At 33.2% G+C, this 72,089-nt stretch overlaps 1 protein-coding gene and 1 non-coding gene across 2 annotated transcripts; both read right to left on the bottom strand.

Moving 5' to 3' along the window:
- Positions 1-31,057: 31,057 nt before the first annotated feature.
- LOC129800300 (uncharacterized) lies at positions 31,058-35,535 on the bottom strand. Its single transcript, XM_055844580.1, has 3 exons — positions 35,494-35,535; positions 34,778-35,407; positions 31,058-31,327 (listed from the first exon to the last, which is right to left on the bottom strand). Exons 1-3 carry the CDS (start codon positions 35,533-35,535, stop codon positions 31,058-31,060), a joined length of 942 nt encoding a protein of 313 aa, XP_055700555.1.
- Positions 35,536-51,101: 15,566 nt separating this feature from the next.
- Positions 51,102-51,174, bottom strand: Trnas-aga (transfer RNA serine (anticodon AGA)). Its single transcript has one exon. It is a non-coding gene; the product is annotated as a tRNA-Ser (tRNA).
- Positions 51,175-72,089: the final 20,915 nt, after the last annotated feature.

Raw genomic sequence — 72,089 nt, 5'->3', positions numbered from 1 at the left:
AGGCTTAGCCATATGGGTTAACTTCTGTAATTTCTTATCAGTCAAGATTTTTTGGAAAATTTTCATTTCGGATTGGATTACTCAAGGCAAATAACCGAGGATTCCAAGACCTTCGGGAACTGGGCTAATCCTCTAGTCTGAAAACAGATTTACTGTCACGGTTAAAGCCTCATTTATCTTAAATTTGAACATTTTATCATCATTGTTAGACAAATGCGCATTTCTTAAGATTGACAGTATGATAGCACGGTTATAATGTAAAAATTTGCCAAATTACAATGATAAAAACGCATAGTCACACTAGAATTTTTATAATTAGAATTCACCTTAATTTTCACATTAATTCTCCCTGTACGTTATCTTAAATTAAAAAGGAACTGATTTGATAGATATGAAATGATTTTCTGAAAAAAAATTATAATAAGGTAAAGTGCTCTCAAGTCGACCGGTTCCTCAATTCGACCGGTAGAGTTATTTATTCAATTTATTTAAATTTGCACTAATAATTTGGCGTATGATCTAACATTAATAGGTCAATTAATCCATAAATAAATACAAATTTAAAATTTTAATTCAAAAAATCCTAGTGTGATAGCAAAGTGAGACTTATGACGGTAACCCAAAGGATTTGACGGATTTGACAGTCAATGTTTTCTGGTTTTCCGGTGGTTCCGGTTCACTGGTGAAAATAAAAGGACGCTGGGGATCCCTCTAAAAGTCATTGCCTAAAAGGGTCACTTTCATCAAAGCAAATGGGTGACATTAATCTTTAAAAGATCACTTCAGTGTACCAAGTAAAGGATGCCCTGCAGTGACCTTTTGAAAGATTCTTTCTTCCATGAATCAAATTGATCTTTGCGAAGTGTGAAAATTTTCCATTTTTCACGTCGAATTTCCAGTGTAATTATTTCAATATCTGACCGGAAAATGAAACCGAACAGTTTGCTCGGGTGAAAGGGACGCTTACAAGTAATTAGTGCTAAGACTTCACTAAAAATGGCAGATTTATCTTTTGAAAAAAAATCTTAGTCTTATCATTCACAAGTAGATCTTGAAAAAATCGAAGATCTACAGTGAGCCTAAACAGAAGTATATTTTGATTCTCCAATAGTGTCTTGGATAAAAGGTAAATGAAACTCTTTGCACAAATAGTCGTTGATGTTCGAAGAATTCAAATTCAATTTCGAATTTTCATACTAATTTTTCGAACAAGGTGGAAAAAATTTATCAAATATCACACTAAAAAGTCGGCAAAGAGTTACTCAGTGATCATGGAGTGATTAAATAATGAAGCAAGAACAGTAAGCGTCATTGTTCCGTTTTTTTTTCCTCACAACACCGTGAAGACCGACACATTTTGACACTTGAGCAATTCGAAATTCGAACAAGATGTACCTCAGCCACCTTGCGGAATTATCAAGAAGTAAGAAAGTCTCTGTTTTGAATTTTCAAAACGATTATCGAATTCTTCAAGATCTACTTGTGGATGGTAAGAACAGAGACTTTCTTACTTCTTAATAATTCCGCAAGGTGGTTGAAGTATATTCTGTTCGAATTTTAAAGTGCTCAAATGTCAAAATATATTGATATTCACTTTTGTTATGCGGAAAAAAAACATAAAGCAACGACGTTTATTTTTTCTGTACTATTATTTAACCACTCTATAATCACTGAGTAACTCTTTTGCGAGCTTTTTGGTGCAATATTTCATTAATTTTCCCCACCTTGATCGAAAAATTAGTATGAAAATTCGAAATTGAATTTGAATTATTCAAACTTCAACGACTTTTTGTGCAAATAGATTTCCATTTACCTTTTATTCAAGACACTATTGGAGAATCAAAATCTACTTTTGTTTGGGCTGAGAGTGGCGGAATTTCAAACAAATGACACTTATCAAATGGGAAAATGGAAGAGGAAACGTCAGCTGTGTGATTTTCCAGCGGAATCTATTAAAAAGTACTGATAAAATCCACAAAAATTTTATGTTTTGGAGGGTTTTCACCAGGTGATCTTTTTGAAAAGGGTCCTCAAAGTGTACCTTTCAAAATATCAAATTTTGACACTTCCATAAAAGGTAAATTTAATTCCTCAAAGAAATATCGAGAGGGTCAATTTGACCCTTTTATTTTTACCAGTGTTGATTGTTAAAATGAATAAAAACGCTTAGCCGTGACACATACCATTTTATTATAAACCATAAAAAAATAATACAATTCGTTAACAGCTTTATCGTAAATACAACTCAATCAACATTGTTCTTTACACCTTTTTTTCGTGAATTTTATCTAGGATATCTAATTATTTGTGACAGAGTATAAGGGAAGATTTTGTGGTGCATGTTTCAGCTAATAGGTATTTCAGACTGGAGGTTTAACCTAATTCCCGAATGTGTTTTAATCCTAATTAAAAAAATGCAATTTTAGTGATTTTTAAAATTTTAAAGGAGCATTTGCCCTTAGTATCTGTTTATTAAATCAGCCATATGGCTAAACCTTAAGTCTGAAGATCGTATAACTTAAAAAATTTCAGCTTACATTTTCCAACGCATTGTATTTCTCAATTTTTGTTTTCTCTTGAATTTTTTATCGAAATTTACAGTTTAGTATCACATATATTTCTTTTTGGCAATGTTTGACGGTCAATACACACGGAAAAAAATCTTTTAAAAATTGTTCGTAAATGTTTGTGAATTTCTATTAGGGACTTACGAAATGTTCGTTAATCGTATAACCTACAAATTCGTAAATGTTTGTACTTTTTTTAACAAACATTGTTCATAAGATGATCACTCGACAAACTCGACTGTTTACAAACAAATCTTTTATAAAGATTTGTTTGTAAATGTTCGTAAACACACAGAAAAATGTTGGTAAAATTTTGTAATTTGTCCGTAAAGTTTTGTCAGACAAACCTATTCTTGTAACAGAACTGAAAAGGCTCGTCAAGTGATGTTGTTTAGAAAAAAATTAGTGAAAAAAGTACAAACTTTGACGAACTTGTTTGTGGGTTATGCCCAGCGCACCATAACTTTTGTTTGTAAACATATTTTCAAAAGTTCCTATGAGAGAGAGCGAGATGACTAGATCTAAATCTCACTCATTCTCATTAAAATGTCAAAAACATGTTTACAAAACAAAAGTTATTGTGCGCTTTACGAGCATTTCGTAAGTACCCAATAGGAATTCACAAACATTTACGAACAATTTTACGAAATATTTTTTCCTGTGTATGCTTTAGCTTTTTTATACGAATGTTGTGCCTCTGATTTTTTCAATTTTTCCTTATTGAACTCTGTGTGTTCTATAAATCTTAATATAATTTCCCAGGACTTTCTTATTCTATTACCAGATGGAAATTATCCATTAATAAAGACGAAATGGAAAATTCTGTTAGAATTAATTTTCCACAAATTAATTATAAAATCAATGATTGAAATGCAACAGGTACTCAATTACATATGAAAACTAATTAAAATTTGTTACAAAGTGTACATAAAGTTGTATTAATCCTATTGCTTTTGTAATTAATTTATAATTTCCTATTTTCCTTCATTTTCCTTCTTGCATATTCATTTAGGATTCTCTGGGTGTTATTTTGTTTTTGGGCATTTTCATATCGTGATATTACATTTTTTTCCTTATTTCTGGAGAATGAGAGAAATATGCCTAAAAAATATTAATTTACTCTCTCAAAATGATTTTTCAATGCATTTTACTTTGACATCCCAATGAAAAATTTAGGAAGAACTTATTTGAAATGGAAGAAATATACAGTAAATCATTGTTTTTGGATTCAAAGACAATGCAGTAAATAGAAATTGATGGAGAAAACCATTGCTTAGAGCTCCATGTGAAGAGATACAAGAGATTTTGTGACATTGACTCACTTGTGTAAATATTTTTAAGGCATAAAAATAATGATAAAGAAGTACGTTTAACAATTAGATGATAATGAAAAAGAAAACAAGAAATAATAATGAATTTATCTTAAATCTTATGTGAATTTATACTATATAAGATTCGGATTAACGTGTTAGAGAAGAAGAAATTTTCTTATTTATTAATTAAAAATTTACTTTAATGATATTTCAATAGGAATTTTAATATTTTTTACAAATAAAACCTATTATTTCTCACAGTTTTTTTACCTCTTTCCATCCCTCTCTCTTATTTTCAGAAAGGAATTTTGAAAAGATTGAAAGAATATGGGGAAGAGGTGCCCATGCTTCATACGATCCCAAACTTCGTAATAACTAAATTTTTCCTATGGTTCTCAATAGTGCCCAGTTTTTAAAATATATTGCGGAGTTACAATTCAGAAACAAAGGAAAAATTTAATCAATACGAAGCTTGGGATCGTACGAAGCATGGGCACTTTCTCCTAATGAAGCATTTTTTTAAAATTATGAATTAATGAAAATTGTATAAAAAAATAGTGATAAATTATTCGTAATGTGACGTCCCTTCGAAAAAGAAAAATCACTTCTGTCACACAACATTGAGAAAGGAGAAGAAAGTAGTTATGAAAAAAAAAAATAATGCAAGTTTAGAATAAAAAGAAATAATATAAATAATTTATAGGAGAGAGATGAATAAACAGAAAAATAATATTTAAACGTGACCACAACAAATATTGAATGGCGAAAACTCAGTCACACGACACGGACGATTGAAAAAAAAATAAAACTAATTAAGTACAATGTAAATATGCAGGAATAAAATTAATATTTTCAATTAATATTGCAGCGATTATTAAAAGTGAAGTCAAACGTGAATTGTGTGTTGAAGAAAAAAAAGAATCATACACCGTCAAATTTAATAGTAAAGTATAAAGAAAAAAAGAAATCATGGAAATTAGACAACCCAGTATATAAAGAAAAATCAAGTGTATAATGAAACATTTAATGATTTTATCGATTTAGAATTCCTATTTTTTCTATTATTATTGAATTTCATCCATCTTTAAGAAAATGTGATTTGAGTATAATATTAATGAAAAGGAAATAAATTTCTCAATGGAAAAATGCGTTTTTTTATTATCGTGTTTTGATAACAAACGTCGTTCATACACTGCTGCATGCAAATTGTCTGATTTTGGGTAAATTGAACATCTAAGTTCTTGCAAACTTTGTCAATCTTTCACAATAAGCAGCTCTATTTCATGTCATTCTGCAGCGTCCCTGAAGTAAACTAATTTATATTAAAGTTCTATCTAGTCTTTAATTAGGACAGAGAAGTGAAAAAAGGAAGCTTTCAATTTTCGAACGAGGTAAATTTGGTAACCAACGTTGCAGTAACGATATATTGACATTTTGCCCCCTTTAAAGTAATTCTCCTAAGAGTAATACACCTATATACTTGAGCTCGTTTCAATCTCCAAAATCCTTCTGATAAAAGCGCTTTTTGATACTGCCGTTTGTCTCGTATTCATATTCAAAATTTAACGTATTTAGTGTTAAAATCTTCCAAAAAGAACAAATATTTAGATAGAATTCATTATTCATTAAATATTGGAATAAAAATCCATCATTTTAATCAATTTATTTTTAGTGTCCAATTTTATCCTCAAAGTGTCCAAAATAAGAAACTGGACAAAATTATGAGCCTTTTCCCTATTTGAACTTGTTTCAATTCTTGAAATGCTTCTGAAAAGGGCTTTTTGATATGACCGTTTGTCTGGGATCGGAAAAAACGAGAAATTGTCGCTAAAGTTTAATTTAGATAAAAACGACGGTGGTAGCACGATCACGACATTATTTTTGACGAAGTCACAAACAAACAAGGATGTGTAAACGAACTTTTGGAACAAACTTCGATGTCATAAGTTTGATGCCCAAACCATTCAAAAAATTGCATTTCATGGACCAACTGATATGTCGATCACACCAGAATAAGTTTTAATAGTGATCCGACATTTTCATTTAGGTCATTGCGTTCATTCGTTATAAAGAGGATTAATATCTCAATCTCTAAAAGTTCCAAGCTGTTGTGATTTCTAAAAAGGAGTTTCCTGTGATTTCCATCCATTACACGATTACACCTTTACGGTGTCACTATCCCTTTTTCTGATCAGGTTTAACACCTACTCTGAGAAAAATAGTTTGCAAAAGAATGTCAAAAGTTGCTCGTCACTCCATGTAATTAACCAAAAAATTTAGTAACCCATTTTCCAACCAACTTTTTTGCAAAAGGAGATCAATTTTTTGCAAATGGAGGTCAATTTTGTGGAAAAATGAGCAGTTTCCAGTGGCTTCCAGTGTCAGTGTCGCTGTTGTCACTCAGAAATTGTCAAATGGCAGACAAAATATTCATTCACTATAGAATTATTTTGCAAAGTGGTGATAGTTTTCGCGTGTTTCTCAATAATTGTAATAGTGGAAATTGGGAGGAAAACTTCTTCCGGTAGAGATTTGTGTTGTAATTCGGAAAAAGACAGTGGCGACAGAAATTAAATGAAATTTGAGCAGTGTTTTACAGGAAAATTGATCAAATTATTTATTTGGAAAATTAAATTTTGTGGTTCAGGAGGGCTTGCTCAAGTCCCTGGAGTGTTGTGTGATAAATATTTTGTGTCCAAAAGACTTCAATACTGAAATATTTAAAGATTTATTCGCGAGGTTGCATTCCCAGTGCAGAAGTTTTTGACATGTCGGATGGTTCATTTATCAATAATCCGACGGCTAAAATTCTTACAAATATTAGTCTTAGATTAGGTTAGAACTGGCAAAATTTTCCAAGAAATTCAATAATAATAGCAAGTGTGAAAAATTTATTGTAAAAAAAACGTGTATAGTCGTAGTGACATTAAAACTGTTAAGTGCAATTGGCTTCTTCATTAATATTTCGGGTACGTCGATTTTGTGTCTATACGGCAGACAAGAACATTAAATTTGCATTATGATGTCTCAGTGTAGATGGCGCAGCTAGTGTTCAGTTGTAGGCAAAAATTTGCATAAGGAGGGCTATAATTTGCAAAAATACACCCAAATGAAAATATTTACACCCAATTGTAAATTATTCGATTAATTTACAGCTGATCTCCAAAATCAATCAATTTTTGCATCCAAATGCAAATTTTTGCAAACTATTTTTTTCAGAGTAGATCTAGTCATCTCGCTCACTCTCATAGGTAATTTTAAAAACATGTTTACAAACAAAAATTATTGTGCGTTGGGCATAAGGCTCAGCTATAACACACTTAAATTTGTGTGCGATCGATGCCATAAAGGCTGAACTATTGAGTAAATAAAAAAGGGGGATCTTCAAAATGGCAGAGGGAAGGTTGTGGGGTAGGGCATGAATGCACCAAGTTGCAATTTTCACCTGATAGGGGAGACCGGGGAGGTTTGGGACACTTTTTCATGTTTTGACTTTGAGACACTATTCCAAAAAACCACGATAGTGTATTATAATTTAATGCGGTCTATAGGATACTTATGGCTATTGACTATATAAAAAGTACTCGATAGAACTTGAAAAACAACTGAGTTTTCTTGGAGAAGATATAACATTTTACTTGACGCTTTGTCCCAAACCTCCCCGATGCGGGGCAGTATGGGACGCAAAAGGTGATGTTTGGGACGCGTTTTTTCTCGCATAATTTGTGTTACTGGAACACGTTAATTAATTTTAAATACCAGATTAAAAATATTTCTGATAGAAATTAAAATGTTTCATCTTTTATTTACACTTAGAAATTAATATCAATTTTATTTGTACAGTTGAGTCATTTATTGTCAATTAATTATTTAAAGTATTTTCTTCTTATTTTCCATCTACCTTTCTTTTCTTTTCTTTTATTCTAAATATTGCAATCGTGATTATCAAATTCCTCAGGCGAATAAATTTTCTTGCAACTCTTAGTTTTGAACTCATTGATGGATTCCTGTTTGATTTTACGACAACTGCATTGTACCTGTTTTCTCATTATTTCTCTGAATTAGCTCTCGCCTTGCCTTTTTCTGGAGAACTTGTTCAAGAAATTTTCGAAAAAAATAGTTTTTAACTAGATTGGGCAAAGATCGAATATTCTCTGAGAAGGAATTATTGATTCCCAAGGCATTTATGGTTTAATTGCCTCTGTATTTAGAGACATCTGCTCCACTAGTAAAGTTTTCCCAAGAGGGAGATTTTCAGTAGACACTGGGCATTACTTTCCATTTTGACAGTTAAAATTTGCGCGACACTTACAATCTTGTCGAAAATCAACGTCCCATTCATCCCCTTTCAGGTGTCCCAAACATCCCCACGTGTAGTTTTGGTATTTAAAACCTTTATGTAAAAAACAAGAGCGTATAATCTTTAAAACTTTAATAAAAATATGTTCCCAGATTACACTGCTACCTAATTAGATAAAAAAGTTTTGATTATATATCGCTGATATAAAATACAAAGAGCAAAACTGAAACGTCAAAATATACGATTTTTATCAATTTTTAAAAAAATGTTCATAGAATTAAAACAATAAAACTGAGGATATCCATTCTTTTAGTAAAGATACATCTTAATATTGGCTACGATACAGTAATGGTTAAATCCCATTTATTTCAAAAATTAATTGAAAAAATCGCCTTGTCCCACACTACCCCTGTCCCAAACCTCCCCGGTCTCCCCTATATAACTTTTGCCGAGAGCCGCTTGTCGATATCTCTTTTAGTTTAGAAGTTATTAAACTCGAAAGAGGGACCGTACAGCCATTTGGCCAGTAAGTTTTTAAGCTACTCATGTATTCGTGATCAGGGAGTATCGAAACACATTCTGGCAAATTTTGAGCCTGACGGGAAAACATGAAGTTTTGAGGATTATAGAGTAAAGTGAGATTATTAAGGATGTCACCATATAATTTGTCCGTTTCACCAAAGATTACTTATTGTTGTCTTTCTATGAACAGGTAATTGGATATCAGGTGTCTAGGAATTCAATCAAAAGCATTCGATGCTCATTACAATCTCATTCAAATTCAAGTAACTTTTAACCAATTGAGGGTTTATTTTAAAGCAGTATCACAATAGCTGTGATTATGAAAGAATCACAGCTAATCAAGAACTTTTTGAGTAGAAAGAGATTGTTAAGAAACTCACCTAATACATATCAGTCGAAGCAAATTCTTTGGAAACACGTTACTAAATTTTCCGTTTGGCAGTTATTTCTACGAAATCTAATTTTAATTTGGTTTGTTGAATGTTTTCGACAATCCGACTTGACATTTTTTTTAAATATGTCTATTGAAACTTTAGAAATTTAATTAACTCTTAGTCCTTTGGCGTTATCCTTATTAAAGCTGTGTTCATATGGTTTTCATTGTTAATTGTAACCAGATCCCTTTTGTATTGCAATGCAATGTATTTCAATATGAAGATATTCAGGACAAAATAATTCATGCCCCTGAATGCATGTATAAATTTAATTCTATTTGACGATAATTAAATGTACATATAAATTTAGTTCTTATAGAGCATTCTCTTGTTCACATTTATTTCCCAAATATAAGAACTCGAAAAATAAGGAAAAAAAAAACTTTGTTTACCTTTACCAGCAACTTCTTTTCTTCATTTAAATGGGTAAATCAATAGACAGCCAATCGTATTTAATGGCAGAGAAGCACAAAAACATCCACCGACGCATTGTGATTTTTATTGTTGTGCCATCGTAAAAATGTCAAGTTGGGGGAAGGAATCCCAACCCAGAAATGTACTTTATTGTGTCTTCAAATGCCATCGCAATGTGGATCACCTACTTTTATTTGAAAGACACCATTCCACCCCAAACCACGAAAATACATACTTCTCACGCTTTCGTCCCTCTTTCGTGTCGTATTTTACCACTGGGTGAAAGCCTGAAGAGGGTAGATTTTATTTCATTTTCGCCCCGTGACCCGAAAAAAAAGCTCTCAATCCAACCACCTCCAAAAAAAAAGAATAAAGCACAACGATCTTATGGATAGAATCAACTTGAGGCATCAACCCTCGAAAAAGAAAAGAGAGAAAGCAAAGGGAAAAGAATGGAAAAAATTATATCAACAATTTTCTCTCACTGTAAATTGACAGACAGTCATAATCGCAATGAAATGTTCTTTTGCTGTTTTAAGACAAGAGACACAACCAACAGGAAAGCGACAAACAAAATTCACAGGGAAAAGCACTTTTCCCAATTTCCCCGTCACATTACTCCTCATTCACCATGCGGCAAACTTTACTTTTTCCAACTCAAATTGTGGCATTATTTATGGTATACCACATAAGATATTTTAATAGACTTAATGCAAAAGGACAACACGTGGAGCTTTCTTTTTTCTTAGAAAAGTATCGTAAAAAGCTAGAGTTTTCATCAAGGGATGAGCATTTAAATAAATCAACAACGAGCACTTTTTATGAGAGATTTTTTATTGACGCATGAAATTTTGTCTGTCATAAAATTTTAAAATGCAAGAATTTCGTCTTTTTTATATTTCAAAAATACCTTTCACAATTTGAAAGCTTTCTGGTTGATAGTAAAGCTTTAAGAATTTCTTGATACACCCATTGAGGAGTCCAAAGTATTTTATAGCTGCACTTTATTGCAAAAGAAAACTTAACCCTGTTTTACTTGACCTGAGCTATAAGGGGTCAAAGTTTAAGAATTGACCGGATGTCTCCTGTTATTATTAGAACTTTGACCTAATCTGTTATTTTTTGATTTTTGCAACCGAATTTGATAAGGGCGCAAATAAAAGGTCTCACTAGGGAAAACTGGGGCAGTAGTAAACATGGGGTAGTCGTAAACACTGATTTTAATGTGTACACTTTCTTGGACCCATGTTCTATATTGACTATTGACTATTTCTTCAATGAACAAGGATCCTTCTATGAATTCATATCCTCTGAATTCTAATGTCTAATTAAAAGTAATTGGAATAGAAGCGCACCAGTCCTAAAATCCAATTTTTGTTTCAAAATTTCACATTACAATCTGTCGATCCACATCATACAAATCTTCTCCGTTTTCAATGAAAAGCATGATCTTCCCTGATTAATGCGCGACGTAGTACTGAACATAGCCTCAGGTAATCGCCAGACATTGTAAATACTGCGACAAAGATTTCTAATTTATTAAAGCATTTCTATAACATTAATTAACATTCAAAAAAGCAATTGTGTCATACTTAGGGTAGAGTCAGTACTTTTTCGCCAGTAAGCACTTTTTCGCCACCTACAAATAAAATCACTTTTTCAGGGAATTATGAGCTCATGGAACTACGAAATGACTATTACTTCGTAACCTCTAGTCCAACGGATCAGAAAACCATAACTGGTGCTCCACCGACTAGATTATTTGCAAGTTAATTGAAGAAATTGTCGACAAGGTGAACAGTCACCAAAAAAATATGGAGTTCTTAATAAACTTGTCAACGCTCAGACAAATTGTCTTGCAATATTTTATGTTTTTGCAGTACAGTATTGATATTTTTTCACTGAAAGTCACTTTGTTATTAACTAAGCTTCGTTCTAATATAATTATTTAATAATGTTTTCCAAAAAAATAAAGAAATACAGATGTGGTGAAATAGGGCTTACTTTTTTCGGTTGTGTAAGTACTTTTCGCCACTCATTTTTCCAAGCATTTTACAAGTTCCGCACCTCGCGGAATTTAGTTGAAACAGACGTAATTTCAATTGATTTTTATCGCAAACAAAAAATGTGCAAAAAATCATTCGAAATACTCTAATAATTGTCTAATATAGGTGTTAAATAAGAAAAGTACTGTGCAATGTACTTTTGCGGGTTTTCGAAAGCTGCTGTTTCTTAAAAATCAATTAAAAACAAGTGGCGAAAAAGTGCTTACACAGTGGCGAAAAAGTGTTTACAAAGTGGCGAAAAGTACTGAAACATGCATTGTTGCAGGAAATGTATTTTTTCAACTAGATGCCCCAAAATTCCCGGAAAGTCTCCTGGTTCATTAGAGAGACAATGCTTCAAAGCACTTGTACAGAAAATTTCTTTTTATTTCGACAAAAATTGTAAGAATTACAAGGGTACAAAACCTTAAGGTGGCGAAAAGGGCTTACTCTACCCTAACTCTTTCGCGTCACACTTTTATTCAGCAGATGAATTCATGTAAAATTGAGTTTTTCCTAATGGATCAAATATAATAGTTCTGAGGAAAAAGATTTTTCATTGCGTGAAAACTCGGAAAAACTCCGGGTCATATATGACCCTATTGTCGGCAAGGGAAGTATACATACCATTTTCAAAATCTATATCACGGGCTTTTTAAGAGTTTTTTTTTGCTTGAAGTTATTAATTTGGCCAAAACCATGGCAAACTGGATTGTTTTGATGAACACTGTACTCCTGGTGTTCAAGGAATCTTCCTGGTAATCCCCTTGAACAGTCTCTGTCACAATATTTTGAGTGGTATTTGGCAAAAATAAACTTATCTACTTATTTATTCACACACAATACAATTGCACAATATGAGACGCTTGCAGAATACTCTAAAATATTGCAAAATATGTTATAATTCATCAGATATAAGATGAAATGTCCAGGAACAAGATATTTTCCTTCTGTATTTCACATAGAAAAACAATGTCCCAACTGTCCCAACTACATTGTTAGCACGTAAACTCTTTCATAAACTTTTACCCTTACCGACAATAGGGTCATATATGACCCGGAAAATTCTACACGCTTTTCTGGAAAATTGAGAGTAGTTTATTATATCAAAATATGCAATATACAATCTTTGGATATTCTATTTTTTGTTTCTAAAGAACTTTTTGCTGAAAAAAAAATAAATGAATATAAAAAGTTTTGAAAAAGAAAAGTCATTTCACAAAGTTCGAAATTCGTGATTTTTGATCTCAAATATTTTCTTTTCCTGAATGGAGTCTTGAGAATATTGACCAAGAATCTTACATCCTTCTATTATGATGTCGTGCACAAACCGATAGATTTCAATTAATGTAAATAGTCAAGAAAAAAATATTTTTCTCCGGGTCATATATGACCCTAATGACGTGAAAGAGTTAAAAGAGATGGAAAAGCGTCCCAGCTTTGTGGAATACTCGAACTCACGAGATAGTGTTCTCCGTGAATTAGTTTTTCGCATAAGCATGGTTTAACTTTTTTTTGTAGTATACCATGAGTAATAGGAGAATTTAACCGTTTATCCTGCAAGACTGGTCCAACGAACACACTACAAAAATCACATTTACGAGGAACTTTTTTTTTTAATCACAAATCACAATTTATTTTGCAGGACCAAATGTGGTTCTCTGAAAATGTTCTTGTATATTCTCCTACAAACACAGTTTTTTTCAAGTATCATCCGTTAAAATACGAGCCTAACTCATCTTCTAAATATTTTATCTTTTACTTTGAATTTACCATGAAGACCCTGAATAATATTAACCGGAAAGTACAAGTGTTCTGTTGGAAAATAATTTGGTTTGGAATTGACCTTATATTTATAACCTTTCAATTATTTATTATGTGTTCTGTCACATAAGGGATTGATCGTAGGAATTTGAAATTTATCTTAACCCTTTAAGGACGAATGAGACACTGGTGTCCCAAAATTAAAAACTCATTTTTCGGACTCCAAAAAAGTGTTTTTGTTTTTGGGGCACCAGTATCCCATTCGTCCTTAAAGCGATAAAATAAATTTCAATTTCAATTTTGGCGTCATCAGTAACGAAAGCAGCGGTAATATAGAAGAAGCAGAAGCGTCATTGGTACCAGTGGTAACGATATCAGAGGCAGCAGTAGTAGATATAGGGGTAGGAGAATAAATAAAAAAAGCATACTAAATATAATTTAAGGACACTAAGATTTAGTTCACTTTAAGGGCAATATTATGAGCATTTTAAATAAAAGTTCAAAATAATTTAACTTGAATTAAAATCCTTAAAAATTTCAAAATGTGTTCTTTTTGTAAGATCCTAGAAAAGGATTTTATTTATTTTTCCATAATCTCGAATTCTTTTAGGTTACAGTAAAATTAGTCGTTTTTTGTACGTTTTTTCAAAAAAAAAAAAAAAAAAAACTCGTTCTTTGCGTTCAAAAACCGTTTTTTTTCGAGTATAGGGGAAAGTACTCTCCCTTCGAACGTTCATGCCTTCGAATAATGTGAATTTTCTTTTACTTTTCCTAAAATACTTACACATTTCTATTAAATATTAGTCAGCTTACTATTTATTAATAATTATGTGTAAATCTTTTAGGAAAATCAAAGAAAATTCACATTATTCGAAGGTATAAACGTTCGAAGGGAGAGTACTTTCCCCTACTTTATTCTACTACCACAGCAAACACCAAATGCTAACCGATTTCAATTGAGCTGAAAACATGTATTTTAAGCTGAATTCTGCTAACCTTAATTTGACACTCACGAGGTAGTGCCATATCCGCCATATCCATATTCGGTTAGCACTTTTTGTTCGAGAACTGCTAACCGGTCAGCATATTTTTGTTGATCGATTCAATAAAAATATGCTGAAAACGCTGCTTTTTTCAGATAACTATGCTTGCTGGGCAAAAATTTTACTTGCCAATTCCGTAATATTCTTTCAAGGCTTTAACATATTTTTCGACAGATCATGTTTTATTGATGGTTGAATTACCAATTGTTTAATTATAGTAATAATAAGAAAATTAAGCTGCACAAAGACTGAAGTAATATGATATTATCCTTCTGGCATTCAATTTTTGTTTGTGAAGTGTTAAATAACCCTTTTTAATTAATATAAGTGTAAAAATTAGTCAGTACATGCTTTGATATTCCCTCTCATGAGTCTGTTGTTCTTTTCATCACCCTGACTCAATGGTATTGTGCTAAAATTCGTAAAAATTCCTATTCATCAGTAAAAGAGCTTTTTGTCACACGACACTGCCTGCATACGTTGGGCGACGGAAAAAATTTAAAAAAAAACGGGATTCAATATAATATTTTAATTAAAAGTTCCATCGTGCAGAGCTAGTGAGAATTTCAGATGTGACAGAATGTGTGTCTGCTGAATAATAAATTTGTGTGTTCTAAGCGGAGAGTAGATGCAGAAAGGCATATGAGAGTTAAATGAAAAACTTTTCTCAGTGAAATATTTTCACCAAAAATATCTACATATTGTGTGAATTTATTTGAATATTGTCATGAGATTTGTAAGGGAAGAAGCGGGAATTGTGACATAGCAGTAAAAAAAACTGTTCAAAGTGGAAAGACTTATGCCCAACGCACAATAACTTTTGTTTTGTAATCATGTTTTTGACATTTCAATGAGAGTGAATGAAACACAAATCTAGTTATCTCGTTTTCTCTCATAGGAAATTTTGAAAACATAGTTACAAACAAAAGTTATTGTGCGTTGGGCATTACACAGTAGAGGAAATTGTTATTGATGCACTACGTTTCGGATGAAGTGAAAAGTTTTATGAGTTTCACCAGTTTTCCCAGATTGAATAGAATGTTGAATTTTGAGTTAGTGCATACTGTGGTTTTTCATGTGACAACTTCTTTTTTTGACATCTAAAATTGTAAAACATGACATTTTTATGATATATTGAAAAATATTGTAAAAGTGTCAAGTGAGATATTTTTATATTACAAAAATTCCTATCGATTCACGATAGTTTATAAACAAGTAGATAAAAATTTATTAAAACAAAAAACTTCTTGTCATCTAGTTTTCAAATTTGACAGGTCTCACTAGGAGGCGTTGCACGTTAGGGAGGAGATGTGTCAAAACTTACTTAAATGCAATAACGTTCAGGGCTTAGCCGCGGGCGGAACTAATATTCATTTTACATGATTAAATGACTATAAAACTTTTTGTTTAAAATAAAAATATGAAATTAAAAAAAGCTAAGGGTAGAATATTATGTTGTTATTTCCATTTATTTAAATTATTGGTTTAGAAGACGGTTTTGAACATTTAAACATTGTGCATTTGAATTTAATATGTGATTATACATTTGAGAATTAATTTAATAATTTATCGTTTTTTATCCACGAAATTAATTTAAAGTGAATTGAATAATTTTGGACGTTAATTATCTGCAGATAGATACTCATAATAATTATACACAGCACTGCGAAAATATTCTGATAGAATAAAAAAGAAACAAAATTGTCTGTCAAATTTCTCTTTATAGAAACAAATGGGAAATTTTAATGACTTATATATGGAGCACAAATGTGTTTGGGATTATGGTATAATGTGTTTGAAGAATTATTATGTGAAAATCAATTAGAAATGCTATGAAAAAGGAAATATGAAAGTCCCAGACAATTTCAATTTTCCGGATAACATATTGTAAGCTGTTATTAGTGCAATTCCATAATTAATGGAATTGTCCACACTCGTAGATAAGCTTTTTCTAAGTGCATAAAATAAGTTCTTAATAAGTCTTTATTAAATACTTAAATAAGGAGTATTTTGGGCGAAAGTAGTACCATCTGATGGCAAAAGGTAGATGACAGGAATAGAGAATGTTATATACACATGTAAACCATTAGGATTCAGAAAAAAGCATAACCACAAAACGTTACTAAGTATGTCGAGTAAGTGTACCAAATTTCGACCAGCTTGCAATTCTGGCTGATTTTTTCGTTCCTCGAATTTCCATGAATTTTTAGTTTTTGCATACCCTAATGATTATACAATCTAAAAAAATAACAAAAAATGTCGCTTCGATAAACGAGATGATGTGAAAAAGACATTTTGGAAGAATTCCTGAAGGGCAAGGAACTATGAGACTGAAGGTGGTCGAAATAGGCCACCATAGCTATGTCTACATTTTCATTCATTTTAAAATGTATTGAGAATGATTTTGGAGAAAATAAAGACGATAAACTGTCTACAAGGTGCCAAGCAACATTTCTTAAGAAGTAATAAAAAAAATCAATTCGTATTGAAAATATTATGCCCTAGACACGCTTACGACTTAAGCTGAGAGACGACTTAGTGGAAAATGATGGAAATGATGTCTAACCATTATCGAACTTTGGGATTGAAGTTCAAAAGTTGTCGAAATTAAATATAAAGACTACAAGACTTCATTCACAGCTGGAGTTTAAAAAATTCGAAGATCGGCTTCGAAAACCAAAGAAAAGGTATTCTGTTCGAATTTCGAAGTGTATAGAGTATCAAAATTTATCTGTTTTACTTTGTTTTTAAGAAGGTAATAAGGCTGAACAAGGCTCATTTTTATTATAGTATAATTTCCCTCATAATCAGTATGATATTTCAAAAATTTTCTCCACCTTTTTAGTCAAAATTCAGTTTCGGAATTCGAAACTGAGTATGATTTTTTTTGAAAATCAACGTCTTGGGCAAATCGAGTTCAGTTTACCTTTTATTCAAGGCACTAAAGCATGTAGACGATAAATTTTCCCCGATGAAAAATGGCTCCCACATATTAACCACAGTAGGGGAGGTGGGGCAGTTTAACCACGGGGCAGTTTCAATTTTTGCACATTCTTCTTATCTCTTTAAAAGGAATGGGATAAAACCTTTATGTTATTGAAGAGACAACTGAGACCCATGTTCATAAAAATAATTAATTTCGTGTCGCTTCATGTTTGAATTCTGTAATTAATTTTATAAAACTGCATCAAAATGAAACTTTTTGTAATGTTTTATTTTCAACAATTTCTGAACTATTACACTTTTCTATCGAAGTAACATAATTGTATTAAATTACCAGTGGTTTTATCATTATTATAAGGCATTTAGCGTTGAATGAATTCATAGACGGTTCTGACAATTTTTATTTGAGTTCCGAAAGTGCGTGAGGGGCAGCTTCATGCAAGCACACGGAGAAGTTTCCAGTGTATAACAATTTACTTTTTCAATCAAAATTAACTTAAAATGATCATTGAAAACGTTTTGTAGCTGTTTTTGTCCATAAAGTTCGAAATTATGGAAAGTAGTATTTCCTAAAAGTTCATAAAAACTAATAAAAAAATAATCTTTCAGTGTTTTTAAAGTATTTAAAAATGATAAATTTTATTGTTATAATATCTTTTCAGAATGTTTTCAGCAAGGTCTTGTAAATTTTTTTTAGTATTCAAGACTTTAATATACTTTTATAAAACTGTTATACTAAAAAGGATATGATCTAAGGCGATATAATGATCCAACAATGTACAGAATTAGCTTAGCACTACAAAAGACATTTCTTTCGTATAAAAATTTAAAGAAAATTGTTCAATTGATGAGAAATAGACTTGGAAATCTTTGGCGATATTTTATTTTCTCTGTATGATTAATTAGTGTTCCAATTCTGTTATAAAATTCTTGTTCGATTATATTTATATGTTTTAGAGTCTAAGAAGACTTCAAAATAGTAATTTTAATCAATTGTGGTATCGCAAGTTTCCTATAAGCACGTTTTATCTGTGAGCACCAAGCTTCAATGTATTCCCATCTTTCTACCAACATCTCGCACAGAAAGATTGAGTTGATTCTCGAAGAGCTCAAGAAGTCTCTTTTCCCAGGCTTTCGGCTACTTCTTCCTGGCTTCTGAGTAACAGTCTTCTTGAGTTCTTTGAACCGAATTCTAATCTTCTTGAAGGTGGAGTTGAACGCTTCCCGGTCAATTGCGCGATCTCAGCATAAATAATATTTGGATTTTTCAGATTATTGTCAACTTTTAATCTTCGCATGCTCTCGATCTTTCTGCAATAACTCACTCAAAAATCAATATTTTTTAACAATTTATATTTTAGTCAGGGCACACTTGGGGAATTTATAGCAGAGAGTTCAGAAAATTTATCTGAGGTGCAAACCACAAGGGGTGCATTTCGAAATTCCCCCGTATAGAAGATGCCACAGAAGAAGTTAAATAGTCCATAACAAAGGAAAATTTTATTTCGAAAGGGAGATTTCGAAATAAAATTTCCCTGTTTAAACGCGGCCTTCAGGGAGCATCTAAACGGGGGGATTTTATTTCGAAATCGCCATTTTGACACAAAAGTCCCCCACTGAGCTTTAGACCGGTGTATTTTTGCCTATCTTTTGGCGCTTAAAATCTCCCTCTTCGAAGGCTCCATTTGTTTATGTTCGAATATTTTGACCTTTCAAGCGGTTTTTATTTTTTTTTGTTTTTCAAGAGATGTTTTTTTCGTGATCTATTTTCAAAGTTATCAAAAGTCGAAAAGCAGGTGAAATAGGGACACGGTACCGATCTCCCATCTGAATGAATCGTTTAATCTTCTTAATATGGTCGAATTGTTAACTAGACATCATTAAATAGAAATAAAGAAACAGTTAAATAAAATAAAGTTGATTTATAGAAAAATAGAAACTTAGGATATTTTCTTAATTTAGCAATAATATTGGTATAAAATTCTGCAGTAAGACGGTTGTGATATAGAAGATGGGTGCCTCATCTCCTCTTCCTTATGAATTGTTCGTCACCAGGCATAAATTATTAATTTTACCACTCTTTAACAAATTCTTTGATTGTAAAACACTGTGTGATTGACGTTTGAAGCGTTTCGAAATAAAATAGAAAGTCTTCCAGACTATCTATTTTAGTTAGAGCACACTTGGAGAATTTATAACAGAAGATGGAGAAAATTTATCTCAGGCATGAACCACTAGGGGAGATTTCCCGAGACTCAACGGTGTATAGCACAGTGGGGTGCATTTCGAAATCCCTCCGTATAGAAGACGCCTGAAAGGATGTTTTGTACGTCGAAAAGCAGGTAAATTGGGAAAAAGCCCAAGAGGAGCGATTTAAATAAGATCCTAATGGTTTCGATTTAAAAATAAAACAAAATAACAAAAAAGTGTAAAGTTCAAAATCTAAATTAAATTTCCTGTAGAATATGAAAAATGTTCTAAAGAACTTTTGTTGGAAATGTAGTCTGAGAGAGTCGTGTATCTCAAATTATTGCTGGTGCTGTAAATATAGGAATGTTGTTATGAGGATTTTTTTCTATAGTGGTGATTTCAACATAAATTTCTTCTCTTTTGTGCACCCTTCGTGTGTTGGAAAATTATTTTTAATTTAATTTTCCTGTCACTCTAAATCAATTTCTTTTACACCCTCTGTATTTTACTGCAGGATTTCTTTTGTGCACACAAATGGATTGTTTTACGACATACACAAATTGAAGTTGTTTGATTTTAGGGGTTGGTTTTTAGAAGCCACTTTTTTCCCGCCTTTACACCAATAGTTATTTATGTGGATGTTCAGTCTGTTGGCTCACAACATTCTCCATCACTAAAGTGGCTCCCCTTTGTTGATTTCTCATTCAGACGCCCAGACCCAGTGGGTGGGCTTTTAGATTTCCAATGTCTTGGAAAATCCACAACCATTGTGTTTCAGAGTGTTGTTTCGATGGGATAGTAAAAAGCACCTTCATCTATGAATAGCACATGTGAATGCGAAATCTTTAATAATGCTCCCTGTGGAAAGTGCATTGGAGAGACAATAAATTGTCTCGACATCGGATTGCACACAATACATGTGGCATAAGAGCCAGGGACAACAGCAAGAAAAAAAATCGCGAGAAATTTAAGGGTAACTTTCCAAGGAGAGACGTTCCTTTGTTGGTCATATATATCTCCATGGAAAGACAATAAAGTCATCTTCCCTAGACATTATTAAATAATAATAAAAACTTCATATGCAGTCGAGTTATATTGAGCAGGGTTGAAGTGCTATGTGGAAAACTTCCGAGTCAGTGGTTCGGAAGGAAAATCAACCGGTGATTTATTGTCGTCAGCCGTGTGTGTAACTGTCGGTGTCTCTCAATCCTTTTCCATCTCCTCCCCATTTCTGGCACCATCCGACAGTCTCCATATCAACAATTTCTAGGTTTTTCTCATGAAAACGAAAATATAACCCTGATATCTATCGTCAAACATTCAATCTGGTTGATATTAAATTTTCATTCTTACCTTGCGGTCAGTAACTGATAGTACATCCAATATTTGATTAAAGTTTATTTGAGTATAGAACAGGTGAAAGCTTTTGGCTTAAAAGGTACGGAATATTTTGACGAATTTCGAATTTTAACGAATGTTTCTATTCAGAGGTTTTCGATTTCGGGGTGAGATAACCACTTTTTCCCTTCAAGAAAGAAAGTGAAATTAATTTAATTTAAATTCCTTGAAATTTTGTTATAAAGTACCTCAAATTTGATCCAATGTCACTTATTTGTTTATAGATATGTGGGAAGAGGGGTACCCTTGAATGTGGGGCACCTTTGAAATTGGGATTTTTCATCTATTTTTAAATAAAATCGAGCCTTATCGTGATATAATTCAGGTGCACAAACAGATTGAGAAGCTAAATTACATTATGATATGGCTTAGTTCCACTTAAACACACGAAAAAAATCCAAAATTTCAAAGGTGCCCCACTTCCCCCTATCAGTAGTTGCATATATTGTTGTCGTATCTGCATAACGATACAAATGTCGATTTCTCTTCTATTAGTTCTAATATAATCAGATACGACAACAGTCGATGCAACCAACTTAAGTTGGTAACTTGTAATTTTACAATCAAAATGCTTGTGACATTACACTACTTTTCCCAGACACAACTTTATTTCTCACATATTTTTTTACTGTGTAGAGTAGTTAGTAAGTATATAAAAAAATAATTGCGATAAGCGATAAACTATACAAAAAATGGATAGATGAATACATTGATTATCATCATTATTATCAATGATTTTGCCGATCTAGCGTTGATTACCAAAAAAATCGACATCTTGAATTTCCTAAAGAAAAAGTTTAACTACTGGGGGGGGGGGTCTATTTTTTTAACCGATTTGGTTAAATTTGGATTTTTTGGAAGATCTTGAAATATCCAACCAGGTTGCATCGGTCACAGTTGGTAATGAATCGGTAAAGTACCTACCAGTTAATAACCTGCCCTTATTAATTTTTTTACTGTCCGTAAACTTGTAACCTGACTAAAACACCCCCTATAATTTCTTTAATTTTTGATATGTTTTGAAGGTAGTCCAAGTGACCATTTTGCCCAACATAACAAAACCTAAACCGACCTTAAAAAATCGATATCTTGAATATTTGAAGATCAAAGTTTAATCATAGTCTGGAATAAGGTTTACTTTTTAACCGATTTTGTTAAATTTGGATTTTTTGAAAGATCTTGAAATCAGTTAAATATTCGTAAATGACTTATATTTCTCGTATTTACATTTTTTGTTTGTCAGTGCTTATAACTTATGCCAGAACATTCTAGAATAATCATTTCTTTACTTTTTTTTTTTGAAATGATTATGTTTTTTATGAATCAATTCAATCGCTATAGTAGACCAGTAAACTCCAAAAGACCATATTAAAAAATAATTCACGGAGTACTTTATCTCGCGAGATCGAGCATTCCGCAAAGCTGACGCTTTGTCATCTCTTTGAAGAAAAATAAATATTTAGGCACTTGTTATTTATGTATAAACATATGTATATTTACTGATAATTTCAAGAAGCTTGGTCATTTTTCTTTTTTCCAAAAACAAAAAAAAAAACAGATTCGAAAAACAATTATTTTTGTCTCCTAATTAAGGGAACCCCCTTAAATTCTAAACAGATAAACATTATTTGTCGTCACTCTAATGCCCTACACACTCATACGACTTAAATCGGGAGACGGCTTAACGTAATTATAATCAAAATAATGATTTGACTAAATTTCTATCAGTTTCCCATTAACTAAGCCGTTTCTCAGCTTTAGGGCAAAATCACTTTGACAGTAAAATACTCATCGTCACCGTCAAAGCCTTACCGTATTTCGTTAATTTACGCATTTTCGTTGCAATGCTTACGCAAATTCTCAATTACCGTATTACCTTATCTTAAACTTGGTGGCACTAGGTAAAAATAATATTAGAAAATTGAAGAAATAAAACGAAAATGCGATAAACGGTGAACAAAAAGAATTGTAGGGAGAAATTAATTGTACACTTTTTTACTCACCGTTTATCGTATTTTCGTTTTACTTCTTCAATTTTATTATATTATTTTTACCTAGTGCCTCCAAGTATGAGATAAGGTATACCTTATCTCCGTTTACCGTATTATAATACCGTTTATTACGTTTATAATACGTTATTATCGTATTATAATACGCTAATTGAGAATTTGCGTAAGAATTGCAATGAGAATGCGTAAATTAACGAAATACTCTGAGCATTTTACCTTCAATGTGATTGTGCCCTAAGTCGTTAATGTGTCTAGGTCACAAAGCGGGAAACTGGTGAGACGTGGCTATTTTATCGCACTACTATCTTTGCTAATGGTATCGGCAAGTTAACCCTTTAAGGATGAGAAGCTCTCCGCTGAGCGAAATTCAATGAAATCAAATTTCCCTCGTTATTTTAGCATAAATAAGAGATTTATGGTTAAAAAAAATTTTCCCGTCCCTAGGAGTCCTGGAAAACTGTGGGTCATCGCTATCTTCCGGGCATAATATGTGGATGATTACGGGTTCATTGATCATGATTTTCTTACCATTTTTGAAGTGATCTACAAGAGTAAAAACTTATGAATTTACAACATATACGCAGAAGTATCTTATAAATTATCAAAATATTACCTTCAGTCAGTATTGCACTGGGAAATCTCAGCTAATGATATTATCACATAATATCACACGAATAATTAACTATTTTGTCGCACACATAAACAAAAACATGAAACATTCTAACCTCAAATCTTGGAAAATCCGCTAGTGACAGATTCGGTGTTTTTTTACCTTTAGGGACGATTGGGTCATATATGACCCATGAAAATTATGAAGCTTTCCTGAAAATATCAATAAACTATAATTTTTACTTTGTTGAGAAATATTCTGTATAGTTATTATAGTTTCTAGTCATAAGAGGTTTTTTCTTAAAAAAAATTAGAAATATTAAAATTCAGGTACCAAAGTGAAAATTCGTTATTTTTGAGCTCAAATATTTTTTATATATCAAATAGCTGGAGATTTGCAAAAAATATCCTAGATTCCTACATATTTCTACTTCGTGATTATGTACAAACGTTGGAAAGAAATAACTTCAGGTAGTCAGGAAAAATTATTTTCTCTATGGATCACGGGACGGGTGACCCAATCGTCCTTAAAGGGTTAAAAGATTTTAAAGTAGAAGTACACAGTAGAAAATTTCCAAGTATTTTTGTTGATAATATTTTACGAGCAATATGGCTTTAAATATTACTGACATGGATTGCAGATTCTTATATTCTACTAAAATTATGACAGTATTATACTAATATAGTGCTGATATGGTATTACCAAATGGAATAATAATTTTATGACTTTCAACTAAATTGCTGTTACAAAAAATACACAACTTTCCCTTAACACAATTTTCATTGTGTAATTAAAAGCAAGAAAAGCGTACGATTAAGAACAATAAGAAATATTGAGGAGTTGGATAAGCAACAATAGATAGTGAATTTCAAAAAAAAAATACAGAAAATGAAATGTAGCAGATGGAAGTGCAATATGAAAAATGTGTCGATGCATATTGTGCACATTAAAATAATAATTGAAGAATAAATAATCAAATATATTAAAAAATTATTTATTTTTACATAAATTAAGTAAAATTTCGAAAATTTTATTTTATTGCCACTGGTAGTAACTGATGTCAGAATTTAATTGACATAACACAGATTTTTCAATGAAAATCAATACGTGAAATACTGCATAAAGAATCTGAAACTATTGGAAAATTTCCGTTAGTCACTTACCTTATAGGGAAGTTTGAGGACAACTGACCTAGTTTATCACGAATGTGCAATTCTTCATTTTATAAACTCTTTCTGTAAAAAATTGTGTGTCGGTTACCTTAAAATCTTTAATTATTTTAATCATTTCCAAATGTTCCATTTTCGGGAAATTTTGTGTGCCACAATTTCAATTAATTTCATGAGTTCTTAGGTATTTCATGCAGAATTAATTTTTAATTCTTAATTATTAAATTTTCAGCAGAAAGGAAAGTTTTGGCATTTGGTCCAGTTGGAGGAAGTCAGCATAGAGGTGGCTTAATTAGGAGAATTCTGTGTACAATTTTTGGAGTACCGGGAAATGGCTAAATAATGTCCGAGACAGGAGCATCTGTGACTCGAAAAATGTGAATATGCATGGATGGTGCTCTCTGCAGGAGAACACTTAATTTTCTGCCTTGACGGCAAAATGCGTCCATTTGCATCCTCATTGATATTTACGTATACAATAAATTTTGCAGCATAAACGAACTATTTTGCAAATGAAAGATTCTCAGAGGTTATTTGCAAAATTCATGGGGTACAACGCAAATATGAAGAAAAAGCCACTTTAAATTAACTGAAAGTTGGTTTAAATGACAAGGAAGTGGGGACAAAAGAAATAGAAATAAGCTCAGTTTCCGTGTTCTTTTTCCACCATCATTGTCCTTCCTGCAGAGAACCAAGTAAATATTTGTGTGTCTCTTTATCACTGTAAAGGGGAGTCACCCAGAGTGGGTGGGAAAAGGGTCAACCTGCGGTCGTGTGCTTTGGTGGTTGTTGCCATAAATATCATGTTGACAAGAGTCCCTTTTTCCTTCATTCACTCTAGCATCCCCAATACCGTGCCCCTTCCTTTTGCTGTGAAAATGCTTTTTGGGGGGTGAAAGTGATTTATGGCGACGTTGTCGGACACTTTTTTGCTGTCTCAACCCACACTTGGCCATCCTTCCCGGTAATTGTCTCTCATCTCATGTTCCATCCATCCAGAACATGTTTTTCCTTAAAAAAAAAATAGAGAACGGGAACTCCATGGAATTCGCAGTGTCTGGGGCGACGAAATATGAGATTGAAGTACCTTCAAGGAAGAGGCGGCACCCACACACCTTTGTCTTTCATAAATTCGCCCGATATTTGCATTATTAGCAACAATTTTTCCATCCACGTTCAGGACACCCTACGCTTTTCACACGAAAAATCCCATTAAATTCATCCTGATGCTCTGAAACAAAAATTGTGGACCAGATTGAGGATATAATTCACAAAGAAGACGCACGATAACAAAGCATCTTCCCTTCTAGATTTGTATATTAGTCCTCAGAGAGTATTTCCGCATCTTATCAAAAGATTTCGTGTATTGAATGTAGCTATTATCCCGAAGGAAAAAGTCGGATGAGAAATATTGTACATGAGAATAAGATTATTTTGAGCATTAGGGGGAAGTGGGGCACCTTTGAAAGTGGGGCGCCTTATTTAGAAATATACAGTAGAACCCCGCTATAGGCCATCGCTCTATAGTCCACAATTTATCGACCGTTGATTTCAAAACATTGATTTTAAGTAGGGTTATGTTTTTTAGTACGCGACATGCAATGTTGTCATAATTATTTTAGTATTTTTGGCAAACTTTATTGAGTAGTTCTGATAATTGTGATCTATAATGAAGAGAGCGAGGACAAGTACCACAATCGCAACGAAAGTGGAAGCCGTCGAGCAATTTCAATACTAAAAGTCGTTGAAAATTTTAAAAAATGACATGGACTAGTGCGCCCCAAGTGTCAAATCTGGAACCAAACATGTCCTATAGCGAGGCTGTACTGTAAATAATAAAAAGACATCATCCAGATATGGGAAAAAAGGAAAAAAATACCATCATAGATAATGTTCACTTATGGAGGGTCACCGAAGACCGGAAGTCGATATTTCTTACCGTTCGACCTTTAGTTCGGGAACAAACTTAAAGTGAAGTAAAAAAAAGAGATGGAAAAACGTCCCAGCTTTGCGGAGCTTGCGCAGTGCTCGAATTCAAGAGAAAGAGCTCTACGTGTATCATCTCTTCGCATGCTTTTTGGGTTCATACTGGTCCACTACCGAATAAATTGACTCATTAATTTAAAAAATAAAAAACTGTGGGTATAAACCGACGTTAATTGCAATCAACAATAGGGAAAACCGGAAGTCGTCGGGAAGAGATAATCACTCAGGGAAACACATCAACTATCATCAGAGCTTTCGGCTCGGTCTCCAAGCCTTCATCAGTGGTCAAGTCTTGCAATCTTTCTCTGAGACTCGTTCAGGGTTTTGGTCAGGATTACACCAGGGCATAAAAGGGAATGGGGGCACTCTTATTACACTGTATTTTACCAATTTTTGTATTCTTTGGTACAATTTTGGATCTTTTTCTTCGTCTCAAGTCTTGCTGGGGAGACTTGCTGCAAGACTTGACCACTGATGAAGGCTTGGAGACCGAGCCGAAAGCTCTGATGATAGTTGATGTGTTTCCCTGAGTGATTATCTCTTCCCGACGACTTCCGGTTTTCCCTATTGTTGATAAAAAAAACATTCTTTAGTAGGACTAGGATCAAGAGTAGGACTGTTGAACCTAGAGGAGTTGGAAGGAGAAAGCCCTTCCTGACGAAGACTTTTCTAAGCCAACAGTACTAATCTCTGTTCAGTTGGGGCAGTTAGGGTGGTGACTCTGAGGGGTGCTATAACGGCTACCTTCACAAGGTACTATACCGCCGATAGATGGAGTTATGAGCATCAGATCGATTATCCCGAAGACGCATACAAATCGGTTCCTCAGTCGGCCTTCAATAGCTGAGAGGAACCTTGATTCGTGGGTCCCCGAGATAGGGCAATGAGGGCTCTACTCCGGGAGGCTGGCGGTTCTCATCCAGCATGTTCCGGTGTGGATCAGTACACTGAGAGAAATCCAAAAAAGTTAAAATAACATTCCGGAAATGTTAATTTTACGCTGCATTATTGATCCGAAATCGGTGTAAATATTATGCTTTGTAGGTGTATTATGGGTTAAAGTTACACTCTTTCATGTTAATTTTACACTTAAAAAGGTGTAAAATTAACATTAAAAAATGTTGATATGTTTTTACACCTGAAATGTGTTAAAGTTACGAGGAAAAAAAAGTTAATCGCACCCTCTTTTTTTCTCAGTGTAGCATATATTGCTACAATTCCGAAATAAGAAATTGTTTAAGAAAAATAAGTTTTAGAATATTTTAGCATGAGTATAAAGCATATGAACAAAAAAAAAGTAAATCCGAGAAAGGCAAGTCATTTCCGGGTACAGGATAAGTATACCAAATTCCGCCTAGCTTGCAATTTCGGCCACTTCATTTAATTCTCAAATTCCCATGCATTTTTAGTTTTACATACTCTAGATATTATACAAAAAATATCGCTTCGGCGAACGAGATAATGTGAAAATGACTTTAAAGGAATTCCGGAAGGGCAAGGAACTATAGTAATCAAGGTGTTCGAAATATGCCACCAAAGCAATGTCTAAATTTTTATTCATTTGAAAATGTAATAAGAATGATTTTAGAGAAAATAAAGACGATAAACTGCCTACAAGGTTCCAAACAAAACTCCTTAAAAAGAAGTAACAAAAAAACAATTTGTATTAAATATATTACATTTCAAACTTAAGACTTCGTCGTTTGCATGTCACTATGCTGAAATTTGGCATACTTACCCTATTACCGATTCCCTACCTATTAAGTCCGGGTTAGAAATTTCAAGAGCTTTCAAAAAAAATCTAAATTTAAGTAAATCGGGTAAAAAATAGGCCGTCCAAAATGGTTTAACTTTACCTTTGAAAATTCGGTATTGAAATATTTTTCGTACATGAAAAAATCTAAGACATTTTTTCGAAATAAACCAAAAAATATGGTTTTGATGTCGAATTTTAGTTCAATTTTAATTGTATTTGAGTACAGAGAATCGTCAATCAGAGCAAGTGACACTCAAATCATCCAGTTTTTTCACAGTGGAAATAGGAAAAATTCCTGTCCCCACCCAGCATCGAACTGGAGACCTCTCGTTAACTAGACGAGTGCTCTACCAACTGAGCTATTAGAGGCCACATGCTCTGCTTGACTTGCTACACGACCTTAACCAATTGCTTTGTGCAGTGCAAACGTTTACTCTCGAGGTTGCGAGATTTGGAAACGGTATGGTGCGTACAATTGAGCCGGCAGCCTATGGTTCATTTGGTTTATTGGTTTATTTATTTGGTTTGGCTTTAGGTGGAGGGGGGTCGTCGAAGACCGAAAGTTAATATCTCTTACCATTTTACCTCTAGCCGTATCATAAACCATATCATGTTTGACCAGTAAACTAATGGATTAATGACATTGATTAAAACTACTAAAATCTAAAATATAAATCTATTCATGTACTTACTACAACTACATAAATGTTAGATTTTCTTTTTACAGAAATGCATCGTAGTGTGAGATTGATTGAATACTCTGGAAATAATTAAATTTTCATCATGAATTAATATAATAGCAATTATTTTGGGTTGAGTTGATAATGGAAAGACAACTGGTGTTTCTAATGCTGTATTTTCCCACAGCAAGGGATGCAAAATTTCCTTGAAATTTTAAATCATCATTGGGACATTTCGTAACCACCTAACATAACTGTGGAGAACTTGTTATCATGGGTGACGAAGGCGGGGCAGTTTGGTATAATTCGTAACTTTCAGTTGTGATTTGATAAAATTTTACATAAGGGAAGAGCACCAGCGATCGGCAGAGTAGGTACATCGGATCGTCAGGTTGTTACCATATTGTTGTATACTAATATTCGAATGAATTTTTAAAAATTATTAGCTACTATTAATTATTTAACTTTCACAAAAATGCAGTGCATTAGTGCAGATTTAATTTTTAAAACCAATTTTCCGTGAAACACTAAATTCCGAGATACAGAGTACATAGTTGGATTTACATCTATTTTTTTTTTAAATTAATTTATACCAAATATGAAATACCAAATAGTATTTTGAGGCTTATATTTTCAACTAAATATCGAACATGTCTCTTAACATTCCGATCCGGGGTACTCTTCCTTTATAATGTTACAAAATTATTTAAGCTGAGAAGATCTTGAACCTTGATTCAGATGGAATAACAGTCTCTTATAAAATACAAACTTTAATTCACTAATAGTTGCTGAAAAGGGCGTGGTCTAGCCTTATCTTTGGGCGGAACCTAATCTAGTTTCCCGAGAAAATCCATGGAGACAAGTTTGTTAAAAGATTTGAATTCAAATGCATTAAAGATCTGAGAAATGAAATAATGGTGCTATTCCAATAAAAATTGAAAATGGGAAGCGTGATATTTTTTCTGAATACTTTCTTTTTTACACTTTACTGTTCTCAAGTTCTTCAACATAACCGACTTTTTGGTGGCTATAAAATACGATGAGGACTGGGGAAAATAGTCGAGACAGGAACCAACATATAGAAAAGTCGATAGTGCAGAAACACTTGAGAAGAGTCATGTGCTAAAAAGAAATGTTCAGGAGAAAGATTTTTCCTTTTTCATTTTTGACAGTAGCTTAATTTATTATAATTTTTGAGATGATCCGAACCGGACTAGTATCCACTAATAATAATTTTGGATCTTTCTGCAGATAAATTATTAAAATAATTTGCAAAATTTAAAGTGTATTCGTAAATTGAATAAATTAGCTGCTCTTATATTGGAAATATTCATGAAGGGTATTGACATTTTTAGATTACAGTAATGCGCTCAATTGATTTGATTTATTTTTGGTCATTTGTCAAGATTTTTAATTAATGTAATGGTAGTTGATGAGATTTATTATATTATCTATTAATTCAATTATCCAAAATGAGTTTTTTTGTTGGTAAAAATTAAAGAAAAAAAAACAAAAACGTGTTGAGTGATATGGTAACAGCGGTTTATCATTATAATTACATAGGAATATAAAAGTAATTCCACGAAATACATAATTATAATGCATTTATCACCATTGAACTTTTATATATAATGAAGAGGTCTATGTTTGTGATCCTACGGCTATTGTAATCTGTCTTTAAAATCCAATGAACTTCGACAATTGAAATTTCAACCAAGTGCATTCGATCAGATTAATTTTGGAATTGAATAGAAAATTCCAGTGAAAATTATCAATTGCCATTAATTGATTAAATGTGGAGAAACTGCAGATATATTGCAGGGAGTGTCTAAGTCCTCTGTAGAAGTTCTTAAGGACTTGATTTATAGCTGCAACAGCCTTTTGGAGGATTGGGAGGTCATATTTGGGAATTTTCTAGTAAATTGCTGGCGATAGTGGATGAAATATTCCGGGAAAGATTTCTGCCGGAGCATTGAGTAGATTTTGGCTGCAGCACTTGGCCACCCATTTTGTCTGATGTAGAGGGGTTGCAGGGGTTACACTGGGTGCTTCATTGTGGGTTACATTGGGTATTGTGGGGTGGGAAGAGTGGCGGCATATGTTGCTAACAAGGCGTAAATCATCCTCACACAGTTCATGAACTCCTAGAGATGGAGAAGAGCACACAAATATTGCGCGATGGTGCTGGAAAAGGAAGGGGGAGAGAGAGGAGTCATGTGGTAAGCGAGGGAGGAAGGAAGACAACGTGCTTTGAAGGCAGCGGAACACTTTATCATTCCTCACCCAACACAAGCTCCTGATCGCTGATCATTAAGACTTCATCAGTGCCACATGTGAGTGGGATGCTTCCCAGACACTCTCTCCTCAAACCTCAAGACCATTATTCCTGAAGGAGTACTCGACTGTAATTAGTTTCTCTTCGGGCTTTTCTTTCCATCTTCCTTTTTGGCACAATTTGCTGTTCAATAGCACAACTTTTCCTGCCATGGTTATTTTTCAGAGGGATCTGGCTTTGTGAACATCTTTTAACTCACTGTATGAACATTTGTTTGCCGTCTTTTTGCCCACAAAATCTCTCTTTAGAAATCACACTAAACACCATCAGTCATGTCCTGATTTTTCAAAAGAGTCCTCTAATGTAGGTCAAAAGTCCTGGCGAAAGGATTAACAGGAAAACTACAAACTCTTTGATTTTGTACTAGAGAAAAAACCATCATACATATTTAATTTTGTACATAATACCCAAAACGGTTTCATAAATTGACATGTAACTATCGAATTGAAATTTGCAGATCCACATATTCCACGCGAAAATTGATATTGCATTAATTGTGTGCATAAATAAAGTTATTAAACTGCGCAACTGGAAGCATTTCACAAAAAAGATTTATTGTAATTAATGATTACCAATTCGTAAACGATTTCATTGAGTATTAAATTACTTCAAAACTTATCAGAAGGCATCATACAGGTGTAATGTTATTAAATTTCCAATAAATTGTATTGGGGAGGAAAATTAAGGTAATTTTGGGTGATTTTCCCTAGACACTCCCTTTTTTTTTGGTTTGATTTGTAGCGGTGGTAGCATACAGTAGGGGTCAAAAGTTTGTTGCCTCATGCATTTTTGGAAACCAGGTGCAAAAAATTATAGAAAAAATTACTTTTTCCAATTTTTCTTTTTGCAAATTAGTTGCCTGCAATCCGTAGATCTTATTCAAAATAATTGTTTTCCAAAAGTTGTTCATTTTTCATGTTTCAAAAGTTTGTTGCCTCATTTGAAAAGTTACTCAAAATGGTCAAAAACATTCAACTAACTTAAAATACACCGGCTATATTTTTAGTTTATGTCATTTGAAAGGCCAATGGTGGGGTTGGACATTTCTACAGTTGTCTATGGTAAATAGATATGTATAAAAGTGATGATAAATAACAAGAAATAATCTGTTTTCTTGATATTTCATCATTTAGGTTAAAATGACTAGTTTGAAGGAGTTAAAAGGCGGGAAATCGTCCAGAGATACGATTCGAGAGAATTCGGAGAAAAATTCCAAATTCCAGAGAATTCGGGATTTTGGCTTTCGACATTTTGGTTCATTCGGGATTTTGGCTTTCGGGATTTTGACCGGGACCCTTTGAATTACTTTTTCAAATGAGGCAACAAACTTTTGACGAATTAAAAATGATCCACTTTTGGAAAAGAATAATTTTTTATATGGTATAAAATTATTTATTTTTTTTCCAAATACAGAAATAAGATCTATGGATTACAGGAAATTCATTTGCAAAAAGAAAAATTCGAAAAAGTAATTTTTTCTATCATTTTTTGTACCTGGTTTCCCGATCACACATGAGGAAACAAACTTTTGACATCTACTGTATATCGGATGGACGGACAAATCGCATGACGTAAGAAAAGTTGAAACTTCAAAATTTTAAAATTCTACCAAAATATGACCACTTAGGAGGTAAAGAATCGAAATATGTAATAAATAATTGTGGTGTTCGAGCAGTGTAAATAAATTTATCGGATCACTTCCAATTCTTAATCGACAGAGGGGGCGCTACCTATTTTTTGGAAGACCTCGGCTACCTTCGTACGACTCAAACTTCAGACAACTCAATTTTTTCAATGTTCCCAATGGACTTAACGCATAACTCTTTTTACAAAATTTGAGGCATTGCACTAGCCATTTAAAAATATATTACCATGGATCAAATTCATTAACAACATATGGAAAAAGTGAGTTGTTTGAAGCTCGATTCGTCCGAAGGTAGCGAGCTTTCCCCTATTATGAATTCTTAACCAGATCATTACTGGTTTACAATAAAATGTTTGTAACGGCCTCGTTACTTAATTACTTACTTAGGTGGCTGCAAGGTCCCTTGAAGGGACCGGGCCTCGCACTAACCACCTCCAGCCCTGGCGACTCTCCGTCAGCTCGCTAGAAACGTAAGCATAGGTCGCTACTGTCGAAAAGCTTGTCCTATCGGAGGCTCCTTGCGAGTTTTCATAATAATCTTGCTTTTACGGAGAGGGCTTGTCTAAAGTGTAAGTTCATATACCCGCTGCTTTAGTCCAGATTGTTCTGCAATTTCGAATTTCGATATTCTTGACACTTCAATCGTCAGGAATGTCAACAACAGTGTGCAAATGTTTGCTGCAAAAAGTGAATTTTTGTGTAGTTTTGTGGAATTTCAGGATGGCAGAACGTTTGAATTGCAATTTTATTAAGATTAATATCAATTTAATGAACTTGCCCACTTTTGTGTAACTCGTCGGTTTAAACGTTCGAACTTCCAAAGGGTTTTTAGGTAAGTTCTCTCTCATATACCTTCGAATCGGTAAAGGAAAAATGTCAAGCGTAGAGTAGAGAGCGCTCAAATCGGAAAGGTTATTACAGAACGAGAGGAATTCTTCTATTTTTATACCTTTTTGATGCAAATAACTTGAAAGTATTCGCTACAACAATAAGACCATGAATTTTTACATGTCCAACTACAACTTTTATTTTATTAGGGGTCCATCTGGAAGATGATTGCCCCGAACTACAACTTTTATTATTATGGAACAGTTTGTCCAATTAGTTAAGATAAGACAAATTCATTCATTTTCAACAGCTTGTCCCTAATAGAGTCGCTGAAAATTTTACTAAATATTCTGCTTAAACTTAAGGTAAAGTGCCCTCGAGTCGACCGGTAGAGTTATTTATACAATTTATTTATATTTGCACTAATATTTGACGTATGATCTAACATTAATAGGTCAATTATTCCATAAATAAATACGAATCAGTGACAATTTTATAGAAATTCAGCATTAAAACATTCAAATATTGACCACCGGTCGACTCGAAGGCACTTTACCTTACTTCATTTTGAGTAACGTTTTTTGTTCCTCTACCATCCGCCACAAATGCTCTGCTGTTACATTTTCATACTTAGGCTTGATTGCATTTTATATCCAAAATGGTCTAGTGCTAGAGCACTCACCCTTTTAATTCTTTTTCACATATTTGTGACACAATTTAGTAAATCAGTGCATGCTCTATATTCTAATCCGTAAAGTTCCATATTGTTTCTTATTCTTTCCAATGTATAATCCTTGTGTGTACGACAAATATCTATCATAGATACTTCGTCATACAGTTGTTTAATTCTCTGTGCGCACAATGGATCATCCTTTCCATAATTCTCTTTGAATATTTCCTTCTGAGCCGAAGTGGCTAACTCCAAATATTTACAAGCTAACCATGTGCATTTGCCTTCTTCAATGTCCGTCCCTATTTTTCCAATGACCTCTGTGTCACCGTAACAATCGGTGTAATCGTTCTGAAACTGAAAAAATGCACCGAGTTCTACACAGAAGTTCCTTGCCTCCTGATACAAATCAGGATCAACAGCACCAGCCAAATGCAGTGCTGAAGCCCCTGCAATGTAACCTCCCATGTATGATGTTTTCAACTGTGCAATTTTTCTATATTGCTCCATTGTAAAGGTCGTGAAATCTTGATGCTGTGTCTGATTATCCAAATATTGTCCAATACTGCCAACAAAAACAGCTTCTCTTAGTAACTCAAGGAGCTTAGCGTAGCAATCAAGGTGACTGAAATATTTCTTTAAAATTAGAAAAACAGCTTCTTTCAGCATAAATAAATCGTTAATGGCACTTAATTGAACATCTTCCAACTTGTACCAACAAAGTTTTTTTCTTCTGGTGGTGCTGTTATCCATAATGTCATCCGCAATATAAGCCACTCCCTTCATCTAAAATTTAATCATTTTGATGGAACTTTAAAATCTTTCATTAACTGAATTATAGAGTAACGTAATTAGAGATTATAAACAAGTACATTCAGCTCTCCGATATACATTAGAGCTCCGCTATAGGCCATATTTGGTTCCAGATTTGACACTTGGGTCGCACTATAGTCCATGTCATCTTTTAAATTATCAACGACTTTTAGTATTGAAATTGCTTGACGGCTTCCACTTTCTTTGCGATTGTGGTACTTGTACTCGCTCTCTTCATTATGGATCACAATAATTATCACAACTACTCAATTAAGTTTGCCAAAAATATTAAAATAATTATGACAACATTTCATGTCGCGTACTGAAAAACATAACCTAACTTAAAAAATCAGTGTTTTGAAATCAACAGTTGATAAATTGTGGACTATAAAGCGATGGCCTATAGCGGGGTTCTACTGTATTTGGAATCCGGGTGACAGCTGTCAAATAGTCGAGTGTTTACTTTTTGTCCGGGTATCAGTTAAAGGAGAATGGTCAAATGCGGTCCCGGAATCGCCACGAACGGGACCTGTGCCAATGGATAGACATTGGCAAATGTAACAACTTTTGTTCTGGGACCAATGATTTAAACTATGGAGGAAAAATTCTAGAGCATAAAAACTATTTCTTAGAAGGAAGAATGGTCAAAAGTATATATGGGCACCGGTTCATCTTTATCCAGAGATGAGAGTAGGCGCATTTTGCAGATACTGGTATAAGATTAAAAAAAATTCTCGGGACCCGGAACGATAAATGCTAGGAGTCCTTGTAAAAAGCCTCTATCTTTCCGATAAATCACTATTTTGACAACAAATTACGCAAGAACTGCTAAAGCGACCTTGATGAAATTCGGTATACGGTCAGTGTATTACTTAAACTTTTTATCCATGTGTACCACCTCCTCCCCCCACCCTCCATTCTGATAGCCCCCATACAAAATGAGAGCATTTTACTTTATAACTCCTTTCTGAGAAGAGGTATTTTCAACAATCCTCACGAAGAACTTTTTGATCGAGCTTAATTAAATGAAAAAAAAATGAATAAATAATAACGTTAACAATCATTTTCCAGATTTTTATACTTCATTTTTCACCTTATTAAGATCTGTTGGTACGTGAAAGAAAGAAACATATCCTCATATAATCTAATTGGCATTAGTGGTATTTTTTTGATATTGTAATCAAGGTTTTGGAGTTGCTTCTCGATTTATTGTCTACAGAAGTTGTACTAATATGCAATTCAGTGGTTTAATAACAATTTGTGCGAAGGAATTCTTTCTATATTAGGACTACCAGACAGGTGGGTGTTGGGGTGGTATGCTAGTTAAAGAGTCTTCCTTAAGCTTTGTTCCCATGTCGAATTTCAGCTTTTTACCTCCTCTAAGAAAGGAATTATAAGATAATATGCTCTTATTTTGTATGGGGGCTACCAGAAGGGATGATGGAAGAAGGGTTCGGTATGTATGGTTAAAAAGTTTTCTTTAAGCCTTGTTCGCATGCCGTATTTCAGCATTGTACCTCTTCTCAGAAAGAAGTTGGAAAATAAAATGGCCTCATTTTGTATGGGGGCTACAAGAATGGAGGATGGGGGGACGGGGTGATGTCCATAAATAAAAAGTTTAAGTAATACACTGACCGTATACCGAATTTCATCAAGATCGCTTTAGTCGTTCTTGAGTAATTCGTTGTCAAAACAGCGATATTTCGGAAGGATAAACGCTTTTTTACAATGACTCCGAGCGTTTATCGTCCAGGGTTCCGGCAATTTTTTTATCTTATATCAGTACCTACAAAATGCACCTATTCTCGTTTGTGGCGATTCTGGGACCACTGCCCATATAATTTTGACCATTCTCCTTTTAAAAACTTTGTTGATATTGTTCACGTTTGGAGAATTTTGTTATAGTAAATTTGCTCTAAAATCTGATTCACTTAGTTTTTTTTTAGGAATGAACGTATATTCAGGACAATGTCGATTCAGTCAGGTTAGAATTCACTCAACAAACTTTCTACGTCATGTATATGCGAGTGATTTTGGCTTCCGATGGTGACTTTGCCCCCTGATGTTCGTAAGCCTTCTTTAAAGCACTTAAAACCGATCGGACATGGTAGATCGGATCAGTGAAGACTAACTTATAGTGCTGAAATGAAAGAAAAGCTTATGAACAGCAGGGGGCAAAGTCACCCGCAGTTTCGGAAGATAAAACGGATAAAACAAATCGTTCGATTTCGAACGGATTCGACGTGTATCAAATGTATTATATCCGAGTATGGTCCCAAATGCTTAAATAAGCAAGAGTCAACATTATCATTTTGAATTCCAATCATCTGGAGTATTTGAACTCTGAATGGTACATGTTTTTACTCTTCTGAATTAAGCTTACCATTTCAAAACAGCATCCCAGATAATAGGCTAATTTAATATTTTCTTCTGTTTGTAGGACTTTCGGTGCAAATAAATCGTATGTAAATACTGCAAAAATGCCACAACCCAATCTTCCATTTGGATCTGCAACAACGTAATGCATAATCTAAAAACAGGATTGAAAAATCTGAAATCAATCTCTTATAACATAAATCTTACACGTTCAAGGTGCTTTCCGACTCTCCCAGTTGCATCATAAGCCCTAGTCGCGTCTTTTAAATCCTCAATGATACCTGGCAAGGTAAGTTTTTTTAAAGTAATTTAGCGATTCGATTCTAATTAAAAGAGAGAAAATAAAAAAAATAACCTTGTAAGTACAAAAGAAGTTTCTCCTTTTTCTCCTGAAGATGCTCCTTCAGTTCATTGTCTTCAGGTATTTTGTTAACACATTTTGAGAGGAATGCCAAGGAAAGATCAATATCATGTTCTCCAGACATTTTGCTAATGGATGCAGTCAAGCTACTTGGGAAAAACTACTGAAAAACATACGTAACGTCTTAATGCATAAAGTCTAGAGTCTAGATAGAGTTCACTTAAAATCTAATTCCAAGAAAGCCTCAAAAGAATCTCAGCCATTATAAGGTTATTTGGACTCAATTCGGATTTAGCTGCTTAAAACAATTTGATCAAGAGGTCAACTGAAGTTTCTAAATCGGTTAATAGTGGCTCTGGCACATCTTTTAGATCAGGAAAATTTCATTACATCTAAATTCATATCCTTTACTTCTCAAACATTTCTCATAGGGTGGAGTCTACACTTATTGATGTTATACACTTGTGGACAACTTGCAAAAATCTTAAGTTATTGCATTAAATAGACTTCGAAAAATAAAAAAATGTTAATTATACCATAAACCAGGACTGAGCTAAAATAAAAGCCGAAGTGAATTTGGTGGTGCCAATCGGGATTCTTCGAAATGCCGCGAAAATTCACGTAGAGAAAATGAGAGGTTTTTAATGTGAAAATTGTTTAATTTCTTAGAGTTAAGTCATTTTCACAAGAAAATCTTTTTAATAATTTATTTGAATTCAGTTATTTGGGTTAATTGTGAATAATTGTCGATATTACAACAAAAACATTGGGATGAAATTTTGAGCAGGAAGACTCATATTCTTTTAAGTTGTCTCAAAATTCAGGATAGGTTTGAGAAAAATCCTTTAGTACAACACTATTTTGATTAATAAGGAATGCTAAAGTACGTATTACAAGAAGGGACACGACCTGCTAATAAGGATAAAATAGTGAAGAAAATATTTTGTCGCATTTCAGAGATTTTTTGCAACCGCAGCGCCGCCAGACGTTTGTAAAGTGAGTTATTTGTGTCTCTATGTCTCTCTCGAGTTGAATTGCGCGCGATTTAGAAAGCTTGTCATTTCAAATGATATTTTCTTTAAATTACTTCATATATCTGCAAGATTCAAGTAAAAGGGTGTTTAGTGAACAGCTATGCGTCTTCTGACAAAGATATCAAGAAGACAATTTATTTTTATGAAAGTTTTTCTTTCTATTTTGTCTTTTTGGCGCAAAAATATTCATCATGGCACCGTGAAGTGAATAAGCGGGATTAGTGTTACCAGCAATTTGGTGGGTCAATTTTTGAATGTTTGATGGCAAATTTACACGAAATTGTCACTGATTCCTCTTATTTATGGAATAATTGACTTATTAATGTTAGATCATACGCAAAATATTATTGCAAATATAAATAAATTGAATAAATAACTCTTACCGGTCGAATTGAGGAACCGGTCGACTTGAGGGCACTTTACTACCAAAAAAATACCAAAATTAAATTTGAGTACTACAAGTTAACTCTTTCTCTTCTCTTTAATTTGTAAAACGTTTGTGAAGACTGAGATAAATTCACGCAATTGCGGACTTTTATATTGAGAAACCACTGTTCGTTGATCGCTATAAAATAACAAATTAAATTGTTTCAAGACAACTCAAAGCCAATTTAAAGTGATAGTGTAATGAAATGTTACATTACACAGGCTTTAATTCCATTCTATATTCTTAATTTCGGGTTTTCCTAATTTGTTCAGCGTTATATTGTTGTTTTATTTGTAGGATTCGAGCAATAGATATTGTAGAAGAGAAAAAAATATGTTTCAAATGATAAGTTATTTTATTGAACATAAACAAATTAAGGAAGTTATAACTTTAAATTAATTGCACAAAACACAATTAAACAAGATTTAATTAAAATTTGAATCGCATTGATTTTTTTGCCATTTTTTTAAGATTTGATTTAATCGAAGCACGTGTAACAGATCATGGCTAAATTTCAGATTAGAAGAAACGAAGAAAAAGGGACAGATAATCCTAACCGGCTTACAGTAGAACCCCGCTATAGGCCATCGCTCTATAGTCCACAATTTATCGACCGTTGATTTCAAAACACTGATTTTAAGTTAGGTTATGTTTTTTAGTACGCGACATGCAATGTTGTCATAATTATATTAATATTTTTGGCAAACTTTATTGAGTAGTTCTGATAATTGTGATCCATAATGAAGAGACCGAGGACAAGTACCACAATCGCAAAGAAAGTGGAAGCCGTCGAGCAATTTCAATACTAAAAGTCGTTGATAATTTTAAAAAATGACATGGACTATAGTGCAACCCAAGTGTCAAATCTGGAACTAAATATGGGCTATAGCGAGGCTCTACTGTATGTAGGTGATATTTTTAACGTGAGCTAACTCAGAATGCTTGCAAATTTAATTTAGTGCTGAAGTGGGTGGGGACGCCATTCAATTACAGTGAGTGTCAATAGTTTGTTGCCTAATTGATGTTTGAGAAATCAAGTGAAAAAAATGATAGAAAAAAATACTTTTGCAAATTTTTTTTTTTGCAGATGAGTTCCTTGTAATCCGTAGATATTATTTATAGTTTTCAAAAAAAATAATTAATTTTATTTCATATCAAAAATAATTGTTTTCCAAAAGTTGGTCATTTTTGAAAAATCAAAAGTTTGTTGCCTCATTAGAAAAACTAATTCAAAATGGTGAAAACGTGCAACCAACTTTATGTAAACCGGTTACATTTTGAGCTTATGTCATTTGATAGGCAAGTGGTGGATTTGTACATTTTTAAGGCTGTCAATGGTAAATATATAGGTGTAAGAGTGATGATAAATAACAAGAAATAATCAATTTTTTGATAATTCATAATTTAGGTTATAATGGCAAATTACAAAAAGTTGAAAGGTGAGATATTGTCCAGAGATACTGCTGGAAGGAATCGGCGTCGCTTAATTGCCAAATTTTATGGAAATTCATGAAAAGTTATACATAAAATGGTCAAATATTATAGTTATGAGGCACGAGTACATCTGAAAAACGCTACTGGTAGACCCAGGGTTTCGACTCAGAAAGTCGATAACCGCATTCTAGGTATCTCTGATAGTAACCCCATGATATTTGCTTCAAAAATTCAGAGTCGGCTGGTTACAGAAGGCATACAGGCTTCAAAACCAACCGCAATTTAATGAAAGTGGTAAGAATAATTACTTGGTTTGCAGGTTTCCATTGGTAAACAAAACCAATCTGGTTAAAAGGTTGTAAATTCACTTGGAGCATGCTAAAAACGTAAAAATACAACCTCTTACGCAGTTTGGTTTTGCTTACCAATGGAATCTTGCGTGCCAAGTACCTATTCTTATATTTTCTTTCATTTTGAGTTTGATTTTCGAAGCATTTGAAGCCTGTATGCCTTCTGTAACCAACCGACTTTGAATTTTTGAAGCAAACATCATGGGGTTACTATCAGAGATACCTAGAATGCGGTTATCGACTTTCTGAGTCGAAACCCTGGGTCTACCAGTAGCGTTTTTCAGATGTACTCGTGCCTCATAACTATAATATTTGACCATTTTATGTATAACTTTTCATGAATTTCCATAAAATTTGGCAATTAAGCGACGCCGATTCCTTCCACCAGTATCTCTGGACAATATCCCACCTTTCAACTTTTTGTAATTTGCCATTATAACCTAAATTATGAATTATCAAAAAACTGATTATTTCTTGTTATTTATCATCACTTTTACACCTATCTATTTACCATTGACAGCCTTAAAAATGTACAAATCCACCACTTGCCTATCAAATGACATAAGCTCAAAATGTAACCGGTTTACATAAAGTTGGTTGCACGTTTTCACCATTTTGAATTAGTTTTTTTAATGAGGCAACAAACTTTTGATTTTTGAAAAATTACCAACTTTTGGAAATCAATTATTTTTGATATGAAATAAAATTAATTATTTTTTTTGAAAACTATAAATAATATCTACGGATTACAAGGAACTCATCTGCAAAAAAAAAAATTTGCAAAAGTATTTTTTTCTATCATTTTTTTCACTTGATTTCTCAAACATCCATTAGGCAACAAACTATTGACACTCACTGTATCTTGAATCAAATTCGTGAAACTATACAATTTTTTTATTTAAACCAAAATATCAAGGATTTGGATGGACTGACAGAAAAGTGATATATGGGTGTAATGTAGACCAGAAGGTTCTCTATAATTTTGCCAAAGAAAGTGATGTTATTGGTTGCTCAGGAGTCGAGATAAATAAGGTTATTTGTTTTTGAACTAATTTTCTGACACTAGCGCCCCTAGTCCTAGTGGCCATATGACGAACTTCGATTATGTCAGAGAATTGTTGAATTTTGTATAACCTTTCATTTTAACCTCACTTTAAATGAAATGGTTGAATAAAACCGATCATATCAGTACCTGTATACTTTCTCAGCGCCAAGGTATGGACGAAATATAGACATAAATATCGTCTACAATTAAGTCGAAGTAAGGTAAAGTTCCCTCGAGTTGACCGGTTCCTTGACTCGACCGGTGGTCAATATTTGAATGTTTTAATGGTGAATTTCTATAAAATTGTCACTGATTCGTATTTATTTATGGAATAATTGACCTATTAATGTTAGATCATACGCCAAATATTAGTCCACATATAAATAAATTGAATAAATAACTCTACCGGTCGAATTGAGGAACCGGTCGACTTGAGGGCACTTTACCTTAATCATCAAAATCGGTTCAGGGACAGTCGAGACAATTGAGGTTATGTGATATTGAAATTGGTTTTTCGACTGTGGAGCCCCTGGTGTTGGTCACACGAAGTTCAAATGCTCTAGAAAGTTGTAGCATTTTGTAAGATCTTTAATTTCAGCCCTCACTCATCAAAATCGGTCAAATAGAACCTGAGATATGATTTTTTGAATTTCGTGAACGTTGACCCCTCATATCTCCGGTTCTATTATAACCACGGCGCACCTATGCCATTTTTTGGAAACGTCCTAAGCTGGACCACAACACTCTAAAATTTGATTAACTTGCATAATGCCGTTTTTGAAAAAAAATGTGTTTGAATTTTGATGAATTTTGACAGTATCGCAGCGCCACTTGTGGTGATTTTTTGAACTTCCATCTGAAAGTGCTCATCGAGACGAAACCAAAAACCCAAAATTTAGCTCAAAATGTTAATTAGAACCGGAGATAGAGGCCGGTCAATATTCGAACTTTGACCCCTTATAGCTCGGGTCGGGGGTTATCGATCGACTTAAGTATGTTTTTGTTTGATAGGTATAATCAGCGGCTACAACATACTAAAATTTCAGGTCCGATGCACAAAGGAATTTTTGAGTTATTTAACTTAGAAAATTGAAAAATTTTCTTTTAAATCATAGCGCCCCTATCGGTAGTATCGCGAACTTGCGATGTTAGAAGGGGAAGTGGAATTTCATGGGAACTTTCCAAAACGCCCTCATTTTTTAAATTCTTACAATTAGAACTGGAGTACGGACATTTTTGGTCCTTATAACTCGGGTCAGTGGGGTTAGGGGACCTTAAGTTTGGTATTGATCGAAAGATTTAAAAATGGGGGTATTCAAAATGGCGGAAGGAGGGTCAATGCACCAAGTTGGAATTTTAATCCTATATATAACCTTTGCCGAAAACCGCAAGTCGATATCTTCCTTAGTTCGGGAGCTATTAAGGTCCAAAGAGCGGCCGGACGGACGGACGGGAACGGTTCGTAATTAGGAAGTGTCAAAACACATTTTGGCCAAGTTTGAGTCCGATCGGAGGGCATGAAATTTTGGTAGAATCATAGCAGGTGAAATTGTTAAGAATCTCACCTAATAAATGAGACAAAGCGAAACTGTCGAAGGCTAATTGGATAATTCGCAAATGTTGCAAGGCAAAGTCTTTAAGCTGTCGAAGAAATCTATCTAAATTGGCATGATTTTCCATCCACTTTGCCAATTGAGTGCTTTATGTGCCATATCTCTGTCGTGTGGATTTTCTCGAGATTGAACTTCCACCTCTTATGCTATTTTAGCACCCTCACCCGCTACCCAACTAAATTCTTCCGTCCGCATTTTGGCGGAAAGACGTTGGAAAGTGGTGGAAATTTTATCCTTTCCATCCAGCACGCATCACGTTCCACTCCACGATGCTCATTTTCGCTCGTTTTTCTCGTACCCCGACCACTTTTATTGAATACCCTCTGACTGGTTTTTGGCATTCATGTGAATGGGAAGAGTGGCTGATGGTTGATGCCAGATGAACCTCCACAAATTACCCCTTTAATATTTTATCGCATATGACAAAATATGCTCCACATGTGGCAGTAAAGTAATATCCACTCCTGGCCGACTGACAAAATTCACAAGAACATTTGCCAAAGTGGCACGTAGTCTTTATACCGGATGACAGAATAACATATAAAAGATCAATTTTCAAGGGTACTTCTATCCAAATCCTTGATTGAATGTTAATTTGATATAGGTGATGGGGTGGAAGTCTCTTTTTGATATTGCTTACAATGTTTTCTGGATACACTTCTTTTAACTCGCTTCTTTTATTTACCGAATCAGAACCGTTTTGAACCGGTTTATAGATCAACTAGGGAAACTCGGTCAGTTTTCGAACGAAACGCGAGAGGGAGGCAAAAAACACTTGCTATCTTGTTTTGGCATTCTCGCAATTCATAAAGTATTAATCCTGATATTAATCTTATATGTGACATGGTCATGAGCGTTATGAGCCATCTATGCTTCTTTAAATGAAAATATAGTACATAATTTTTAAATGTAATTAACTCTTCTACTTCATTTACAACTTCAAAAGTTTTCATAAATATAAATTTTATGTTTATGCTAATTGTACCTTTTAAAAATTAAATTAAAATATTACACTGTAGAAGTTTTATAGCACTACAACTATGATTTTCATTGGTTTTCAAACTATTTTTATGGCTGAATATTAGTTAGAAAAATGCTTAATTTAATCGGTCATAGTTCCGATTCAACTGAACCGAGTATATTATTCATAAGGAGAAAGTTAAGGGTGTCTACTACAGTAGAGTGAGTAGAGTTGTTATAGTCTCAGAAGCAAGCAGGAAGAAATTTCATGCTTTTCTCAAGTAAATAAAGGACATGAACTACCTCCAAATGCATTAGCGGGTGTAATCCTTTCATGACAGGAAAACACAATTATTCTTTGCCAAAGCATTCGGTGCTTAAGCTTTAGTTCAGTAGTTAAAGAAGGGAGAAATTTTATTTTAAAAATAACACATTTCATGTCTTTGGAAATTCTGTAATGTTAAATAAATGAATTGGGGAAGTGGGGCACCTTTGAAGTGGGCTTTTTCATCTTTACGACTTTAAAAACAACAATTTAGGTTATTTTTGTTTTTTTTTCAATGTGTTTTTGGGTGCCTTTGGGTTTTTTTTAAATTAAACTTTATAGTTTTTTAAAATTAAGTAATGATAAATTAGGCAAGAATCTCCATATTCCTTCTTTACAGCTTTTACGCTTTTTATGAAAATAAAGAAGCTTGGCTAAAAGAATTTCACCTTGGTTGCTCTTAATGAATTATCCTTTGTAACATGTGTTCTATTTGTACGGGAAAGTACTCGCCCTTCGAACATTCATGCTTTCAAAAAATATGAATTTCTTTTAAATTTTCTTAAGAGATTTCCACGTGATTTGCACATAATTATCAATAATTGATAATAGTGCTAACTAATACTTAATAAAAATGTTTAAGTTTCTTAGGAAAACTTAAAGAATTTTCACATTATTTGAGGGTATGAACGTTCGACGGGAGAGTACACTTTCCCCTAACTAATATAAAGCATTTTGTTAAAGAGAGTAAAAAGCAACGAATAATTTTCAAGAAATCATTTTATTCTTCACTTACTTTATGTATTGTAATAATATCAAGATACTTAAGTAGGGTAAAGGCTCATAATTTTGTCCAGTTTTTTATTTGGACACTTTGAGGATAAAATTGGACACTAAGAATAAATTGATTAAAATGATGGATTTTTATTCCAATATTTGATGAATAATGAATTCTATTTAAGTATTTGTTCTTTTTGGAAGATTTTAACACTAAATACGTTAAATTTTGAATATGATTTGAGTTGAAATTGTTTTGTTGAAAATTCAGTGTGAGCAATTGCTTACGGGAAATATGACAGAACTTCATGTTTACTTCAGTCTTATTTAGCTGTGATGAAGTACTAAAAATGTTTCTTCGCTTTTTTTGAGTGATATTATTGAATATTCATTGAATATTGTGTTGATTCACGTTAGTGGTGATTTGTACATTTGACCTGAAGTGATATTTGCCTTGTGAATTAGATTTTTCGTGTGAAAAATGGGAAATTTTTTAAGACGTTTACCAGTGAGATGATACTCCTTATTTTGGACAGGTGTTTTTCTCACGAAATTTCGTGAAGTTTTATCATCTCTACGAAAGAGAAGTTGCGAGAAATGAATTGAAAGCCTCCCGGAAAGACCAGGGAATGAGCGAATCTGTACGTACTTGGTACTTTAATGAATGATATGGAAAGTTTTCGGGTTTCTTGTAACATTCTACGTTTCCCTTACATGAACAGGAAGAGGACTTGGTAAGATTGGTTCATGAAATGAAGAACAATGGGCATCCCGTTGAGGCGGATTAGCTGTCCAAATTTATAGCCAAGTTGTCCAAAATAAAAGTCAAATTCACCTCTATATATCATTTCATTTTTAAACGTATTAAAACTAATTTTAGTAAAAATAAGATGATAAATAGCTTTCCAAGTTTCTAAACAACCCTTCTGAAAAGAGAGTAACAAAAAAAGTCAGTTAGTATTGAAAATATCGCACTTCAAACTTGGAGCATCGATGCTTATAAGCAGACTGGACCAAATTATGAGCCTTTATCCTAATATTCATCGTTTTGGAATACTGGTTACAATATTACTGTTGCTTTCGTAGTGGAAGAATCCGCTAAGTCTGTATGTAGACCGTCCAGGAGCGCCTTCCCGAAATATGGATGCTCCTTCCATGCTCAAAGAGTTTTTTGGGCAGATGCGATGCATTTATTATTACGTTTAATCACAGTGAAAATGTTTTTTCCTGACATTCAGTTGCTTGTACCTTGCGGGACTTGAAGTCACAACTTTGAGAGTCAAGTCAGATATCTCATCCGCCCAAGATTCAACGGTCTTGCCCATTGCGCCTCTGAAATCTCTATTACTAAAACTATATCACCTAAACAGATTATAGCATTATTCAAACATTGATAGAAATCAGTTACCCTAAAAAATTGTTGTAGGGTAATTATCCTACTTGAAAACCATTTCCAGACGCTTTAACTTTGACAGAAAATTCATCATATTAAGTTAATATTTTTCTAAATAAAATTACATAAATTTGCTGCTTGACTCTTCTAGAATGTTACTGTTTAGTGAAAATTCTTTAAATATAATTTGAAAACTTCTTAAATACAAGAAAAATACGCGAACGTAAAATGCATCTATTGGAAACATATTAATCCAAATGGAGACAAGGGAAATTTTCTAATTGGAGACAAAGAGTGTAACTGAAACCGCGATGAAAAGCTTCCAATATCCTGTTGAGTTGGTCTTTAGTGTAGGATTTGTTCTTATTCCTGGTTTTTTCTCCTTCCCCATCTGAGACAATAAAAAAATCTTTAAAAAAATCATATATTTCCGGTATTTCCAATTGAAGCATTTGCAGACACTTCGGAAAAACCCTTTTTGTTCACGAAATAGGTAATTATTTCAGTTGAAAACTTCACGTACTGTTAACAATAAAGATTAGCACTTAATTTCACATAATTCTCCCATAAATATATGTAAAAAAAGTAATAAAGAACAATCACCCTAATTTGTTTTTCATTGGAAAAAATGGTTGATTAATGAAAAAATCGATGGTGAAAACGTACACTTTTAATTTTTCTGAGAAATTTGTATTGTATTGTATTGTATTTTTATTACCAACATGTGCCTTTACATTAGCCCCCCATACCAAGCGTCCGCCGCCGTCTTAGCGTTGACGACCAGCCTCCAAAGCCAAACGGCGGAAATGCTTTTTCTCAGGCTGTGTAGTCTTTTGTCGTGTTAAACGATCTTTTCTCTGCAGACTGACAAGCAGTACTCACCAGGATGTGTGGGAAGGGGGGAAGCTGCCAGATATGACACATGGGAAATTCGACAACGTGGCTAGGGAGCTAGCACGTGATGTTGCCGTGTTGGTTCGAAGAACAATAAGTTAAAAGTTGAGAGAAAAAAGAAATTTTTAAAAATAACAAAAGTTAGGTGGCAAGAAGGAGATCAAGACACCAAAGCACATCGGACGATCCAAAGCTACGGTGGAGTCGGAGACCAATATCAATTTTTATAATCCAGATACACCGTTCAAGCCCGCTCTTTACAAGTTTGGGGAGAGAAAAGGCTGAAGGCCCAAAAGAGACTCCGGACAGAAGAGAGCCAGAAAGGCACTCTAGCAAGTAATTACCTTAGCAGATGCCCCCAAGAAAAACTCAAAAGAATGTGATATACTACACCGCACTCAGGCACACTCGCAATAATACAAGGTGTCCCGAACCCCATCGACAAACAAATAAAAATTTATAAATTAATATTTGTAAATGTGAATGGATTTTCGCTTTATTTTGAGCAAAATTAACTTAATAATGAAACTGAGCTATAGAAAATTTATAAATAAAAATTTAGTACTTTATTTATCACGGAAAAAAATGATGTTTCCATTTGGAGTAGCGAAGTTTCCATTTGGAATAGGTTTTGAATTAGCTTAATATACCCTAAATGGTGTTTTATAAATTTTCAGATGTTGAAGAGTACAAAATTTTAAATTTAATAGGTTTAGGTGATTTAGGGCACTTTTGCTACTTGGGAGCTTTGGGTACCTCTCGAAAGAATGATAAAAGATATGTAAAATGATGTTTCCCTACCTTCTCTTGATGTTGAAAAAATACACGTATCAGGTTGACTTTCGAGCTTCAATAAACACATCTTTGGCAGAGAATAAAAGGGAAAAAATCCAGAGTTAATCTTGCGGAAGAAAGGTGAAAGTTTTCCAGGTGATTCACTCTTTCTAGCCTTCACCTATCTTTTCTGAAATACACACGACACGACTATATTAAAATTCCTCTACATTTGTCATTCAACTCCTTCATATCATTGCGCTCAAATGGATTGCAACAACTTTTCATTTGAGAAATTGATGAAGAGCAAAGAGAAAGGACGTTTTCCATTTTCTAGTATTTCAAAAGATATCATCAATAAAACATATGTGTATATATATTTTTGAAATAATTCTTAAATTCATGGGACACATGGTCTATTGTGTTGTTCCATATGCAGAGTTTAAAAGAGAGGCAAAATATGAAAAGTGAGGAAAATTTCTCATGAAGGATTCTTGGTATAAATAACATATAGGATGAATTTGTGGGGCTCTGTCAAAGGTAAAAGGGTATGTTAGAAAACAACCCTATAAGTGCAGTTGATGCAAATTGCATCTACAATTAGTTTCCAATATATTATTCAAACAAAATTCCTGATGGGTAGTGCTTTAAAATGTATGATGAATTCTATGAAATGCTTTTGTAGAACATGAACCCATGCAAAATCTATATTCTGTTCCGGAATAAGCTTTTATTGAATTACGCCATAAACGAGCAACGTACTTAATCCTTTGAACTATGAGATTCTGAAAGATTGTGAATGCATATAACATATTTTATCTTTATAGTAAAATATTTATTGTGAAATATATTATGGGTGATTCAAAAATTATTTTAGAGATTTTACATTCTTTTCTCCGGAACAAGATTCCCGTAAAGATTAAAAGTTTTATATAATAAAAATATGGTATCAACTAATAAGGACAAGGACATTCTATTTCTCATCAAATTGTTTATTGAAAGGAAAGAAAAGAGCATGAAAATAATATTTAAGCTGATTGTTCCTTAAAACATATTTTCATCTGCTTTTGGAAAAGGATGACATCCATTTTTGTCATCCCAAAGGTTATATGGCTCAAGGATGACTCATTTCTGGAAGAAAATGATTGCTATAAAAGTGCTTATAATTGGAAACTTAAAATGCTGGGAATGTAGGGAAATTCTGTAACTATATGGCAGTTTCATACCGCAAATCGGCTCGTCAGAATATAAGTCGAACAACTCGATTTTTTTTTTACAAAAATCGTTTTATTCGCTTTTTGGATTCTTTTTTATACCCTCTACCCTCCCTCTGCATACTATATTTGAAAGATAATTATTTTCAAAATTATAGAGATTTTAAATCTAAAAAATCCTATACTTTGAATGTAAAATCTCAGCTTCAAATCGATATCCTGTAAAATTTGTCTACTACGAGTTATTCGTTTCTTATTCTGAGTGGTCGAAATTTTCTCTGTAAATACGACAGCAGAACAACTTTAATGAAATCGCATTTTCGAGTAATTATATTGATTTGAGTAATTAATTTGCCACATAAAGAAATTTAAATTTGTCATATGATATTGTAATACTGCAACAGAATTACCCTTTCGGTGTCACTTTGATATGGCAAGCGGAATACAGTGAAACAGGGTACAAGCCTGAGATCATAGAAGACATAGGTTTTGGGGTGGTCTGCGGTTTAGCATTTACTGCCGATACGTCCCCTACTTCCAAACAAACTGTAAACGCTTTTAGGACCAATTACAGCCATTCCCTACCTGCTACCTACACAGATATGTATCCCAACCATTCCAACCGTACGAGATTTTCTAATTTTTGAACGAATCAAGCAATAAATCTTGTTTTTGTCCACAGAGACCGACAATCAGAACAAGTGATTCCCAACCCACAATTTAATCCAAATAGAGACAGGAAAAAATTCCTGCCTCCACCCAGGCTTGAACTGGGGGCCTTTCGCTATCTAGGCGAATGCTCTACCAACTGAGCTATGGGGGCAGTGGCTCTGATTGTCTTTGCCACTGATCTCAACCAATTGCCATGTGCACTTCAACTCGTTTTCGACTCACTACGAGCCTTGAGAAACGGTATCATCAGTGAGTCGAAAACGATTTGAAGTGCACATGGCAATTGGTTGAGATCAGTGGCAAAGACAATCAGAGCCAGTGCCCCCATAGCTCAGTTGTAAGAGCATTCGCCTAGATAGCGAAAGGCGAACGTTTTCTCGCCTATTTCTAAATGATGCTAGGCCTTACAATTATTTTGTTTAGATCCACAATTGGTTTGTCTGTCCAAATTACATCATGTTGAAACCTAGTTTCCTTTAGAAATGTGAGAAAAAACGTATAACAATGTAGCCCCCACAACTCAAAGTAGCCCCACTTCCCCTATTCTCTCCAAAAAATATTTTGAAGATTGTTCATACTGGCTTTTCATGAATACAACAATGAGTTTAAATCACTCCTTGTAACGAACGTCTTGTTCTGGGAAAATATTAAAAGAACATATTACTTATCAATAATATTTTTGAATTGGGTCCCGGACAGGGCCGTAGCGCTTTGGGGGCATTTAGGGGCAATGCCCTACCTTAAAACTTCCAATGCTCTACCTTAAAAACCAGAGACTAAGATAATGTTCTAAGTAAACTGTTCGTAGTATGATATGGTAGAGAAGAAATTAATCTCCTATTCAATGGCCTGCAGGGGAATTCTGTAATTTTCGTGGCATTGTCATGGGTGAGTTCGAAACCTGACAATACCATTCGAGCTTTTTTTGTCATATCATATGAGTTCGAAAATGCAATTCATTGAATTTTTAATGAAATCTCTTTACTTGATGATTTTGTGAAAATACAGTACGTCTTGGTTGATTTGTTTAACAAAATTAATTGTCATTTGAATTGCTAGAAATCTCAAATATGTGACTTCTGAAAATGCCACACGTGAGCTGAAATGGCAAAGTGACGGCTACAGAATCGCATTTTCGAAAAAGCTCTCCTAAGATTCGAACCCAATTTGTCATATGGCATTGCCAGAGCGTTACAGAATTCCCCTCCTGATACATCTAATCTAATAGAGTTATCGATTGAAGTGCTTAATGCAATTGGTTAAAATCGTATGGAAAATTAAACGCGTCAAACAATACCTAATTTTGTGAAAAAATGAAATATTTTAAATTTAAAACTTTAACTTCAAATAATATCCATCAATTTGGCATTGTTATTAATGAGTTGAAATTGCAATTATTTGATGATTAATTAAATGAAATAATCTTTTTCAATGGTTCTGAGTAAAACGAGCGTAAAGATTCTTGCAGGGGTTACGTGGATAAAGACTGTAAAAATATAATAATTTCTAATTTTTTTCAACATATTAAAAAAATTAATAAGATAGATTAATAGGCATATAAAAGTACAACAAAATTTTTAAAAATTTAATCATTGAAACCTTAGTTTTGGAGATTTTTTTTTGAAAAAAACATACTTTTCGGTGAAGAAGTTTTCTCGGAATTGGTCCATCTAAAGTCCAAAAATCAAATATTTCCTGTTAGTTGATAAGTTAAACTAGTCCTTACACGAAAGATTTTATGTTCACTTGCTCAAAACGTATTTCACATTCTATAGGAGGAAATGAAGTGTAAAATACGTCAAAAGTGGTATTTTTGTGTATGAAATTTTTTTTAAATTCAAATTTAATTTTTTGAAAATTTCTTTGTTCAAAGTTTAGTTTAACTCATCAGGTAACAGGAAAATTTGGTTTTTGGTTTTCAGATGAACCAATTTCGAGAAATCTTGTCCACCGAAAAGTATGTATTTTTTATCAAAAATGTCACCAAAAATCAAGTCCCATAGTTTGAATTTTGTACTTTTATATGCCTAATAGCTTGAATTAATTGTATTTTTTATTATGTTGAAAATAAATTGGAACAAAATCTGCTATTTTTTTTGTCAATTTTGACCCACGTAACCCCTTAAGTGTATGTATCGAAGTATTAGAATAATATATTTTATTTTTAAAATTTGTCTTTTTTTATAATTTTCATTCACTTACACTGAATTGAAGTGGACGGAAATCAACTAACCAGAGTAGATCAATCAAAAATTTTGATTAATGCCCTACCTTTTAACTACTGATGCCCTACCTTAAATTTAACTCTAGCTATGGCCCTGGTCCCGGACAAAATCCCGAAGAGTCAAAACTTCGAGATTTTGGCATTCGGAATTTTGGGTTTGATTTTGATTTTGGGTTGGATTTTGGGAATTTTGGGTACTTAGCTAAATGGTTTATTAAGAGATTATTTGGGTATTGAAAAGTGATTTGTCCTAATTTTAGCTGAAAATACTAAAAATGATAGATTTTACAAAATCATTTTTTGTGTTAATTTATCGAAGGTAATATCGCGCAAGTACATTAATTTTGTTTCGAAGGATTTCCAGGATTTTAGAGAGATATCTCCGGTGATTGCCAGTGAAAATGTTAATCACCCTATGATGAAAACACTTTTTTGGTTTTGCCCAGAGCTTTAGATCCTGATGGGGATCTTCTTCAGTGGCTGCAATGGCTGGAATCTTCTCCAGAAGGAAAGCCGTCCCACACTGACATCCTGCTGGTGATTATCTGGAACCCCATGAACCACACGATCCCTAAGGAAGACTCTGGATACACAATTTAGTTGAGTGACTTAAAAATTGTCCAAAAAATGACCTTTATGAAATGTCAAAAAGAAATTCGTTGCAAATAAATAATTTTAATGCCCTTCAAAGCTACTGAAGAAGATCCCCAACAGGATCGAAAGCTCTGGGCAAAACCAGAAAAGTGTTTTCGTCTTAGGGTGATTAACATTTTCATTGGCAATCACCGGTGACATCTCTCTAAAATCAATTGGGCCAGTTCATCGTTGAGAGGATTTCCAGGAGAAAACCAAAAATATTTGTTCCATTAGTTGGATTGTTTTCTATAAATTTAAAGTTTTACTGTACGATGTTAATATTTCACTAAATATGTTCAATTTGACCATCCTTTTATATGATAAATCTAATTACTTTAATTTGCCATTTTGAGTTTGCTATATAAAAGCTTTATTGAAAATTTATTCCTTTTAAGCTGCTATGCCATCTTTCACAAATTTAGATCTCTCTGACAAAATTGCCTCTTTGAGAAGTACGAGTATTTAGAAAATAAAGTCTATATGCATATAAAAATGCCCTTATCGGGATCTCAGATCCACATCAAAAGGGAATGTAAATGGACAAGGAAAAAAAAAGCAAAGGGAGGAGAAGAGAAGCTTTGAGTCTGTCATCGTCATTGTGTTGAATGGAAAATCTATGAGCAAATAGAGAACTTTTTCTTTATAAACCTTATATATCCCTCTTCTTGTCCATTCAATTCCCTCATTTTCCTTCTGTGACAGTCGTTTTTCCACCCACACAGCCCTAGAAAACGTTACTGATGCAGTAGAATTGGGGGTTTCGGGGGAGCTTGAGATTGAGATCAAAATGTCAATGAGGAGTAATTCGTCTGAGGCCATGAGAAGCACTGTCGAATCGAAGATTATGTGACCAAAAAAAGAGAAAAAAACCAGGAATGAAGAATTGATCTCTGTCTTTTCGTAGTATCTGTCTATGGTGAAAGTTCCCGAACCATCCCATCAGCTCGATGAGTGTCACAGAAAGCTTTCCCGGGGCTGAGAGATTTATGCAACAGAATAATGAATGCTTATTGTTTGTGACTGCAGGAAGAAAATCCATCTGCTACAGACAATTGTAAATCCACCATTTCTGCAACATTTCAAGCCATCTCCCAGCTCTTTTTACTCATCCTTTTTTCCATTTTCCGCGTCTCAACTCTCCATTATCCCCGTGGATTGGAAAAAAAGTGTAATGTTTGAAGATTAAACCGAGAGGGAAATTAGCCTGATCGCTATTGAGATTATTTTAATAATATATTTTATTCAAAGTTAAATGTAGCACGTCTCAGAGTAGATAGCACCGGGGGATTTTCCGCGATTTCCCACGAGATAATTGAAGTGGTATTTCGAGGACGTTTTTATCACCCCCAGCGTTAAATTTCATTAGAAAAAAAAAATCAGCTCAAAGAACTCTCATTTGAGAGGATTTGCCTCAAAAAGAACACCCACATTAAATTGTACACCAGATAGAATAGCATACTTAAATAGCTCGGTTTTCGTGGGAAGAAATGAGCAAATGTCCATAATTTAATCATCGTCACTTGCGAGAGGATTTTGATCTTAAACTTTAGTGGTTGTGGGTGCTTTGGGTTTCCGGTACAAATCTTCGGATTACTGTATTCTTTTTTATATTCATCGTTTTTCAAAGATAGGAAATTAAATGTGAAATAGGTCAAATGGAGACTCAATCAGACAGTGGGGTTCTAATTTGTCTTATAGAAAGAATATTGACAACATCCTATTTAATTACATTTCATCTATATCCACTAAAATATTTATCAAGTTTAACCAAGAGAGTTAAAAGAAAGAACTAGGGAAAGGTTTTCAGGCTTCGCACACACTCTAGCTTCGAACACTTCACATTTTTACGATATTCCTTTAAAGAGTCTGACCTAATGGAAAATATATTTTAATAACCAGTCTTAAGTAACACTATTTCCTGAAAAAATAAGTCAAATTCACTAAAAAAAATATAAAGAAAAATATAAAGTGTTCAAAGCCAGAATATGTGCGAAGCTTGAAAGCTTTTCCCTAAATGAGAACCTGTAAGTAACAAAATGCTACAACCTTAAAAATTTTGGAACTTGATATCATTCAACATGAAGGAGACCAAAGCTTCCAACTTTAACCATTATAACCTTCATGAACCTCCATAAACGTTAACAGTTGAATATTACGAAGTAATAAAAAATATTCCGTGTTTGATCTGTTGTAGTCCAATGTTTGAAAATTATATACAGCCTAAGTTTAAAATATGGATTTTTAGTATATAACTGCGAAATAAAGCTAGCAATGTTTATCCGTAAGTTCTTCCCAAAAAAAAAACGGTTAAATGTTAGAAAATTGGTATAATCTGCACTTAAATGGATTTAATAAAAAGAATTAAGGTTTTGGGGTCGATTCAGAGATTCAGCTGATTACAGATTACACATTTATAAAAAGTCTCCAAAGCTTTTCCTTACCCCTTCCCCGCTACCCTACCTATTCTAGGATTGGGAATGAACGTGCTTCGGTTATACGGTCACAACTCGAAGGCCTGTAATGACCTCCTGTTCCCTATCTTTCGGATTTTACTCTAGGGCATAGAAGAGATTGGACTCAACCCCACATCATTGCTCATCCAAAAGATTTCCTAGGATAGCGGTCAGACCAGTGAGATGATTTTAAGGTCACTCTCAAGGCCCTGAACCACTACGCTTCTTTAATTCATTGTCAAAGACTTCATACCCTTTCACCTACATCACTTGATCCAATACTCATGCACTCTGAAATTCAGTAGAAATCTCTTTGGTTAAAGGGTTACCACCAAGAAGTACCATATGACATGGCTTAACCTTAACATAAAGTACTTAAATAAGGACTGTGTAAGGTTCTTAATTAAGTCGTTCAAAAACCGATCAAAACTCTGAAGCAATGAAAAAAATTATTATGGAAAATTTTAAAGCACTATTAAAGAAGTTTCTGAAGTTTTTGTCATATCAATTAGTTTACTAGATAGAATTTTGTAGGGTGTTTTGAGCGTAAAACTACTACGTTCACTACTATTTTTACCGGAATTAGCCCCCAGGGAATATTTCCTGTTTTCAGAATTAAAGAGGCCCATTAAAGGATGGCGTTTTGGCACGATTTAATAAACAAAGACCACATCGCTGCAAGAGTTCAGTCATCATATCAAAAAGCGCTTATAAAGAAGGATTTCATGGATTGAAAAAAGCTCAAGAATAAATGTATTAAAACTAAGTAGGATTACTTTAAAAAGCACAAAATAGATTTTGATAAATAAATAAATATTTCCCGTGAAAAATAAAAATTTACCTTATTTTGAATATACATCGTGTATACATATAGGAAACCAAGAAAGAAACAATCCTACAAAGCTTACAAACAAAATTGCTTAAGGTAATAGACTTCGTTCAAAAAGGACATTGAAGCTCATCCAAGTCGTCCAAGTTGGTAAACAAGACGATGTTTAGCAGAGAAGACCAAGGGGTACTTCACAAGGAACGAGTCAACCATTTAAAAAGTAAAACCCTAGGCCATCAAAAACACTATACGTATGCTTTTCTGTCTTTAAATTCAAAAAAAAAATCAATTCTAAGTCGAAAATTTCAAACAGCCTGTGGGAATTCGACGTAACCCAATGCAATTTTTCTATTCAATTTTTCAAATCTAATGAGAAATTATAATTTGAAAGCGAAGCAGATTGCAAGGGTCCTTAGAGAGAGAATGTGAGAAGAAGATCTAAGAATTATTATCATACTAGCTTTTTAGTAGATGTTTCATCCAGTTGCTTAATTTTCCTAAAAGGAGTGGAGCTTTACAACATTCTGTACTTTTAGAATTTATTTTATTACCACGATGAAGTACAATCAGTATAGCTAACGTTGTAATAAATTGAATATATTTCAGCTAACAATGTAATTTATTTATGACTTCTATTTGCAGACTTCTTCAATCTTGCTCTTGAAAACTATTTGGTGATGTGGATTGAAAATACTTTCTGAGTATGATTTTTCTCTTAAATTGATATTAATTTAACTTAATTCATCGTCCATTTAAAAAGGGAAAATATCTCAACAACTTTTACACCATATTCTTATAAATTTCTATTGTTGAGAATGGAAAAGTTTCTTTTAGGGTGTGTGAGAATGAGAAAACGCAATTTGTGGCAGGAAAATTCTCTCATACAACAGAAAACAATTCAAATGTGTGCCTTTTCAGTTGAAATTCCTCTTTTGGTTGTTAGGAAGAACTTTCAACGATTAATTGAGAGAATAAATTTTATTTTCTTTGTCTCAATGTTGAAATATAAATGGTTTTTTCTTTGATATTCACTTTCCCACTTCCTTCGGGAAAAAAGACAGATAAAAATTCAATTTATTGTTTGTAATATCGTCCTCCAAAAAGAATGTAAATGTGACCTTTATTATTATTATTTTTATTCGAACGTCGCTTCAAAAACATTTCCAAAGGTGGAATTTTAAATAGTGATACTTATACCTATAGAAACAGAAGCATTGAAAATGGACTAGGAGAACACTTCCAGGCTTCGCACACAGTCTCTCTTAGAACCCTTCTTATTTTTCCCACATAACCTTTACTGAATCTGCCCTATTTTTTCAGGAAATGTGTAACTTAAGATTAGCTATTAAAGTATATTGTCAGTAGGTCTGATTCATTAAAGAAATATGGGAAAAATATGAATTCTTCGTAGTGTGTGCGAAGCTTTAAAGCCTTCCCCTACAGAAGAAAGCTGTGCATAATTTCGGATACATTGCATGACGCGAAATGTTTTTAGATTGACATTTTTTGATACTTCTTTTTCACCGTCAAAATTATTTATTATATTTGTTTTCTTTAAATTTTTTCGTAATACATTTACAATTAAATTAAATATAAATATTGTTTTTTGTGCTATTCACACACAAAGTTTCTAGAAGTTTGTTGCTCTTCCGGAATTCTTTCAAGATTTTTTTCCACAGAGTCTCGTTTGTCGTAACGGTATTTTTCAACATCTTTGGCTTCATACAACCTCTAAAAATTTACGAAATTTTGAGAAACAATACAAGTGTCCGATATTACAAGCTATCCAATATTTGAGATAGTTCTCTTATTCCAAAAAAAATGGAGTATTAATTTGTTAAGAGCCGGACGTCGCCTTTTACTTCTTAAGTAGGGGAGACTGGGGCAAAATTTGTCAAAACGAAAATTTCAATATTCACTATTTTGTAAAATAAAAGAGACTGAGGTTTGAAATTTTTATTATAGATAGCCTTCATGAACCTTCTTAAACTTATAAAGTTTTAAGGGATTCGAGGAAGGATTATGTAAAATAAGAAATAATGAAATTTTGAGCCCTATTTTTGGAATATTTGGCTTACAGAAAATATCAATACTGATTAGCTCAATTTAAGCACATTTCTTATTAAGATAGACAAAAATTATCTTCGACAAAGTTGTAGAGCAATAAATTTCCTATGAAAATATGTCTATTTGATATTTTTAACGTTTGTGAGAGTAAAATGTCAAAAATTATTCGAAGACTGACAAAATTTGCCCCAGCAATTTTGAGAATCTCCACAAAATCGACTTTTAGAAAATGATTCGAAAATCACATTTCTTTTGAGATAGAGGAAAATTGACTTCTGCAATGTTGTAGAGCAGTAAATTTCCTATAAGAGTATACTCAATATAAAACGTTTAAGTTTTCTCAGAGCTCATGAAAGAATTAAATATGCGTTTTAACAAGTCTTGCCCCAGTCTCCCCTATACTGAAAAAAACCGGGGGGCGATTAACTGTTTTTCCTTATAACTTTAACACTTTTTAGGTGTAAAAATATTATATATCAAAATTTTTTAATGTTAATTTCACACCTTTTTAAGGGTAAAAATAACATGAAAAAAAGTAACTTTAACCCCTAATACACCTAAAAAACATAATATTTACACCGATTTCGGATCAATACTGCAGGGTAAAATTAACATTTTCGGAATGTTATTTTAACTTTTTCGGATTTCTCTCAGTCAGTGAGATATTTTCATATTAGATGAGATTCTTAACAATCTCACCTATTTTTATAATGCTGACGAGCACTGGTAATGGAAAATTCCCTGAGTGCTTGAACTTACGATTTTGATTTTGGACATTTCGTAGTGCCACTGCACAAAAGCATGATATTTGCATTTCATCATGGGTGTATCTCAACAATAAATCATGTATTGGAAGTATAGTATCATATCATATAAATCACAAATAATACCCTCAGAAGGTGCATCGTATATGTGATATAAAATGTTGAATATGTAAGGTGGATGACACTTGAAATGATATCTTGGTATGAAGAGGACTGACTAAACCTTTTATTGCTCGAAAGGCATATACAGAGGTATATAATTTATATATTGTGTCCTGAAATTTCGACATACCCTGCCTAGGAGATATGAAGTTCTCTGTTGGGAGGTACGGGTAAATACCGTATTTTGGGCAATTTTCCCTTTATTTTGGGTAATTTTCACTGAAAGTCTGTCCGGATTGCCACACATCCGCTGAGAGTGTTAAAAAAACATCATCTACCCGGCTGACTGAGTAGCGTCAACAACGATTTTTCAAAATAAGATATTAAAAAGGCACTAGGGTAAAATTTGGATACCAGAACAGTTTGGAAAGTGGGTCATCTCCCTAAAAACTTGATAATAAATCTATTACTTCTTTAATTTTCGGTCAAACGAAATAATCCTAATTTTGTGATTATTTGAGAAGTTAAAAACGCAAAAGGCGTTCCTAAACGGACAAAGAGTCACTTACAAAAAAGAGTCACCCGATTGTAGCCTCATTGCAATTCTCTGGGATTTTCTCGACCAGAAGGTTCGAGAGAAGGTGCCGACACCAGTTGCAATCTTCAGAGTTCCTTCTGACATTTTAGAGAAATTGATTAACAGGATGCCCCGAATCTGTGAGGCGCTTATCAAAATTAAAGGAGGATTCTTCGAGGAGAACTGAATTTAATGATTTTATTCATGTTTTTTAAATAAAATAATGAAGTAAAAGAAATGAAATTGCAACAATAATAAGAAGTAAATTTGAAAAATATCCCTTTCAGAACAGATCACACCGGAAACCGACCACAATCCATACCAAAAATATTCTCCCGGCATAATTTTCAGTTTTTCTAACTCTTAATAATATTTACTATAATAGTATTTAGCTTATATTAAATGATTATTAAAAGATTAGATCAGTTTTAGAATGTGGGGCTATTTTGCATTTTTGTCGAAAAAGCTCATTTTTAACTGATCCTCAAATTATAATTTTTTTAGCCCATGTCTTTGCTCAAATTTTGTTTAAAACTGTTCTTAAGTTTATATATGAAAGTATTTCAGTCAATAAAACTGGATATTACAGCGTTTTCCCGGTTCAAACCAGGTGTATTTAAACTTACGAAGGGTATATTTGATGTTTTAAGCGGTACTATATGTGAAATTTGCAGAACTTCATTTTGGTGGAATGTCCAGGAAGTTCTTTGTAATTAGGATTTCTCGACAATCACTAGACGTTTAAGGAAAGGAGAGGATACCCGTCCAATGTGCAAGTATTATGCAGAAAATCCTCAACAATTGGTTTTCTACATATTTCATATAATATAATAATATTGATATCACTATGCCCATCTTTCCAAAAGTTTTTGTCCCACTTTTCAAAATGTTGTCCATCTTTTTAAAATGCGTTTCTTTCAAATTTGATTTAATTTTCCAACTAATTTGTCGAAATTTTTAATACTGGTAAAATTCTGTTAGAATATTTCACAAGCAATTCCATGATGCAAAGAAAATGAAAAAATAAATAAATATTCATTCAGCTTAAAAATACATTTAAAATTGAAATTTTTCTTAAGTGTTCGACTTTCCAGAGTTTACCCTAGAGAATGTTTTTAAAAGCGGTTAAAGCAAGAACGTGTTCGTTGTAAAGGTCTTGAAATTCTTTACAAATCAGAATCAGTTGCCTTCGGTAGAGAACAGGAATATCAAAGAGGTTGTGAAGTATCTTGAAGACACTCCGGTAATCAACTATGAAATGCAATACACTTCAAGTAAATATGTAAAAACACGTGACAGAAACAGTTTTTGCAATAAAAATTAGAAAGAATATATACATAATTAAAAGTAAAAGGTACTTTAGAGATAAAAAGACAAATAAAAATTAATTTAATTGAGTGGGTTACTTTTAATTAGTTCAAAAACTACCTTTTATGTAAAAATGATTGTAAAGAAACAAAATATCCTTATGGCCACTAAATAAAATGCAAAATTAATAATGTTGGCATTAAAACTTTATTTATTCATCTTAACAAAATAAAGTTCTGTGCACAAATCTTATATTTTTCCTCAAATTAAAAAAAAGTTATCTTATTTTTTCCTAATGAATTTCGAAATGAATTTCCAAATGATAACTATACAACATGATAAGACAATAAAACCGAGAAATCCACCTAGAAAATAAAATAGTTTTTGTAAGTTTACTTCCTTTTCAATGAACTTTGATGATAAGTAGCATTCACAGATATTGTTACAATTTATGTTTTCACATTGCTTGTGTTTTTGGGAATTTGGAATAAATTGTATTGCAGGAATACCAAATAATTCCGATGTTTGATTTAAAGCTAAAGAATGTTTATGAAAATTTCTTAAGAATCTTGTTTCAATCATTATCCAAGCGAATTGTTCTTGAAATGCTTTTTCAGTATTTAAGCATGTCCACAATACTAAATATTTTTCAATTTTATTGTAACGTAATCGAACCCCTATAGAAGAGTTTGGGCAAGGTAGTGAAGTTTCTTTATTATTATTCATTCCGGTATTATCTTGAATTAAATGAAAAATGAAACAATTAAGATAGTCAGATGATTCATCTTCACAATGATATAACACAATCACATGCCGTTCTTGAGAATTGATATCATGACAAAAATAATGAGAAAACAGTTTTTCAATAAATTGAGCATTTAAGTACTGTGTGGGACATTCTTGAATACTTTCTATTGGCAAGTGGTATAGTATAGTGTAGGATTTGTAAATTTCTGTTGATAAATGTATGGTACGACAATCAGAAAAATTCGTCCGAATATCTGGACACTGTCCTGGAACTTTCAAGCACGCCATATTCACAAAATTTCCAAGAAAAAGAAACCTCAAATTTTTTATTATAAAACACATTTTTTGTGTATATCTTTTCACCGCAAAGAAGTGTAGAAAACTGATAACGAACGTTATAAAAATTCCTTCTTTTATGAATAACATAAGATTTTCCCTTAATGGATGATTTTGAAATATAGAAGTTAATTGGAATAAATTCAGTAGTTCAAAGTTCTTTTCTAACCAAAAGCAATATGTTGAAAGCTTCTAAGGCAATTTGGTTGCGTCAAATGTTTCACCTATTAGATTAAATTAAAGACAATAGGGGAAGTCTTTCAGGCTTCGCTCATACTCTGGCTTTAAACACTTCATATTTTTCCCATATGCCTTTAATTAATTTAACTTAGTGGCAATATATTTTAATACCTGTAGTCTTCAGTCACACATTTCCTTAAAAAATAGGTCAGATTCATTAGGGAAATATGAGAAAAATATGAAGTGTTCGATGCTAGAGTACACTCAGTCCCGGAATTATGCTCTTCGGAATTATGCACCTGACGGAATTGTGCAAATACAATTATGCAAGTTTGCCTACCATTGGGAGTCAATTTATGAAATCATTTTTGAAATACGCCTGAATGTATAAAATATTGCGACACGGGCAATTTGAAAACACTGTGCTTCTTTTTCAGAATAAAACTTTAATTTCTTTTATTGAGGTAAAATTTTTTAATACTGTAACCATTTATTGAAGAACTCTGGCCATAAAGTACTATTTGTTAATGCATTTGTATTAAACAGTTGAATCTCTTTGTTTGGACTACTTTTACTCCGCGCGAAATTTGTTCTACGCCCGATTTATTCAAAAGAAAGCCCCTGCGGGTATGCAAATTTTCTCGATGCGTAATGCCATTTTGTGCATTTTTTTCGGTCCCGAAAATGTGCATAATCTCGGGACTGTATGTACGGAACCTGAAAGCCATCTCCTACTTATGCTTTCTTAATTGAATTTCTATTATAATCAATTTTTCATTAGCTTATTTTGTAATCATTTCTATAATATTTCCATACTTTAAACGTTTTGGTTGATAAAATAAAGAGAACTTTATTTACCTTTTGCTTCCATAAATATAACAGCGATATGACCCGGTCGAACATAGTATAATGAAACTAAGCATATTCATATGATGTTCGTAGGGCTAAAAACAATTGTTCTGCGCTCCTCTTCCGAGATGATCAAACTATGTAGTACTTGTACATAGTTTGATCATCTCGGAAGAGGAACACGATTGAACTTTACTAGGTAAGTTCGTTTAATCATTAAAGTTTGATTTGTCATGTTCGATATGTTGCGGGAACATTAAACGATTCGCTAAAATGTTTTCAAGTGTTTACATGCCACAAAAAATCCAAATATATAGTCAAGTGTGCTAATCCGGGCGCTTCGCTATCTGGTTTATGACTAATCCACTTAAAATAATATTTTTATTTTTAGTTCCGTAGTATAGTCACTACAGTAACCTTATATAACTATTCAAGTTTGAGAAAAAGCAAAAATAATATTTTTATCCATTAATAAGTGAGTGTAATCGACTCATTTCAATCTTGTGCCAGCTGGGTTCTTCACTAAAAATTTTCTTTCAAAGATATTTTCGCTAATGACAGCTGGTTGAAAACATTTATTGTTTTTCCCTGTGAAAAAAGTATATTGAATCCAAAGGTTTAATTAAAAATTAAAAGTGAATTAGCGAAAAGGCGATCCACTTAGTGCATGCTGACTTATTTCGGTATTATCATTATTTTATAAATTTTCTTTAATATTTTTGATAATTTTTTTATATTATGTTTCTGAAGGAAACAGCAAATAATTCTATGGATTTAGAAGAAGTAAAAAAGAATTTCATCAGTCCAAAAACCAGTTTTGAACTATTTGACTGAAAGGAAAATAAAAATTCAAAAATCGACTTTTGAAGTTTTATTTTTGCGATATAAAAGGAAAGTTTTCAGCATCGAATTGGTACAAGCGATGAAGAAAACGTATGAATAAAGTATTTCAAACCCAAATTATAGTAGCATTCTCCCGTAAAAGCATCAAAATCGAAAGCACAACTAAGGGCAGAATCACATTGACAGTAAAATGCTCACCGTCACCGTCGAAGCCCTCACCGTATTTCGTTAATTTACGCATTTTCATTGCAATTCTTACGCAAATTCTCAATTACCATGTTACATTATCTCATACTTGGTGGCACTAGGTGAAAATAGTATAAGAAAATTGAATAAATAAAGCGAAAAGGCGATAAACGGTGAGCAAAAAAACTGTGCGAAAAACTGTAGCAAAAAATCCTACAGTTTTTTTGCTTACCGTTTATCGCATTTTCGCTTTATTTATTCAATTTTCTTATACTATTTTCACCTAGTGCCACCGAGTATGAGACAAGGTAATATCGTAATGAAAAATTTGCGTAAGAATTACAATGAAAATGCGTAAATTAACGAAATACGGTGAGGGCTTTGACGGTGACGGTGAGCATTTTACTGTCAATGTGATTCTGCCCTAAATCTCTTTTGAACAAGACAAACTTGAGCATTCTGAATGGGCTCATTACCGATTGGGACGGGTTTAATGTTATTGGAAATTCCAAGACTTTTCGAACGAGTCCAAACACGATACTATTCGGATGAGAAGTACACTCTCTCTAGAGCCTTTTCAACCTTTTCAACGTTTGACCTTGAAAACCCGTTATTAGGAATGATTCAACTGTATTTCCGTGTAAGGACGAAATGCGCGCCTGGATAATATCTAAAACATATCCAAAACTGAAAAAAATGTGATCTCTCCAGGATGACGCCAATAGCTCTTTGCATGACTACATCTGCTATTATGTATAAGGAGATAGCCGGCGGAGACGGTTATGGAATTGAGCTAGGTTTTTCCGGATAATATATCCTTCCGGTGAGCATTAAAAAAATCTGTTGATCAAATCCAAATTGAATCAAAGACACAATGGCTCCGTTCAGTAATAACCTTTCTGAGAGACAAAGCCACTCCAAAGTCAAGTCAAACCTATTCGAAAATCTACCGGAAGCCTAAAGTGCTAGTTCATATACCGGCCGCTTTAGCGCTGATTGTTCTGCCATTTCGAATTTCGATATTCTTGACATTTGAATCGTCAACAATGTCAGCAACAGTGTGCAAACTTTTGCTGCAAAAAGGAAATTTTTGAGTTGGTTTTGTGGAATTTCAGGATGGCAGAAAGTTTGAATTGCAATTTTATTAAGATAAATGTCATTTTCATGAACTTGCTCACTTTTGTGTAACTCGTCGGTTTAAACGTTCGAACTTCCAACGGATTTTTAGGTAAGTTATCTCTGATTTACCTTCGAATCGGTAAAGGAAAAACCTTAACCGGAGAGAGCTCTCACATTGGGAAGGTTATTACTGAACAAGAGGAATTGCTCCGTTCAGTAATAACCTTTCGGAAAGACAAAGCCACTCCAACGCCAAGCCAAACCTATTCGAAAATCTACCGAAAGCCTTAAGTGCAAGTTCATATACCCGCCACTTTAGCGCTGATTGTTCTGCCATTTCGAATTTCGATATTCAAACGTTCTAACTTCCAACGGGTTTTTAGGTAAGTTCTCTCTGATATTATATACCGTCGAATCGCTAAAAGAAACACCTCAACCGGTGAGAGCTCTCAAATCGGGAAGGTTATTACTGAACGAGAGGAATTTCACCAGAGCTTTCGACACCTATCGTGTCTTCTTCAGTTGTTCTTGGTTGGTCTTTTCTTAGGGAATTTTGTCACCTAATTCCTCTATTATGCATCAATTTTTTGAATTTAGTTAGGAGCGAATTTTTCTGTTTTTTTTGCACGCCGTACCAAGTCCGTTTGTGTGAACGATGAGTCCCCCTTATCCTGTGTTAAACGGAATCTTTATAGACACTGAATAAATAAAACGCAAAATTATTAAGGTGAGTATTGAAAATTTATTTATTCGTCTTAACAAAACAAAATTCTGTGCACAAACCTTAGATAAAATAAAAAAAATCTTATTTTACTTGTTTTCTAATTAGTTTCCAAATGACAACTACGATATATGACAAGCCAATAAAACCGAGAAATCCACCTAGAAAGTAGTATAATTTTTGTAACCTTACTTCATTTCCTAGGAACTCTGATGATAAGTAGCATTCACAGATATTGTTACAATTAATGTTTTCACATTGCTTGTGTTTTTGAAAATTTGATACAAATTTTGATGCAGGAATATTTAATAATTCAGAAGTTTGACTTAAAGCCAAAGAATGTTTTTGAAAATTATTTAAGAGCTTTGTTTTAATCATTATCCAAATGCCTAAATTTTGAATTAATTTTTCACTGTTAAAGCATGTCCACAATACAAAATATTTTTCACTTTTACGGTAAAAGAGACGAAAACCTATTGAAGAGTTTGGACAAGATTGTGGAATATCGGCTCTGAAATTTATTCCGGTATTATCGTGATTTAAATGAAAAATAAGGCAATGAACATAGTCCGGTGGATTATCTACACAGCTGTAAGATGCAATTAGACTCTTTTCTTGAAATGCGATATCATGACAGAAATAATATCTAAACAGTTTTTCAACATATTGAAAATTAATATCTTTTGTCGGACATTCTTGAATATTTTCGATTGGTAAGTGGTATAGTATAGTGTAGGATTTGTAAACGTCTATCATGAAACGTGTAGCATAACAATCAGAAAAATTCGTCAAAATATCTGGACACTGTCCTGGAACTTTCAAGCACGCCATATTCACAAAATTTCCAAGAAAAAGGATACTCAAAATTTTTAGTTTTAGACACATTTTTTAAAGATATCTTTCTCCCACAAAGAGCTGTTGTTAACTGATAACGTACGTTTCAAAAATTCCTTCTTTTATGAACAACATAAGTTTTTCCTTTAGGGATGATTTTGAAATATATAACTTAATTGGTGTAAATTCTGTAGTTCAAAGTTTTTTTCTAACTAAAAGTATGATGTTGAAAGCTTCTAAGGCAATTTGGTTGTGTAAAATGTTTTAGGGTAAGTGTGCCAAATTCCGGCCAGCTTGCAATTTTGGCCACCTTTTTTGTTCCTCGATTTTCCATGAACTTTTATATTTTACGTACTCTAGAGATTACACAATGCAAAAGAATAACAAAAAATGTAGCTTCGACAAACGAGATGACGTGAAAAATCTATTGGAAGAATTCCCGAAGGGCAAGGAACTATGAGAATGAAGGTGGCCGAAATAGAGCACCAAAGCTATGTCTATATTTTTATTCATTTTAAAATGTATTAAGAATGATTTTAGAGTAAATAAAGACGGTAAACTCTTTACAAGGGTCCCAGCAATACTGTTTCAGAAGAAAGAATAAAAAAAATAATTTGTTTTTAAAATATTACAATTCAGACTTGAGACTTTGGCGCTTGCATGCAACTATGCCGAAATTTGGCATACTTACCCTATGTGTTTAATTCAACTAAAGACATATTTATGCTTTCCAAATTTAATTGGTAAACTTATTTTGTAATCACTTCTATGTAACACTTCAATACTTGTCAAGTTTTTGATCATAAAATAATGAAAAGTTTCAGCTGAAGGGCTAAGGTCTATTTTGATTTCTGACCATTGATATTTCCCATACGTTCTTACTCGTTTTAATTGTGTGAAATAAGTCTACAAGTAATGCTTTTAGCAAAGAAAATTTACAAATTTGTGAGTTTGTAAATTCCAAAGTTAGAGATGGTTGAAAAATGAAGTATAAGTATAACAACCGATAAAACCAATAAAACACTCGAATTGTTACTTTGGGTCCCAGTCAAAATTCCGAAAACTAAATTTCGGAATAGGTCATCCGAAGAATCCAAAATCCTTATTAAAATTTAACCAAAATTCTGAATGGGTCGAAATCCGGAATTATTCAAAATAATTCTGAAAATCCAAAGTCTCGAAAACCAAAATTCCGAATTCTTAAAAGGGTCATAGCTAGACCCACGGTAGCTAGTCCCCGGCGAGTGGCCTTCAAAGTTGAAGCTAATTTCTTACTTTCTAACTTAAATATTTAAAAAGTGTGAAGTTTTTCCGTATTATAAGATACCTTTCCGTATAGAGGGATAAATATACTAAATTTTTGTTTAAATACATTTTTTCCTTGGAGCACTGTGAGCTGAGTCCGAGATCAATTTAGGAATTGGCTTCAAATAGCTCCATATAAAAAGGCCAACTTGCCAGGCGCTTGGTTTTAAGGTATTCTCGTAATGACCTTTGAGATTTGAAAGACTCGAAGAAAACCAATAATTTAAATCCAAAATATAAGAGAATGCAAATAAATTTTTCAATAATTTTCATTTTGAAAATATTTCTCAGAGTTGAAGAGTATAAATTATGTAGCATTTTAACCCTTTAAGGACGACTGGGTCACCCGTGACCCATAGAGAAAATAATTTTTCCTGACTACCTGAACTTATTTCTTTCTAATGTTTGTACCTAATCACAAAGTAGAAAGATGTAGGAATCTAGAATATTTTTTGCAAATCTCCAGCTATTTGCTATATAAAAAATATGAGCTCAAAAAAATTAGATCAAAAATAACAAATTTTCAAATTTTCACATTGGTGCTTGAATTTTAATATTTTTAATATTTCTAATTTTTTTTTAAACAAAAACCTCTTGGGACTAGAAATTATAATAACTATACATAATATTTCTCAACAAAGTAAAAATTATAGTTTATTGGTATTTTCAAGAAAGCTTCACAATTTTCATGGGTCATATATGACCCAATCGTCCCTAAAGGTAAAAAACACCGAATTTGTCTCTAGTGGATTTTCGAAGATTTGAGGTTAGACTGTTTCATGTTTTTATGTATGTGTGCGCAAAATAGTTAATTATTCGTGTAATATTGTGTGATATATAAATTATCTGAGATTTCTTAGTGCAATACTGACTGAAGAAGGTAATATTTTGATAATTTATAAGATACTTCTGCGTATATATTGTAAATTCATAACTTTTTACTCTTGTAGATGACTTCAAAATTTAAAAAAATAAAAATTTCATGATCAATGAACCCGAAATCATCCACATAATGTCCAGACGACAATTTTGTCCTGAACGAAAGCGACAAAATATATTTGGAACAAGACGTGGATGAAGTGGATTTTCAAGTCTTCATCGAAAACGCATCAACTCCGGAAGAACTCCCGGATCCACAGCAATGTGCAACTGTACGTCTGAAATTCCCAGAGACAAGCAACATTGCATCTACCCATTATCATCAAACATGTTTCGAAGAAAACTAAGGTGCACATGGTGCTATCAGAAAAGAGGATTATAAGACCAATTGTATTTGTGAGGCATGCGACATTTATCTCTGTGTTACCAGTACTCGCAATTGTTTCGATGAATATCATAAAAATTAATAATGAAGTGAATAATACATTTTTTCATAAAAATTATTGTTTTTGTGTACAAGTCTTCAATAGTCTTTGAGACCAAAAATTGAATGAGATTTTTTAAAATTAATTTTTGATCGTTTTTAATTTTTACTCGTGCTCTAAATATTTTTTTTTATTATTACAAATATATTTAAGTTATTTATCTTTCAAAAATAACAGCGCAAACGAGTAAACTAGTCGTCTGGAAAATTTTGTGCTTTTTTACCTTAAAGGATGATTGGGTCATATATGATCCATAGTTTTCCAGGACTCCTAGGGATGGGAAGATTTCTTTTTAACCGTAAATCTTTTATTTAGGCAAAAATATCGAGGGAAACTTGATTTCGTTGAATTTCGCTCAGCGGAAAGCTTCTCGTCCTTAAAGGGTTAAGTTGAATTAATAGGATCGTGAATTCGAGTATTTCGTGACTATTTTTCATAAAGAATTAACTAAAACATTTTGACGGGGGAAAAGAAAAACTGCAAATGTCATAGAAGGATTTTAAAATTTCACTTTCATGAACATTGCACAGCAATTTCCTGCGTTTTTACGAAAGGATACACCTCTCTGTCTCCCTTTCCGTAGGTTTCAGCGCTTCCTTCATTACATGCCTTTGTTTTCTACCCCGAGAATGGTAGGAAAATGTCGCTAGAGAAATTCTCCTCTACGTTTGCCATAAATTGCATTTTGAGGAAAAAGATTGCACGCTACGGAGCATATTTCATTTCATTCATATCACACGAGACTTGAGAGGAGAAAGGCGAAGCGACGAAATATTTATTGTGTTCAATTTCCGGGGGCGCAACTCGCTGCGTTTCCCGCCCTTTTTTCTCTCTCTTTGGGGTGACTGAGGGGGCTTGCCACAAATACCATATAAATTTCCTTCCATCCATTCGGTTTCCCTGAGAATTTGATCTTGTGCCGTACTATGAATCCAGATGGGAATGTCACATGGTAGATTTGTCGTGGGTGGAATCTCCAAAGAGTTTTCCCACCACTTTTGGCCCACACCCAAGGGCAACAGAGGCGACAGATCTTGTGGCATCAAGTTAAAGTTTTACTTAAATATTATGATTTTCCCACGCATTTTTTGCTTTTATGAAATTTAGAAAGACTTATTTTGCTGTCTAAAAGAGTTATTTTCTTTAAACTTTTCAAATTCTATATCAAAGATTTATTCTTCAAAAATTATTCTCTATTTATGTTATGAAGCAACAGAATCCCAAGGAGTCATCAATCGTGCAGAAAAGCCTCCTCAATCCCACTGGAAGAGATCTGCCATAAGGAAATCATATGGTGTTGTAGGATGATGGGAATAGAAAAAGATGAGAAATAGTTTGATGCTGCAGAATGAGGGTTAGAATCCATCCTGAGGATGAATGTGTCAGTTGCGTGGCCAGAGGAGAAATTGAAGAGCATTTTTCAGCAGGCAGTCCCTGGCACAGATTGCTGTCAAGACAGGGAAAATCTCTCTCTCCCCCAGAATCTCTGGGAATTTATCTTATTAGCTGTGCACATCGCACGATTTATGGTTCAACTATTAACTGTTTGCTGGCATCCTTGGGAGCCACTGTGAGAGAGATGCCATGGAAAATTGCCTTCAATTTTACTTTTCTCCATAATG

The sequence above is a fragment of the Phlebotomus papatasi genome, chromosome 2 (genome assembly GCF_024763615.1).
Source record: "Phlebotomus papatasi isolate M1 chromosome 2, Ppap_2.1, whole genome shotgun sequence".
Taxonomy (NCBI): Eukaryota; Metazoa; Arthropoda; class Insecta; order Diptera; family Psychodidae; genus Phlebotomus; species Phlebotomus papatasi.
The sequence above is the reverse complement of the archived record's forward strand: the minus strand, read 5'-3'. Positions and strand labels throughout refer to the sequence as shown.

Coding starts and splice junctions, on each gene's coding strand:
- LOC129800300 (XM_055844580.1), bottom strand. CDS start 35,535: ATGGCCTATAGCGGAGCTCTAATGTATATCGGAGAGCTGAAT. Junction 35,408..35,493: donor TGTATATCGGAGAGCTGAAT/GTACTTGTTTAT, acceptor ATTAAATTTTAG/ATGAAGGGAGTGGCTTATAT. Junction 31,328..34,777: donor TTAAACAACTGTATGACGAA/GTATCTATGATA, acceptor TTCCTTTTCCAG/CACCATCGCGCAATATTTGT.